Source organism: Cicer arietinum, chromosome 1 (assembly GCF_000331145.2).
Source record: "Cicer arietinum cultivar CDC Frontier isolate Library 1 chromosome 1, Cicar.CDCFrontier_v2.0, whole genome shotgun sequence".
In the NCBI taxonomy this organism is placed as follows: domain Eukaryota; kingdom Viridiplantae; phylum Streptophyta; class Magnoliopsida; order Fabales; family Fabaceae; genus Cicer; species Cicer arietinum.
This window is the reverse complement of record NC_021160.2, coordinates 6,219,530-6,280,477: the sequence shown is the minus strand read 5'-3', so window position 1 is coordinate 6,280,477 and position 60,948 is coordinate 6,219,530. Positions and strand designations below refer to the sequence as shown.

Here is a 60,948-nt window from a genome sequence, read left to right as displayed (position 1 = left end):
AATACATATTTTTTTACATATAGATTTTGGTTTCAATTATATTTTTAGTGAGGTTGAATTTGTAGAATGAATATCATTTTGCTTTTGTAGAAAAAAGTATTAGCAAAAAATAGGGGTACGAATAGCAGCGTGAAAATATATTCGATGGTGTGGGGTATTAAAGTTTGAAGCCCAAGCGAGAAGTGAAAAAAGGAGGCCCAAAGGAGAAATGAAGCCCAAGCGAGAAGTGAAAAAAGGAGGCCCAAAGGAGAAATGAAACAGAGAGAGAAAGTGACAGACACCAGCAGAAACAAAGAGTTAGTGTTGTTGTTGAGGTTGAGGTTGAGGTTGTAGTGAGATTAGTGTTACAGCAGCAACGATCCATAGAGAAGATTGAAAAGATGAACACAGATATCACTGCTTCCACTAAACCAGAGTACCCGGTCGTTGATCGCAACCCTCCTTTCTCTACTGTCGTCGGCAACTTCAATACCCTCGATTACCTTCGTTTCGTCACCATCACCGGCGTTTCTGTTACCGTCGGATACCTCTCCGGTTAGAATCCTCCTCGATTTCTCTCTTACATTTACCCCTTATACGTTGTACATTCAATTGAATTAAATTGGAATTTAAATTTAAATTGAAATGGAAATTTAAGATTTGGGGATTTTGTTTATTTGTTAGGGATTAAGCCTGGAATCAAGGGACCTTCAATGGTGACTGGTGGTTTGATTGGTGTGATGGGTGGATTCATGTATGCTTACCAGAACTCTGCTGGTCGTATCATGGGATTCTTTCCCAATGATGCTGAGGTAGCTCGTTTCAACAAAAAGTGATCTTTTTCTTCTTCTTCTTCTTCTTCTTCTTCTGTTCTACAAAGAGAAACCTTTTTTTATGAGTAATTTAATAATCAGATTTACTTCACTTCAATATTGTTGTTGTTATTCTGATGATTTTTGAGGATTCTCTGCGTCAATTTGCTTTACAAGTTAGTTCATTTTGACTTCCATTTTTTAGATAAACTTTTAGAGCATACGTGTTATGTCTTTAAATATACCACAGCTCCATGAATTCTCTGTTGTGTGCTTCTTACTAGTAAATAGTAATGGAACAAATCTTGGGTTTGACCCAATGTTGTTGAATAGAGGTGCTATAGGTAGTAGAATTTGAACAACTCACTACTATTTTGCACTATGCTATTTAGTACAAATATTGTCAAATAATGGCTATAGCAGCGCTATAGTAATGTAGCATAGAGGGATTTGAATTTGAACAAACTATTATCCACATTTCGCGATTGACACCATTGGTTTGGCCACAATAAGTTTTTTTGCATTGGTGGAGTGATTGACATTTGTAGATACTAGATGTATACCTATCAATTAGTTATTGTGATTTCTCACTGCAGCAAACACGCGATTTAATGACTTTATGATATTTGTGATGAGGTATAGATTCACATTTCTTGTGTAGTATTCACATATAGAATTAGAACTAGAAGAGTTACTATAAGTTTTCTACTATTTGCATTCTAATTCTCCATGGATACGAACGAGCCTTTATATTATGTCTATAGGAATAATAAATATATGATATGCACAATATATTAAACTTTGGGTGCCTTGCTAACTAATTGTATCTCTTAGTTTGAGAATTGGTGAATCTATAAGTACTGTGTTTTGCAGTGTTATACTGCAATACTAAATGGAACTTCATTTACTGTGTATTTGATAACCATGCATCATATGGAAAGGTTGAATCTATATATTGTATTTTGTGTTACCTTGCATTTGCAAGAGGTTTAATTCCACTATTTGAGTGTGTAGTCACACGGTAACAACTCCAGGGTTGCTTCAACTTTGGTGTGTTTTGAAAAACAAGTGAATAAGCAATTTCAAGCATTTTCATCCTTGAAATTGTAACTATTGAACAAATTGGTCCCTGATTTTTATGAATTAGCAATTTTGCATGAAATCGTAACATGTAAATAAAAAAGATCCCTCGATTCAGTTAAATAACTAGATGGCATGGTGTTACAGGTAAAATGAAGATGTGACACTTGACGTGGACTCCACATTGCTCTATGTTTCTAAGGATGATTTTTTATTATAATTTGTTGGGTAAAAAGGCTAGGAGTTACTTTTCCAATATGGAGTCCACGTCAAGTATCACATCTTCATTTTACCTATAACACCATGCCATCTAGTTATTTAACTGAATCGAGGGATCTTTTTGATTTACATGTTACGATTTCATGGACGTAAATGTTTAATCGTAAAAGTCAGGACTAAATTGATTGATGGTAACAATTTAAGAAACAAAATTGCCTATTCACTCTTTGAAAACGGTAGGAAAGCTTTCAATGCCTAGGCATCCAAAGCTTCTAGTTGTTGCTTTGAGCTCTACTCGCGGTGATACCGTGGAAACAATGATTCCAAACACGCTTATCATTGCATCAGCTTGGAATGGTAAAGTAGGAGTTACTGGATATTCTTCTCATAGATGCACATTATGGAAATTAATGAATCTAATTCTTAAATTAAGTGTATCCTTGATGAAATCATGTGGGTGTGTAAATTTAGTGTATCATACTCCATGTCTTTTCTTCCAATTTGTGATTGCATGGATGGGAGTATTTTGCCAAGTTATAAATCTCTGTTGTGTTGTGGCCCTTGCCCTCATTGCAGTCCCTATATCGATTTACCTAATCAGGGATAATCATCAACAATCTTTGTTTACCTGTTTTCCTTCAATATCTTCATCATACTTGTCATTACTAGGCCATCAACTCATCAAAGTTGTTTTGTTCAAATAACTCAGCCTTTGAATTATAGTATTTAGCATTTTGGAATACTTAACTTGAAACTAGCATTTTGTAAAAATTATGTCATTTTGGAAGTTTATGATGGTTTCAATTTGTTAATACCAAAAAGAAATTGTATTTTGGAGGTCTGCTAAAGTCTGAATAGGAAGGGTTTAAAACAAAAGCCTAACAATTGATTCTAGTAAAACATATTAAAAGCCTAACTATTTCTTTTTTCAAACAAAAGCCTAACCATTTTGCCTCAAAACGAGTATATATTCAAAAGTCACTTAAAATTCACTGTAACTTAGTATTCAAAAGTCACTTAAAATTCTAATTCTAAGGATGATTGAAAATATTCTTTGAAAGTATATCTAAAGGATATCTCTGTCTTTACGGTTAATATTGTGACTTGATTGGTGTCAATTTGAGACAAGTTGAGGTTTAAGATGCACATTTTTTTTCTTTATTTGTATTATTGTTTTAGTCATAAAAATAGAAAAAATTATTAATTTATATTTTTTTTAAAATGTCCGTGTTAGTATTTTAAGAAACTTTTAAGCCATGGTCTTTGATAATCCAATGAAGTATCCACCTATTTTAAATTATTTATTTAAACTAAAATTATAATAAATAAATTATTTATTAATTTAATATATATTTTTTATTGATTTGATTAGTTTATTTATTTTAAATTATAATAAATAAATTATTTACTTTAAATTATCATTTATTAAAATTATTTTAAATTTTAAATTATATAAATCATTTATAAATTAATTAATTTTTAACATTATTTTAAATTATAATAAATAAATTTGAAAATGTAAAAAGTAATTTTAATTACAATAATAAAAGTAAAATTGAAAGTAATATGATAAGCTGTAAATTTATAAATTACTTGAATTAGTTTATAAAAAAACTCTATAAACTATAAGCTCATTTTTTGTTCTTACCAAACAGAGTCTTAAAACTTATATGAGATCCTTCAAACTTTGTTTAATGTTGATATATTTAAATTCTTGCGAATGTTTGAATTCAACTATATAAGTTCGTTAGTTTAATTTAACTTGCTGAAAAAATGAAGCGATCACTGGCTGGTTGGTTTGCCGAGCTTAATTAGAAAAATTATTTTTTATTTTATTTTTACTTTAGTAGATTTTTTTCTTTCAATTTTTGTATTAACCCAACCAAACTAAAAGACTGAGATTAACCCGTTAATTAACTCAATTCAATTAAAAACTCGTCTACTTGTTTTTTCTACAATGGAAACCATCTACTTATTGATAATTTAATTATATTCTTTAAAGATAAATTTAATCATTGATAGTTTGGCACATAAATAAATTTAAGTTTAATTATTGTTAATAACAATACTTATTTGTTTACCTATTATACTCTTTGTCCAATGTATATTTGTTGCTATTAAGTTATCTTTGTTTTGTAGTAATATGCTTTTTCTATTAATCATAGTAAATAGCTTTTTTTATTTATTTAATATTTATGGTTTAGTTGAGTTTTTCAATGGTTTAATTGATTTTTTTGGTATCTATACATTATAATAAAGCGAACATGAGAAATTGACAACTTTGACACGTGTCAACTAACTAGAGTGTTATGAATATATCAAATTTCTATTAATAGAAATAATACGTGTTGGACACAAAACTTATGTTACATCACAACCTTTATTCACGATGCATCCGCTCTTGTTGAGAATTTAGTGATCAATTAAAAATACATCACGACTTGACAGTTTTTTTTTTTAAGATACTGCTTTCTTTGAGAAGTTAATGACTAATTAAAAAATAAGAAAAATGAATTAAAAATAAAATATTTTTTTACAAAAAAAAAACAAAACTTCCATTACATCAGAACTTTGTACGTGCGTTAGTTGAGAAGTTAATGGTCAATTAAAAAAATAAGAAAATGAATTAAAAATAAAATACAATACACGACTTGACATTTCACGATTCACGTAGTGGCCAATTAAAAAATAAAAAAAATAATAATAAAATACAATCAATTGCATGACCGTTTTTGAAAGGTAATTGTTTTTTAAACACTAACCGCCACTTCAAATTAATTTAATTAAAAAAATTATTTTATTTTACGAATTCCTCAGACTTCACCGTACTCCGTTAACTGTCTCCGACAATCTCTCATGTTTGGTGCCTCTCTTATAAATATCATTCATATTATCTACTATATACACAATTATTATTATTATTATTATTATTATTATTATTATTTTACCAAAATTCGTTATTCATCTTTTTTATGTTTCTTCCGAAAAAATCAGAAGTTTTGTTGCTTCAATTTCTCCAAGAAATGAGTCATGGAATTTGGTTGATAAAGTTGTGTCATTGTTCGTCGTGTTGGTCTAACAAATTTTTTGAGTATACGGAACAAGTACACCATTTGTTTTGTTTATGTCTGATGTCAAAACATAAATTTTATGCTGGAATGGAAATGGTCTTGAGGATGATAAGGTTTAATTTATTTTGTTTTTTATAAATTCAAATTTTAAATTATATACTATATTAATTGTTATTAGCAAAGATGTGTTTCATATTTTTTAGGGGATAAAATTGAAGCGGGGTTTTGTTTCTCGATGAGATTAATATTCTTGAGGGAGTATGTATGTTCCGCGTCTAACAACTTTGTGGGTATATGGAACAGTGGAACACTGTTTGAACTATGTTCACATGAATTACTGGTAAATTTATTTCAATATGTCATTGTTATTTTATTTTATTTATAAAAAAAGATTACTATTTTGTTATATATATATATATATATATATTTACTATTTATGTTTCTAAATTTTGTTTAAAAAAATTGTAATTTGTAAATGTTTATTTCTTAGATTTGTTTTACGATTCTAAATAAATAGTTGTTGTTCGTCTTAATAGTTTTGATTCCAGGATATCTAATAAATAGTGTTGCCACAGAGTTATATTGAAGAGAAAAATAATAATGTACATGAATTCAAGTTAATTTACAAATTATGAAGAAAATAATAATATATTTAAATAAAGATAAAAAGTTATACTAGATATAAAATTTTGGGTTTATCACCATAATGTGTGCAATGCTAATTGACAAGAAATAAAAAAGTTTCATTCTATTAGAGGGTTAAAGCAATTGAAACTTGATCGATGAGTGATTTTAAAAAAGAAAAAAATATTTGGTGAAATTGTTGCAGGTAATATTTACTATCTATTTTGTATTTCTTTTCTTATTACTTTTATACAAATATATATTTACGAACTTATGAATATTACAAATTAATATATTTAAAATTTCTTAGGGACATGTACCAAAAGGGGATTCCCATTACACGCACACATTTTATTATGGCTTCGAGGTTCAAAGACATCAAGTTTCATGCTACATGGTCCATGTGTATTTTTCAAAAAAAAATACAATTCATTACATCGATTCGACAGTTTTATGTAGAAATGATGGTTTTTCAAACTTCAAACACTGATTTAACAAATTTGTTACATAACGATTCGACGAGTTTACATGTGAAGGTGTGTAATGATTTTTTAAAAACTACTATTCTTATATTTTAATTTTACTAATCTATTATACATTTTACATTCTAAATTTATTATTAAATTCAACCATAAAAGATAACCATAGTTTTTATGTGTATTATTTTTATGTGGTATTTTGTGAGTAGTACCGAAATGAAAAATATTTTGCCACTTAATACAACAAAATTTACATAATTTTTAAATATCATGTATTTCATATAAATAACATACTATGTTGAATAATATAAAAATAAAAATTCATTATCAAGTTACTTACTCATCTTTACATTTACTAATTTACTTAAGTTATATATGTCATGTCCATTATTTTAAAAATTCTTATTTCATCTGATCTAATTATTTAATTTTTTAATAATTATTGTTCTTATTTGTTAAAAATTAAAAATATTATTTTATAATAAGTTTTATTGGAAAGAAAAGATTATTTGGAGAATTAAAAAATAAGGCATTATCGTTAAAGAGTGGTGGTGGAGTAATGCATTTCGTCAGTAACATTGACCGTGTAAGAAAGTAGTTAAATTAGAATTAGATTTTTGTTTTTTTGTTATAAATTGTTTTTTTTTTTAAGTCAACTTATGTATTTAATGTAAATAAAATTTATGAGAATTGATATATATATATATATATATATATATATATATATATATATAAATTAATATAACAATTTATTTATTAAAGTGTACGTTTTTCCCGTTCGACGTACGGGTTACACACTAGTTTGATATTGTTGATGAGTAATATTTGTTTTTATTATTTTTGTAAAATATTCAAAAATAAAAATTAATAACGAATGATATTTTCGACTCTATCACTTACGTTAGACCACTCTACTTTTTTTGACAGACTAATTACATGGCATACTAACTCACTTTGCCATCTTTATGTGTAAGTTTTGAGTGTAATTAGACTCTATCTTTTTTTGTTGTTGAAAAAAGATTAGACTTCAACATTTGGGTGTTTTTGTTTTGTTGAGGGTTTTGAATTATATTCTATTAATTGACATTGTGGCAATGTTAATCATTTATATTTTATATTCTTGATATATTTTATGCTAAGAATAGTTAATAAAATAAAATAAATTTGCCAACACTTTGACCTTAGAAGGTCGTTCCTTAGCTAAATCTTTAGTCCAAGAATTCAAATGTACACATATGATTTGATTTGACATTCTATTTCTTAATTATTATTTAATATTAATATTATGTTATAGTTATTTAATTTATACTATTAGTTTAAAAAGTCATACAGTTAATATTTGATATATATATATATATATATTTTTTTTTTTTTCTCTATATTTTAAAAAGTCAACAAAACTCGTATACACTAATAATGAAAAAATGAGGTATTATATATTCAAATATATGTTTTAACAAATTAAATGTCTCTCACAACTTTTTATTATTTGAAGTGTATTTATTGGGATGATTGATAGATATTCTTTAATGTTATCCATATATATTAACAATTTATCAATTGAGATAAGAATGCAAGTATTTATTGATGGCATGCATCTTTATCAAAATCTATATTGAATGAATGAAGATACTTAATTAAATAATAAGTTAATCAAATTTCCTTCATTTCTCTAATACTATCGACGTTGTTTTAAACTCCTGAAAAATGTTTTTGTAAAAAGATATATAAGAGTATGTTATATTCATGTTGGGTGGGATTTCCCAACAATTCACTCTTCTAAAAATATATATTAATTGAGCTAAAAAATAATATATGTTAATTTAAAGCAGAAAAGTCATCTAAAAGAATTTATTTCTAATTTCTTTTACAACTATCAAATGAATTGAATGATGTGGTCTGATTTTAATTGTCATAAAATAATAAAATATAAAATAAAATTGAATTATATGGAAAATAGAACTATTATGTTGATACGTGAAATAAATCTATACATGAAATAAATTTTGTTTTATTATATAATAATAAATAGATAAAATATATGATAAATCATTTAAATTTGATACCATTTTTTATTATAAGTTTAACATATCTATTATTGTCTAAAATATCGAATTTTTAATGTAATAAAATTTAATAAAATAGATATCATAATTATTATGAAATATATTAGATTTATTATGATCTATTATAGATTTAATAATAAAATAAATTTATTAATAAAATAATCTATTATAATTTATGATATATTATATTTATAAATTGTTGGACAGGAATTCAAATGTTTTTGAACGGATATATGCAATGTATTTTTTTAAATAATATTTCTTCAGTTTGTACATATATACTATTATCATCTTCTTAAATTATTGTAATAAAATTAAATAAATATGGACTGGATGGAGAACCGAATGAATATGAGGAGAACACGTGAAATTTATGTTTTGTAGAATAACTATTTTTTTCAAAACAATATAATAGATAATAAGTTAGATATCTTTGGGATACAACAAATTCTTTATTTTATTTTACTGAAACAAATTATTTTATTATAAAATGGAACATTAACATTTTTAATTTGTTTTTCAATGAGATTAAATAATGTATATCATACAATATATATATATAAAGTTTAATAGATATCTATTATTAATACAAAATAATTTTATATTGACATTCAATTTAATGAGAATTATTAACTTTACTTAGCAAAATAATATTCTTAATATTTATTTTTTAATTGCAGTACACCTAATTCCTAATAAAAGCGGTGATAGGGGAAGTAAGTTGACTAAAATTTCAAAGTTACCTTGTTTGAGTGTTATACATTATCATCAGTCAAAAAAATATTATATTATCATTCAATTTGTTTTTCTTTTACTAGCAAAAATATAATAATTTAGAAAAGTTCACAATGTACAAAAGCACAAATAAATATATATTTTAATTTTACTTAATTCAATGAAACAGAATCAATCATTTTAAAATTTATTATTTAAGGTTACATTTCACAAAAGTGTATTTTATTTCCTACCATTTCTTTTATTTCTATCACATCTAACAACTAAATAATTGTCTTACTTTTTAATCTGATTCTACTTTATTTTTCATTTACCTTTTTATCCTCCCACTTTTCTTTAGCAAAACTAAACATCAAGCGTATGTTTTTTTGGTCAAGAGTACTTTATTTTACTGAGCCTAGAACATTCCAGTTTTGTTATCATAATTGGTTATATAAAAAATATTTAATTATTATTTTTATTTAAATACCGTTTAATATATTAGAGTAGATTGAATAGTTATGTTGTAAAACAATTTTATTGATCTTTAAATTTATAATTATGATAATAATATCTACACCGAGTGGTCTTGTGGCATCCATGGCCCACATAGGGCCATAACGTAATTATCACTTATTAATAGGAGAATTATACTATGCAGTTGATTATTATTATTATTGTTATATAAATATATGTTGGAACATAAAAAATGGTATAAATATATGTATGTATGGTAAGAATAAATAAACTCATTATCATAAGAAAAGTAAATAAACTCATTACCTCAACGCTCACAGATTACCAATCCATCGTTTTCTTGTGGACTCTTGAAACGGTTATATGCTTCTCTCTCTCTCTCTCTCTCTCTCTCTCTCTGCAAAACCACTATTCTGTTCCAGGAATCTCTGCCACACAACAACATGTAACTGAACCTCTTACCCGTTTCTCTTGTGACTTCAAACAAAAGGTACGTTCTGTTCTCACACTTTGTTTTGTTTAAGGTTTCTGGTTGATGGAATGGGTTTGTGTTGTTTGTCTCTGAGCACTTAATTAATATATGGCACGTGCTTTTTCTTTTTCTTTTTCTTCATGTTTGACTTGTCTCATGTGTTTAATTGAGGTCCATTTGCTAGGTTCAAATCAACCTCATCAGTGTGTTCAAATTTGCTAAAACATTGGGTTTTGTTTTCATAACTCAAACATTTTGTGTATGATATATTGATGTATCAAGATATGGTTTAGATTATGGTTTTTATTCCACTTCTTCAATAAATAAGATGGAAATTAAGGTGCACCGCCATAATAGTGGTTATCGTGGCTAGTGTTTCAAAGTCACTTTAATATTTAATAACGATCGACAACATTCATAAAATATATAAGTTAACGATGTTTTTAGTTTTTACGGTTTAGAAAATTATTTGATCGCATTAGTTCAAATAAATATATTTATCAAAATTAAATTTGTAATTTGTCGAACCGATGTAAGTTATTTCCGTCATAATCATGATAAATAATTATAATCAATTAATTATTAGAAATGTTACGGGAGTTAAATTCACTAGCTTTATTCTTTTCCAAACCACCAAACTACTTTTGGATTTGTCTTTTTTTTTTTTTTTTTTTTTTATTTTTTGTTTTAAAAAAATTTTTTTTTTTTTTTTTTTTTAAATTCACTAGCTTTATTCTTTTCCAAACCACCAAACTACTTTTGGATTTTTTTTTTTTTTTTTTTTTTTTTTTTAATGTTTGGTTTAAAAAACTATTATGTATGTCTTTGTGTTATGTTCTTTATCACTTTGTCCATGGTTTGATTATGTAAGCAATAAAAACAAAGTAAAAATTAAGGGGGGAAAGTGACTACTTTCACTTTACTTTTTACATTGTTTTAGGATGGCACATATATTTTAATTTTTTCTAATTGGTATTTTTATTGTTGTTGAAAGGTATTTTTAAAACTGTTGTAGCTACCAATTAAACTGTCTACAATGAGTTTGAGTGCTCCTTGTAGTTCATGATAATATTTTTTTTTTAAATAAAGAAGCTGCTACTTTAAATGTGTTATGGTAAATAAACACTTTTTCTCTTTTCTAAACTGTTGTATACAGTTTTTGTTTTTTTATCTCTAACAAATTAGTATTAAACATGCTTGTCACGCGTTTTATATTTTTCTTTAACTGCTAATTATTTTATTTTTTCTTAATAAGCTTTTTTTGTAGAGTGCTTCCACTGTATATAGTTTGAGATTATTTTCTGATGTAATAGCTGCTGCAAAGTGAATTGCATACTATTTTATGTATCAACTCAGCACGCAGTCATATTGTGTCGATTGTTCGATCAAGAACAGACGATTAATATATTAAAGTTGAAACTATTATTTTAAAAAATCAAAGTCTATCTTAAAATTTATATTTTAAAAAATTAATATTTATCTTAATATTTATATTGTTTGATCTTGATAAAAAAACTAACATTAATGAGACAATGCATATAAGCCAAATCCCTATCATATCTGCTCAAAAGTTATTTGTAGGGAATAAGGAATAAAGACTTGTTTTTGCTCCTTTCTTTATAACATGTGCTTTCGGTTGCCTTAGCTCTTTTCTTATCTCTAATCACCTAAAAATTTATTACTAGTGGATAAATTTTTAGAAGGTATTGCTAATTTAAATCTAAATCTCTAACATATTAAAGATTATATTTTTGAACACTTAATTAAATGACCATCAAGTTCTGACAAAGTCACCTAACTTTCTGAATAAGAAAGAATCTTCATTGAAGTGTGCATCTATATACTCTTTTCTTTCATCTTTCTTTTGTCTGGATTAAATTGTTCAAGATCTCTTTATAGTCACTCTTTCGACTAATTAATGTTCAAGATATCTTTATAGTCACCCCTTTGATTACAAAGAATCCATTTTATTTTATAATGGACTACACTTTTTAATACACAAGCAAAAAATACCAACAAATTAATTTATGTTGCCGCGGTATTATTCCTACACTGCCACGGCTAATATCGTCGTCACTTAACTAATTAATGTTCAACCAAACAAACACTAAATAAATTGCGTAAATGTTGTAAATATAATTTTGTTATTTGAGTCTAAAGAGACAAAAAGAGCATTTAAACTCAATCTTGTTTTATCAGTCACATTCATTGAGTCCTTGATTCTTTGTACAAATTCAGATTCTTACACTGTTTGATCAAGATTAGACGATTAAAAAAAATATAGATTTTAGTTTTTGTTTTATAAATAAAAATATAATTTTGAAATTTAAACTATTTAATTTCGATAGAATAACCATTGAAGGCAAAAATACAAGGAATCCCAACTATAGGGAATCTGGGTCCCTCATTGTACTCCCTCTCATTTTTAATGTTCAAACTCAGCCTTTAATAAGGGTTAATGCCTGTGGATCCTACATTATTTAATTTAATTTTCATCTAAAAACTTTTATATGAAACCTCCTAGGTGACCTAAATTTTTTGTATAGATTGCCATCTAATTAATTTCCTAGTTTGAAATTTCTTATTATCTTTATTAATATTTATCTTAACCAGCATTGAAGCTACATTAATGTTTAATACTATTTTATTATTATGCATGTAGGTTTTGGCTCTTTAGTAGTTGTTGCTGACATTTAAAGCTTAGTATCCAAATAAAGACTGAGAATTCAACAAAACAGTAATATTGAGCTCTATGCATTTAATAAAAGAGTGACCTGAAACTGTGAAACAGTTGGGAAGCATATTTTACTAAGTTTGATTATTACTCATTATTGTGATAATCACTTTCTCTTTCTGCTGAGTAAAAAAATAACTTAATTTTAGATGCAAACATCTCCAAAAAAAACAAATTCAGCTGGTATTCATATATACCACCAGCACAAACCAGTGCAAGAAATTATTGATTCATACACTCATTACAAATTATCACAAAAACAAAGCTATTCATTCAATGATAGTAGCAGTCAAGGAACAAATAATGTTTCTTATGAAACATCCAAAAGGGATCAATTCTATACCTTGGAATCATCTCAAGGTTTCATAGATTTTGATTCACCTTCAAGTGCTAGTGTATCATCATCATCCAACAATAGGAGTAACCCTTTTTTGTCTCCACAAGTTTCTCACTCTCATTCCTCTAATTACACCAATGGATCACCAATAAGTGTTCACTCTACTGATAATGGTAACTATGAATTGAAGCACAAGCTTAAGGAATTGGAGATATCATTGTTAGGTCCTGAGTCAGATATTGTTGACAGTTCTCAATGCTGCTCAAAGGGTAGTAGTAGTAGTAGTCACCAACAAGGTGAATATAATTGGTCTCAAATTGAAGAAATGATTCCAAAGTTAGACTTGAAAGATGTTTTAATTAAATGTGCACAAGCTGTTTCTGATGGTGATTTTCAAACAGCATTAGCCTTCATGAACAATGTGTTGGGAAAAATGGTATCAGTTTGTGGTTTACCAATTCAAAGGTTAGGTGCTTATATGTTGGAAGGTTTAAGAGCAAGGTTGGAATCATCAGGGAGTGTAATTTATAAAGCATTGAAATGTGAAGAACCAACAAGCAAAGAATTAATGAGTTATATGCATATTTTGTATCAAGTTTGTCCTTATTGGAAATTTGCTTACCTAACTTCCAATGTTGTCATTTGTGAAGCAATGCAAAATGAGTCAAGAATTCATATAATTGACTTCCAAATTGCACAGGGGACACAGTGGTTGTTACTTATGCAGGCTCTTGCGCGTAGACCGGGCGGATCTCCTTTTATTCGCGTGACAGGTATCGATGATTCTCAGTCGTCTCATGCTAGAGGTGGAGGACTTGATATTGTTGGAAAAAGATTATCAGATTATGCTAAGTCTTGTGGTGTTCCATTTGAGTTTCATAGTGTTGCAATGTATGGATGTGAGGTTGAACAAAAAGATTTGGTAGTTCAACATGGTGAAGCACTTGCTGTGAATTTTCCTTTTGCTTTACATCACATGCCTGATGAAAGTGTGAGCACTGAGAATCATAGAGACAGGCTTTTGAGATTGGTCAAAAGTTTGTCACCTAAGGTTGTGATTCTTGTGGAGCAAGAATCAAACACCAACACTTCTCCATTTTTCAATAGGTTTGTTGAGACAATGAGCTATTACACTGCTATGTTTGAGTCGATAGACGTGGCGCTTCCCAGAAACGATAAGAAGAGGATTAGCGCAGAACAACACTGCGTGGCGCGCGATATTGTTAACATGATTGCTTGTGAAGGGGGTGAGAGAGTTGAAAGACATGAATTGTTTGGAAAGTGGAGGGCAAGATTTTCAATGGCAGGTTTTGTACCATTACCTTTGAGTCCATCAGTGATTGATTCAGTTAGAAGTCTGTTGAATGAGTTTGATGAGAATTATAGGCTTGAACATATAGATGTTGTTATCTATTTAGCATGGAAGAGTAGAGCTATGTGTACCTCTTCTGCTTGGAGATGTTATTGACACCAGATGAGGGTTAAACTTAGGTGAGGAAATCCTGAGAGGGAATTTGTATGCACAATTTTTGTTAGATCATAAAATTAATAGGTTGTGTAGAGGAGTGAATAGAGTGAACTGGACGGCCTAAAGCAAAGACTTGTCTCACTTTATGTTTATGCCAACTCGAATCACTTTACTAGATATATTTTTCTTATTTCTTTTCTTTACCTCTAGCGACTAAGTTTCTCTATATTACAATATGTTTCTTTTTTCTTTCATAGGTTAAACTTGTTGCACATGTCAATACTACAATGAAAGGAAAAGAAACCTCAATTTAAAGTATCCTCTTTTGATTTACTTTTAAGTCCGGTGCTTAGAAGTTGAAGCTATTCAAAACATGAAATTCAAGGTTGTGATATAAGCATTCGACAAACCCCTAATTATTGATCCCAGCCCACATGTTGGAGGGCAAAAAAGATTTATAATTTAGAAATCTCCTAAAAAGAAACCCACCAACACTGAAAATCCCCTAAAATTTTGTGGGCTTAGTGGGCCTATAGGCCCACGTTTAAAAAAAAAATTGATTTTTTTAAAACAAAAATCGATTTTTTTTAAACAAAAATTTTGACAATCTTTTTTTGATTTTTTCACCTATAAAAAATTTCATAAAAAAAATTATTTACAATTTTTTTTATTCAAGAAAAAAAAATCAATTTTTTTTCGATAATTTTTTATTTGTTTTTCTTACAATTCTGTAAGAAATTTTTTCAAAAAAAAATCTCAAAATTATCAAAATATTTGGGGCCTATAAGCCCCCTGAGCCCCCTCTCTTAAGCCCCATAAAATAATGGACCGAAATTTTAAAAAAATTATTTTGATAGGAAACGTAATATTGAGGGATTTATAAATAAATAAAAAATTTAAAGGAGCCTATTGGAGACTTTTTTGACAGCTCTAGGTATAAGTCTGCACTCTATCGTGTGAAATTAACTTTAACTAGTGAATTGAAAATTGAGATGGTCAAACTAATTAAAAAATGACACACTTTTTATTTTTTAATACCATTTTTTACGTAACATTTAATGCATATAAAATGTATTTGGAAATGGTAATTACAAAAATAAACTAAACAAAACTAGAGTTTATAGAAATTAAAGCATGAGAGAAGTTAACGTTACCGGCGCATAACTAATGACATTGCAAAATTAAAGCCAAGTGTATTTATTCATTAACCGTTCATTTATTAATTTAGTTTTTTTTTTTTTTTGAAGGAATGTATTAATTTAGTTGAGGTTCCAATTTCCCATGAATGGTGTCATGTAGCATTGCTCATTAAATAAAAACACGTTAAAAAAATTTGCTATCTAGAAACGCAAAGAAAGTGTGATTCGTTACTTGTAATGGAAAGAATGAATATAAATAATTTGACTAGTACAAAATTTTGAACAAAACAATACTCCATTAATTTTCTCGAAAAATAAAATAGGGATATTGATTAGAATTTAAAACTAAAATCAGCATTTTGGACCATACTATATAATTTCAAAATTTTGACACTGTCCATAGAACGGTTATTTTGGGATGCATAAGGAAGGAAGTCCACGAAACCTTGTCATGCAGATCTGAAGCGAAAAAAAAATAAAATTAATTGAAAAATAATATTTGTTATAATTTACCTCCTATGCTTCATTTCATTTTGATGCCCTTTTACATACAAGTGCAAATTGATTCTATCTGTCTCCCCCCACTCTTCAAATCTGCAGTGACAGGTAAAATATCTTGTGCCCAATCTTTTGATATTAAAATTTCAAAAAAATCCAATGCCCAATTTTATGAATTATCATCTTGTTATTTCATTTCTGATATTTGTAATTTACAGATCTAGTTTTAATTTAATTACATCTGCAGTTTGCTTGATTTTGATTCACTATGATTCTTGGCATATTTTCTTGAATTTTATTTCGTTGTAATCACGCCTGTTAAATGAGCATGCCATCGTATGAATGTCCATGGATTATATTATATTATATAATAATTATTTTTCAATTTTTGTTTGGGTGATTAGGAAGATATATAATACATAATTCACTATCAGTATGAGTATAATAATATCAAATTTGTTGAGGATGAACATTGTGGAAGGGGAAGGGGAAATTATTATTAATTACAAGTGTTTCAGATAAAATTTGAAGTATGTAATTTGAGATTAGGATGTGAAAATGTTGCATATGTTATGTATGATAAAAGGTGACAGAAGAAGAAAAAGGTGGGGTGCAATTAGAAAAGAGGTTGGTGAGAATGGATGAGTTTCCAGAGAGAGCAGAATTGAGGAGAATGCAGAGAGAACAAGAGAGGGAGAGAAGGCGCATACGCGACCGACAGAGGAGACAAGCAATGACAGAAGAACAAAGGGAAAGACACCTTGCGCGCCGCCGCAGAAACTACCAGCTTCGGAGACAAAGAGCTGCAAATTCTCATAATGTTCATGCTCCATTCATTCCTCTTCTTCCAAACAATCTTGCTTTTGAATCAAGTGCAGGTGAAGCTAGTACTAGTGATGAGTTTCAAGGAGTTACTTCTTCAACTTCACTAGACTATAGAGTCCTATCTCATGCTATTGGAACAGATCTTTCTCATGAAGGTGATATATTGTTATTCATAATCAATGACGTTCATTTTTTTTACTATGTTAAATTTCACATGTTGATTTTTTTTTGTTCTTTTAATGTTGCAATGTAAACAATAGGATCATCAATTAACATGGAAACTCTAGCTTGTAAGCTAAATAATTTACCAAGGCTGCGTCTAAATCAAATTAGACATCTTGCAAGAAACCTTATTGGTTCAGTGGTTGATACTGCTAGTAATCATCATCAGATTGCAGCTGAGTTGAAAACAAAGGAAGATGCATCAGTTGGTGATTTTGGTGAGTAGTTATTTGGGTAAAGAGAAATGTTTATTTTGCAATATTTGACATCTAGATTATTATTAGTTTGAATATGTTCTTGAAAAATTTCAGGTAGTGCAGCAAAATCGTTGCGTTTGAATTCTGTGAAGCGCCTTGCTCGATCCATAAATTCTCCTCCTTCTCCCATAGAGATTGCAATTCAGAAGGACAACAATTTGTCTTCTGAAGGGATTCATTTACTTGATAATGAAAATTTTACGGTCACTAGTTAAGGTGAAAGTGAGAGGTTCACCATGAGATAATTGAAAAACAGTTGCATACTAATTAAAGACTAGATTTACACATTATACATTATACATAGAGAAATTAAGGACACATTTGTTTTTTGGAAAACATTTTTTGATTAGTTAAATTTTTAAATTACAGGACTATATATGGTAGGATTATACATCACAGTGTTATCATTCTGTTGTTTTGCTTACAATGATTTTTGTAGGTGATTTTGTTGTTTGCTTACAAATATTTTTTAGGTGACGGTTTTGTAATTAAAAGAGAAATTAAGAAATAAAAATAGAAAAGATTTTATGTGTGGATTAAGTGTTTTTATTTTCTTGTATCAATTTGATTTTGCTTAAATAATTATGTCATAAGCATTCAGGTAAAGGGTTGTGATTAATTTTTAAGGGGAGAATGGTTGTGATGTAGCAATTCTCAGTTGATTTGATACATGACAGCCTTATTCTTATTGAGTAAATGTGAGTTTGGCATGGTAAATGTTTATTTCCCCCTTAGATCTTCATTTGTTTTTATAACAGTGAAGGATTTCATAGTTTATTTAAAACAAAATTTCACTAACTTAAAAGGTCTCTTTAAATGATAAAAATGTACCAGTTCATTTGAAAAATCACATTGTGTAATACGGTTGTAATATTACATTTGTGGTAATATCTGTAACATTTGTAATTATCGTGTAATTTACAAATTTTAAAAGTTTTGCATCCCAACACAGTAACAACCACAATATAATGAGTGTGATGGTTGCATCATCACTACGCAATAGATTATATAGCATTTACAGAAAATACTTTTCTATCTTTATTTTTAATAGATTTAGAGGCTATTTTAAAGTGATAATGACTTGGGTGATGAGTTAAATAACATATTTTAGAGGGGGGCGTATAGATGTTTAAGGAAAGTAATAGTAAGTAATAAATAATATTATTTAGACAAAATAAAACATAAACTAATATCGCGATAAGTGTAATAAGCATTTCAACAGACGTGATTTAAATTTTGCTAATGATTTTTTGGCTACTCCCTTTCTTCTAAATCATGAATGATTTCCTTCTACAAAACTTGTGAATCCACTATATATATGTTGAGTAGGATGTCTTTATAGGTCTTGGAGACAACAAGCTCTATGACCACATCCTCACCAAACAGGATGTTTGAATTTTCTTAGAGCTCTTACAAAGAATATATTCTTCTTGGCGTTGAACTTTATGCAAAAGGCTAATAGAGCTCATTTTTTAGTAATTCCTCTTATCAACCATGATAATTTTTTTTCTTTATACTAAAACCATGATAAAGTTATTGTCAATAAAAAAACAAGATAAAGTCGCACCCTCAAATATATACGGAGGGGTGAATTACTTTATGATGAATTAAAATTAATTTTATTTTGTCTATAAAATTTATTTTAATTTAAAATTATACAATATGGGATAAGGTAATATTTACAATGCTATGATTCGTAATTTTTTACTCTAAACTTGATTTTTACAATTAAATTGATCGTTTATTTCAGTTTTATGTGAATATATTTAAACAAAAATAATCTTGCATTCTAACAAATGAAAAGTTCACTGTAAAAAAAAACCTAGTCAAAATTTATCATTTGAGATACATTATTTTTCATATTTAACTTTTTGTTAAGTAAATCTAAATTTTAAAGTTAATTTTATTTTACAATCAATATTAGAGATCTTTTTTTTTAAATAAAAAATATTAATTATTAATTTTAGTAGAGAGAAGAGTTGAACTTATGAATTATTTGTGATATCAACCCCGCTAATATTACCAATTTTTTTAAGAGTAAGAAAGAAATGTCGTTTTATACTTTCATATAATTTTTTTAAATAATTTACACTAATGTTATGGTCTTTATTTTATTTTATTTTCCGTTATTAGTATACTTCACAAAAACTATATGAGTATAGTGGTTATGTTTTTTTTTTTATGTCAAAATAATTGCATTATCAGCACACACTTACCCAGTTTTACTTGTTTTACTTTGACTAACTGTTTTGTACTGAGTCAAAAAAACACTTAATATGATTAAAATAAATATATTCATCCAACGAACACTAAGAAGTAAGTAAGTGGAAAGAACATCTTATGAAACTGATCTGAGTAACTATACTGTAGTCTACAAATAATACTCAACAAGCTTTCATAGCTTAGTTGGTTAGAGCACCCGTTTAGTAAGCGGGAGGTCTTGAGTTCAACTCTCAATGAAAGCAAAATAGTTTTTTTAATTCATTAAATAACCAACATATTTATTTATAATTTTTTTTTAATTCATTACCTAACTAACATATTTATTTTTATTCAATTAAATGACTCACATGTTTACTTATTTAGTAAATAAATATTGTTCAAAAAAAAAAGTTGCACGCAATCTAACACAACATCATGTTTCATTCTAAAAGAATACAAGTGATACATAAGTACTCCTAAAAGCTGGGCCCCTCTCTTCTCTGAACTCTTTTAAATCCACATTCATCAGATGAAGCCAGTTTAATCAATAACAGCTTTTGATTTAGAATAAAACATCAAAATTACATTGACATGGCCAGTTTAGAAAAAATTCTAATCTACATTTCCTTATAATTAGCAGGACTTGGCAAACCATATCTAAACATCAAGTTACAAGAGGCAGAAACCAACGCATGCAGCTGCTAAGAAAACTGCATTTATATATGTGAGCCGCATTCAACCTCCTTCTTAGATTCCAAGACATTTCTTGCCGCTTCAATGGCTACCTGTCCATTGACATAGTGCTGCCGACACACTGGCATGTAGACGTCCACTCCACCGATCAACTCAACCTCTGTATCTTGTGTCTTCCTCAGGGTAAACGAAGCATTCTTCCCACATATTTCACATCGAGCAGTTAACTTGGTTATAGAATCGGCAAGAGGAATTATATCAAGGACAGAACCAAACCTCTTCCTGTCAGTGAATGCAGAAATACTATCAGATGATGATGTGAAAACACTGCCAGTAAATATATGAATGAAATAATTGACCATGACCATGACCATTATCAAATCCGACAATTTGTATGGCATGGAATGGAATAATTGAAGTCAATTTTTGGAGGGTTTTGGTGTATCGTTTGTCATTCGATGCTGAAAATCAACTTGCAAGTGTAAGTAATAATACCTCAAATAGTCACCGTCTAATCCTGCAACTATTACAGTTTTTCCATCATGATCAGCAGCTTCGCGGCAGAAATCATAAAGGTCTTCAAAGAATTGAGCTTCGTCGATGCCAATCACGTCCAGCTGTCAACATCTATCACTTATGAGAGTCAAACAAAATGCATGCAGCAAACTAGTAAGGCTTGGAAGGGGAAGGGGGAAGAGCAAAATCATCAATAGCCATGCATTACACAAACCAATCATATAGGTACATATTGCAATACTTCAAAGCATGATAAATACCTTCTCATAAGCATCAACTCCAAACTTCTGCTTGAATGATGACAAGTTTGAAAGTGCCCAACATGGTAATTTTGCACCATCGTGTGTAACAATTGAATCTAATCCATATCTAGTATCCTTGCTTGATTTAACTATTGCCACATTTCTGCATCAAAGAAAAATGAAATGTTAAATCATATACCTAAAAAATAAGGCTATTGCCAAACCACATTGTGACTTTCCTAAAAGATAAACCAAAACTATGGAGTTCTTACACATCCACAAAGTAACCACAGCAACATAATACATCCACATAGTTCATGAAATCATTACCATCCAGGGATGATATGTCCGTTTGTGGAGCAAATTAGCAAAGCAAAGAAATGTATGATTAAAAAATTGTAGGTTAGATTTTTTATTAAGTATGCAAACATTTCATTACATTTGTCATGGGCATGTTGTGTGTGAATAACCTATATTTCATTACTCCTTGGTAGACGGCCAATAATTTACTTCAGGGTATTGCCAAAATTAAATCAGCTTTAGATGTTAAGAAAAGTAGAAAAGTAAAATAAATTATTTCTAATGAACTATAAATTATAAATTAACTCAAACATTTAGAGTCATTAGCATACACTGACTAGAAAGTCAAAAAGCACTGACATGCATGCATATGTGAAATTGTGAGTCTATGAAACTGATTTGTCCCTGAATCTACCTATCCTGCATGCATCTTATCAAATCAATAATATTGATTTAAAAAATCAATATGTTCAGAGAAATAAATCTTAATGAGATCCTCTAAGAGGATGAAGAAATTAATCGAAGAGTATCACAAAATATGCAGGACACCCAGGAATTCACTTCAAACGTGAATAAATTAAAGCAATTGATTAAACTAACTGTCTTACTTACAAACTCTAGATCCTTTTGTAAACTCTCTTCACAGGTTCCGTGGAAGAAAGAAAAAAGATACTAGTTGGCTACCACCCAATAGCTTGCCAAATGCAGAAACTTGGAAGTGTATGGCTAACCTAATAATGAAAATTGTGCAGCATAGAAGGAACATTATTCCCAAGGAGCTGAATATTGTACATACTAGGACAGCACAACGTCTTGTTCCATGTGCTTCAGTGTCCTGTTGCAAAGAACTCAGCAGCTTTCCTTGCAAACGGGAACATGTTTGAATCCCTAAAGAAATTGTGTATAACTCATCAAGGACATTGCAAATTGTCTCAACCAAAACTTTAATCAGCAGAAATTTATATCCCTTGTTTTCTGCGGCGTAAGTTACGCATTTATCAGTTTCTACTTAAGTCAGGAATATAGCCTGCATCCTTTAATATAGAGGTAATATCTCTAATTACCTGATAAATCTCATCAGTTTGTCGATGAGATTTATCACCTTTTAAGAAGAAACAAACCTCCTTTTGCATCTCAATTCTGCTATAACCAGGCTCCTTGGCCATCCCTGACTCCCTCAGCGAAGCCCTAACCTCCTCAACATTATCCCACAAACCAGAGGAGGCATAAGCATTTGCCAAGACAACATACTTTCCGGCATTTACATGTTCAAATTCAAAATACTTCTTCGATGCAATTTTTAACAAGTCTAAGTCACCATGAATCTTACAAGCCCCAAGCAAGGCACCCCATATCACTGAGTGCTCTTTACAAGGTGACTTTAGAACAAATTCATAAGCCTCTTTTAACTTTCCAGAACGCCCTAAAAGGTCAACCATTGCTGCATAATGTTTAGCTTGAGGAACCATTTCATACTCTTTTATCATTGATTGAAAATATTTATGCCCTTCATCAATCAAACCCGCATGGCTACAAGCAACCAAAACTGCGAGAAAAGTAACATAATTCGGTCTAAAAGATTCAGATATCATTCTATGAAAAGAATCTAAAACCTCCACGACTCTTCCATGTTGACCATACCCAGATATCAGAGTAGTCCAAGTTATGGTATTTCTGGTCAAACATTTATTGAAAAGCATGCGCCCATCACAAATACAACTGCATTTAAAATACATGTCTATTAATGCACTGTTGACTACAACATTGTCCCCAATTTGACACTTCAACATTACACCATGCACTTGCCTCCCGGGTTCTAATAACGCCAAAGTTGCACAGGCTCTAAAAACCGATGCAAAGGTATACTGATCAGGTCTCAAACCAGCCTGTCTCATCCTACAAAAAGTTTCCAATCCAACTTCTTCAAGGCCCTTTTGAACATAGCCAGCTATGATTGCATTCCATGCAAACAAGCCCTTCTCCACCAAGTTATTAAATAGAAACTGGGCAGTTTCTAGACATCCTGATTTTGCATATAATATCAACAATTTGGTCTTTAAATATTCATTGGGAACATATCCAACAACAATCATGTGAGCATGAATTCTTCTCCCCCTCTTATACTGTTTCCAGAATATACATTCCTGCAGCATCAAAGAATAGGTTCTCGGATGCACTGAAAACCCACTGCAGTACAAGAGCCTAATTGCCTCCGCCAACCTTCCAGATATACACAGACCTTGCAAAACCTTATCCAAATTCGGAGTATTTTCTGCAACAAGACTTGACCTGAAAGCTGAGAATATCTTACCAGTGATGATTACAAGTTTACAACTAACAATAGCATTCCAAGGCAAAAGTTGCTTTCATTCATATTTAAGGCTTTGTTTGCATAAACAGTTTAATTAAACACTTCATAAAATAAAGTCAAAGTGTTTTCATATAAACTATCTTAAAGAGTTAGTGGAAGCTGTTTGAATAAGCTCTCTTAAATGATCTCACAAATGCTTATACTAATGGAAGCTCAAATAAGTCAATCCAAACAGACCCTAGAAGTACAAAACACACAATGATTTGGGACATCAATGCTTTTAGTTTTACAATAGTAAAAACAATTTTGCTAGTTACACCCTTTTATTTCTACTTACACCCAAAAAAGTAACCTTTTACAGGTGAACCGAATTCACTATGTTTTTAAACTGAAGTCAAGTATATTAAAAACTACTAATTTGCACACTAGTAAAAACAAATTTGTAGTAAAAATTACTAATTTGCACACATTATTCTCCTTAACTGTTCAACAATCAATTATTCAAGCGGAGAAAATAGAAAATTGCACACTTGATGATAAACAAATTAAAATAAAATAAAAAGTATTTTGAGGAGAGGGTTTGACCTGCCACTGTCAGACTCGGATTGAATCCGGCGGATAAGAGAGGAGGTTTTTCCGGCGAACATGGGGCCCACTATAACGTGAACTTCACCCGATATAGATGCCGATGCTTGCAAGTTACGATTTTGAGATGGTGAAGTGAAGTTAGAGGATGAATTGAAGGGTTTAGTGGTTGGGTTGAGAAGAAGAGGGTTTGAAAATCGAGATGGGTTGTTGCGGAAAAGGATGGTGAATTGACGAGGGCATGAAAAGTGAGCGAAAGAAGAGAGTTTAGGGAAATTGGGAGACAAAGATGAAAACTTTGGGTTTAGAATTGATTTCATTGTATGAGTAGAAATGGATTGTAGGAAGAAACAAGGGTTTATGTGGAACAAGGGTTTTGCAATTATCCCCTTTTTTATTTAGGAGTAGTAATTTGGCATTTTATGTCATGCTGTTTTCTCAGGGTTTTCGCATGGAGGGAAATTATTTAGTACACTACCATTGATGTATTTGAGCATTCATTCCTCAATTTACCATCAAATTAAATAAACATTTCATTATAGAGTCACAAGTGTTGAGAATGTTTTGTAAATAAGTGTTTTTTCATTTTATTCAAGTAGACTAATGATTATTCAAATTCACACATCTTAAATATAGAGAAATAAAAAAATTTGAATTTAAATTCAGATTGTCGTATAATATATTAATGTTTTTATAACTATCGATTGAGATATAAATGTTTTTATATATTGGTTAATAATCTTGGTCTATGAGTCATAATATAAGTCTATCGTTTTTATTTATGTATTATTATTATATAAAAGAAAATCAATTTAGGTAGAGCCATTTATTTCACAAATTCATTTTCTTCCACTTATTTTTAAGAGATGTCATGTGTTCTATTAGTCTATTGTGTGAGCTATGCATGGTTGCTACAACTTCGAGTTCCATTTCTAACCACTTTTTCTTTTTTTGATGACAATTGAAGGTTTCAATTGTGGGCACAAACACTTAGGTTATATACCATGATCAGTACCAACTTTTATAGACTATATAGTACATAACTAGCTCATTATTTTTGTTTAATTGAACCAAATGAAGGGAAAAAAATATACCAAATTAAAAACAAATAATAAAACGGATAAGATTTGTTTTCTTAACATTCATCGTTTTGTTATGCACAATGTTATCTCCAACTTTTGCATAGGAGATAATGGGACACATTGTCATCATAGTTGGCTTATGGCTGTTTCCAATAATTTATCCTATATTATATAATACATCACTAACTACGATTTTAGGCATTACTATTTAATTTGGTTAAACATTCATATGGCTAGACTTAGCACCGATCTTATCACAAACAAAGCTAAATGGAACAATAAGACATTATTTGACCCTATCCACCATTATTACCTGGCACGTGGAAATTTCAATTATACCAAAATCTTTATATGAAAAAATAAATTACAACCCTGATTCACTCACACACGAGCCTTGAAAGGAACCTCTTTGTCACATTGTGGTGATGAAGGGTGTAGATTAAGATTATAACAACTATAGGGAAAATATATTGCATCTTTCACGGTTCACCAATCACCATATAGAACCAACCTTGCTCACCTTCCTCATCCAAACACGTTAGGCAAAAGGATTACTTGTCTTTCATGCCACTAGTATACTATCCTTTATATCCGCTATACTTTTGTGGAACCAAATATATAACTACTTTTCTATATTTTTGGGAACAACACAACGGCTACAACATTAAAAAAAGCCTATGAAAAAATTATATAAGAAAATACAAGATAGAGTAAAAGTAGAATTTTATCTTACCTTACCAACTATTTGTGCACCTTATGATAACGAGTATTAATAAATGGTTGTTTTTTCTGCAACTCCAGCTTCTCCTCCCGTAATTGACCATTTGGGTACAAAAATTAGCACTTAAAATTCCCCACACACACACATTATAGTTTAATTAATTATCAAAAAAATTATATAGTTAGTTTCAGTGTACTGTAGGGGTGGTAAAAAAAGTTAAAAGTCCTTTTCTTTTTACATTTCAATTTAAAAATACGGTTAGACTTAGTTGAGACTCGAATAGATCAATTTTAAGAAAAAATATTTAAATTAATTTTTTTTTGAAAAATGAATATGATAATTTATTCATTTCAATTCACTTAAAAACCCTAAAAAAACTTAAAATCACTAAATTAGAAAAACACATGAACACTTAAGGTTTTGTTAAACCTACTGCGAGCGACACCATTTTTTCCTCTAATGTGGTGTTATATGATGTATACCTTAGTAGTTTGGGAGATCTATCTATTTTCATATATTTTATTTATTATTATTGTTTCAAAAGAGGGTTCAGCTGAGCCATTGGCTCTTTTAATATAGAGTGGACGAACCATACTTAAAAAATGATGCTCATCAAATCTCTTATGTTTAAATTTTTATAAAATTTTAATTTCTGATAGTGTACAATACACTACTGAATCATAATTTTTAGTAATGCATTGGAGAGCGGATAAACAAATACATAGAATTGAATGAGTATCCACTACTTAAATATTAACGACACATAATAAATGGATCGGTCCATATTGATTCATGTATACACCTTGACCCACATGAACCAAATCGGACCGGCCCATTTTTATTTTACAGCTTTATTTTTAAATATGCTATTAAATCAAACCTTTATTAATAGGAAAGAAGCAAATAAACTACTATATAGCCAATGAAAAAAAAAAGGAGAATACTAATAAAATATGAGACGGATCATAAAGGAGCAAGAGGCTAGGTGTGGTCATCAATTTACAAAGCAATAAGATTTTTTTTTGGTGAACTAAAGCAATAAGATTTTTTTTATTCTCCTCAAAAAACATTTTTAAAAAAAAATTAAGTAATAAGATATTATTATTAATTTTTGACATATAGATATTATTTTTGTGAAATGAGGAAATAAAGCAATAAGATTATGCACATGCATTATACAAAATGTATTCTTTTTTTTTCTCTTCTACCTGTGTTATTCTTCGGATGAGTGGTTGCACAAGCAATCCCTTCTGTCATTAGCACATAACATAACCCTACTTTATTTTTAATTATTTTTTAAATTGAAAGTTGATAGAAAGGTGTTGTTGTACAGCAACCACTCATATATTATATTTTTATATTAATATTTGTGCCCATTCCAACTTGTTGATTGATTTTGCCGGTTCACCTCAAAATTAATGACAATTCCCAAAATAGTCCAATTTACCACGATCTACTTGTTCATCATATTACATCACATTATCATCACCATCACCATCGTCTATTTCATCTAACTTTTGCTTTCTTTGACCTCAAGCAATGCTGCAAAATCTCTATTTCTTTCTAACTCAAAATCTACCTCATATTAGCAACGTTTTGCCACATTAAAAACGGAGCTATAAACGCTGACTTTATTACGGATTAATTTTTGCTAAGTCACACTTTTGTGCTATAATTTTGATGATTTTAAACTTTTTTATTTTATCCCAAAACTTAATTTATTTTTAATTTTCACTATGCTCTTGAAAGTTGAAATACTTCATACTTTAATTATATATTTTTACTAATAATTATAACAAAATTTATATCAAAATTAAAATGATATTTATTATCAGACGATTCACTAGAATAATTGAGATTAATAGTAAATAATAAAATAATTATTATTGATAAAAATTAAATATTAAGGATATTTTAGTTAGTGTAATTTTATTATTATTTTTTTAGTTTTAGTGTAACTTTATTATAATTTTTAAATTAAAGTGCAAAATCTTAAACCACCTAAGTTTTAGAACCAAGAAAGTAATATACTACTTGGGAAGCATGTGGATATAAGTTAAATTTCTTGTCAATATATAAATATAAATGGAACTACATTTGTTAAAAATGTCAATATTTTTTAAATAAATCTTATACATTAAAAAAATAAATTATTGACCTGTGAATGTGAAACCGAAATATTGAGCGCATAAATTTATTTGTACAAGGAGTGAGAAGCTCCGCACAATGTCTAAAAATTATTATTATTATTTATTTGTTTTATTAAAATAAAATTTAATTCTTCATAAAATCAGAAAGAAATAGGGTGTGCAAGACTATCATGAATATTTTATTTAAAAGAAATGAATAAAACATTTTTTTCCCTCTAAAATAAAAAACTTGAGAAATGGCTAATGGGCAGTCACCATCTTCTATCCTTTGGTTTTTCTTGCACAAGAGGATAGATATATAGATGAGATACCTCTCTCTCTCTCAATAAATAAATAATAAATTTTTTTAAAAAATAAATACAAATTTATATATATAATGTGATACAAATTCCTTTTTTGCTCATTCATATCTCTTTCTCTGTGTGATACACACAACTTTCATTCATTCATTCATTATATATATATATATATTTATCTGCTTCAATCAACGGTAATTGTTTGCAAGAGCTAAAGAAGAAAAAAAAAAAAAAAAAAAAAGAGGGCCTCTCGCCCTCTCTCCTTGTTATGCTTTCTCTCAGATCTTAGATTTCATCAATTTCTCATCTGGGTTGTCTTCATTTGGTAAACTTTTCTCTCCAACATCTTCAAGTTTTATGCTTTTATCGATTTTTTATTCTGGGTTGATCTATTAAGGATCCATCGAAACACCCCAATTCACTACAATTGTTTGTTTGTTCTATCCTATGATGATTCTTTTATCTTACATAGACAACATCATCGGTTTCTGTAAAGTTGTCTGAAAACATAGATTTAGTTTTCTGCATGTTTTAATTTTATTCCTCTGTTGTTCAATCAGCATTATCATGTCTTGTGTTTGATGATTGTTGTTTCATTGAATTTTATGTTGTCTAGACATATAGGACATGGATACAAGGTTTTGTGTTTGTATGGAGATTGTATTGTATGAGTATGATATGAGTCACTAATTTGAATTTGGATCCGATTTGTTTTATTTTTTTATTTTCCTTTGCTGTTTCTACTTTTGTTATTGGATTGTTTGAATGGTTATTGGAGAAGAATTATGCACTTTTTTATGACTTTATTTTGTGGATGTAAATTATGGTTAGAAGAAATTGAATTGATTGGAGTGTGTGAAAGTGCAGGGTTGAAATGGACCCTGGGAAGCTATTTATCGGCGGGATTTCCTGGGACACAAATGAAGACCGACTCAGACAATATTTTCAGAACTTCGGTGATGTAGTCGAAGCTGTGATTATGAAAGATCGCACCACGGGGCGTGCCCGTGGTTTTGGATTTGTTGTTTTTGCCGATCCTTCTGTTGCTGAACGAGTTGTTATGGAAAAACATGTCATAGATGGTAGAACTGTGAGTTTGTCCATCTCTGTTAATTTATTTATATTATTACTTTAGAGTATCTGTGCTAAATTGTCACTGTTGTATCACTTTCTTTTTGCGACAGAGTGATTTGTGAAATTATGATTCATTGTTCCCTAACAGAAAAGATTGATGAAATCATGAAAGTGAGTTTATTATTTCAGTAGAAGATTCAGATGCATTTTGCTGTGTTATGATGCAACTTCAGTTTAGAATAAGAGGTTGTGGTGAAAATTACAAATAGTATTGGTTTGCAAAGAAATTTGATTAGATTTTGAAGTTTTGATTTTCTTGCAAGATACAATTGAGCATTAAATATGTGAATGAGAGATTTAATATGACATGTTCATGGTGATGGTAGTTTAAAGGTCTTACTCAATCGTTGAAGCAATTTTTAAAGGGTAGTTGGCATGATAACAATGGCTAGACAAAAATGTATTAGACAGGTAATTGATGCTTCAGGTGTTAAGGCAATATGCATCACTTGATGAAGATCATAATTAAATAAACCAGTGTAGTGAAAAATTCTTATCCGCCAAATTATTATTTGCATTGGATTAGGGAAGGGGTTGAGTATTGTTCATGTTATTCTGTTTCTGTAAGCTAACTGCTACATTAAAATTTTCCGTGAAGATATAGTTTCCATGTAATTCCTAATCAAAAGGGTAACCTTATATTTGAGCTGTTGAATCATTTTGTGAGAAGCTTTAGTGAAACATAGTGAAAATAATATATTTGATGAAAACAGATAGCAAAGTCATTTAAAGTTTTTCCTTTCCTTTTTCTTCTTTATCGATCAAAAGCTCAATACTAACAAGTAAAACTGAAGTAGTCTGTTAGCTTCTTCTTGAGGAGTAGAGATAAATAAGAAGAAACTTGAAAAGACCGTATAATTTTGAGTCTCAATTCTCTAGTAGTCTGAGTTGTTAGCGATCTCAATTCTTAATAGCCTAATACAATCTTTTAACTCCAAATCCTGATCAGTGATCTCTCTTGTGTCTTATAGTCTATGATTTGTACAGTGCCCTGCTTAATTATGATTCCGTCTATTATATTATTAGATTGAGCTTTATTGTCATGTATTTCACATGCAGGTTGAAGCAAAAAAAGCTGTTCCTAGAGATGATCAGAACGTGTTTAGCAAAAGCAACAGCAGCGGTCACGGGTCACCTGGTCCTGCTCCTATACGCACAAAGAAGATATTTGTTGGAGGTCTAGCATCCACGGTTACTGAGAGTGATTTTAAGAGTTACTTTGATCAATTTGGAACAATTACTGATGTTGTTGTGATGTACGACCATAACACTCAACGGCCACGGGGTTTTGGATTCATCACATATGATTCTGAGGAAGCAGTCGAGAAAGTGCTGCACAAAACTTTCCACGAACTTAATGGTAAAATGGTTGAGGTTAAGAGGGCTGTCCCAAAGGAATTATCTCCAGGTCCAAGTAGAGGCCAGCTAGGTGGATTTAGTTACGGTATTGGTTTGAGTAGAGTTAGTAGTTTTTCTAATGGTTTCACTCAGGGATATAATCCAAGTCTCATTGGAGGACACGGATTTAGAATAGACGGTAGAATGAGTCCTGCTAATGTTGGCCGTAGTGGATATACTCTTTTCAGTCCTAGTTATGGGACAGGACTCAACTTTGAGCCACCATTGAGCCAAAATGAAAATGATAACTTTACGTCTAACTTTGTCATGGGACGGGCGTTGAGCTCTCCATACAGTGCAAGTCCGAGCAGGTACAATAATCCCATGGGGTATCCTGGTTCAAATGTTGGCAACAATTCAGCCATAAGTTCCACAAGTCAGAGTTTGTGGGGTAATGGGAATCTTAACTATGCTAATAACCATGCAAGCTCTGATGCTTTTGTTGGTTATGGAAGTGAAAATTCAATGGATTCTTTTGGTAATATTGGATCACTTTGGAGTACCTCTGTTGGTACTAATCAAGCTGGAACTATTGGCTCTGGATATGGTAAGAGCAGTCTTAATTATAGGCTTGGAGATATGATTTTAGGGTCAAAAGCAGTAGGTTATGGAAAGAACAGTGAAAACATTGTTGAATCAGATTCATCGTTTGCTTTCTCAAATGGCGGTTACGGCGAAGCATACAAAAATTCTTATGAAGCTGGGCCATTTTATCAAGACCATACTTGGAGATCAACAACTTCAGAACTTGAGGATTCTGGTTCTCTTAGTTTTGGTCTTGAAAATGCTGTTTCGGATTTAATGCGCAAAAGCTCTGGTGGTGGTCACATTGGGGCTTATGCTGTTGCTAATAGACAATCAAACAGAGGTAGAACGCTTTTCTTTTTATTATCATTTTAAAATAAAGAAGTTCTTCATTTGTTTAAGGTTTCATACTCACCTTGCCATAGCTAAGTTGATTCATGTTTAGAGTTTATACTCGATTAAGGCTCAAAACATGATGTTAATATTATGATAAAAGTTTCATATTTTTGTTTTATATTCATATATACTGATTGTTGTAGTGTCCCTTAGAGTCTTGTCAACAATACCAGTGTGTGCAAAGTGCGGATACACGAGTTACTAGTGAATTAACTAGTTTAATTAGGTCATGTTATCATTATAATTTGAGTTGCAGTTCAATTGTGTGTCTGAGCATGTGCTTCAGATTGTAATCTTCTATAAATGAAATGAAAGACAACATATTATGAGAGTCTAGAATTCAAATTGTAACTGACTTTGTGTTCCCTCTCCATCATTTCCATATGATTATTTTGGATGCTTAATTATATGTTCTTTTACTTAAATCAGAAAAGTTCGGTGATACAAAGCTTGCATGTACTAATGTGTTTTTTGAACATGTCTTCAGGAATTGCTGCCTAGGAAGGTTATGTCACGGAAAATGCTTGTGTTTCGATGAGGTATGTCTGACAGAGAAGATGAATGAATATGAAAAGCATAAATCTTCTTGTTTCGAGATACTTTTGATGCTTCTAAAATTTCAGTTAGAGCCAATTGGTTTGGCTGTGTTGAATAACTTGCAAATACACAAACTTTACAAGGGATTTATTACTATAAGGGTTGGTTGAGTGTGAAATATAGGTTTTCTTTCTTTGGGATTTTCAGACTTGTAATCAGGTTATAGGGATTTACTCTCTCTCATGACAGAGAGTAATACACAAAAAGAAGAAGACCTACCCTTTTATTTTCTTTTGTTATTTTTTTCCCCTCTTAATTTGGGCTAGTAGAATTGGACCATTGTTGCCAATCTTGGCTGGTATCGTTTAGTTATCTCATCTTCAGTGTTTTGATTTCTCAGAATCTGTAAAAGATACATGATATTATTATCATTGGAATGTTCATCTAGGTTCCATAAAATGTTAGCTGATTCATCTTCTACACAATACAATATTTTTTTCCTTCTTGTGCTAGTATAAGCTTATTTTATGAATTATGTATGATTCATCTCCTGCTTATCTTCCAACAATTTGTGTGTGTATCATTTTCATTGTTTCATCCCATTCTAAAGTTAAAACAATAAAAAATAATTTGATGATATCAATGAGTTGTAGCTCGTTATTTTGTATAGTTATGTCAATATTTTGTGAGGTTATTGCCTGTGACACTAATACACTTATCTTTGCTCTATAAGGCTCTTCTGTTTTCTTAAAAAAGTATACAAAACTTCAAACTTGTTATTTTTTTTGTTAGGAAAAGAACTTCACTCTTTCTATCTAGATAATGAAAGTACTATTTATAAATAAAAAGGCTAATGGTGTATCTAGCACCAGCTTTAAAGGTAATTAGTGTAATTATATTCCTTTCCTTTTAGAGTGTCTGTGAAAGTGATTAAAGATGTCATTTCAGATAGGGAATTCCTATCTCACTTCTTTTCCCTCTTTATTTAAGAAACAAGTCCCTTTAAATCCAATAAAAAATAGACCTTGCATTTTCAGTGGCCACCATTATTTAATTTCATTTTGTACCTTAAATATAAGCATATGAAGCACATGGGTGAAGAATGAAATTCCAACACACCAAGCGTTTTCCCCTTTTATTTTAAATTAACAAATAGTTGTACAATTTAATAAATAAAACATAGGCAATTCAATGGAGCAAGTGGTTGAGTGCTTGAAAAATGTTTGAGGGGTCTCAACTCTCATTCACACATACAACACGGGTAGGTGGGCCAGGAGTAGGGGTACTTTTACAATATAAATGAAATACGGGTGAGAGTTTCAAAATGTGGTGGTGTAGATATCAATTTTGTCAGTTGACACAGTTCAACTGAAATGGCATTCCTTATCCTCACCCCATCCTTGTCTCCTTGAATTTATAATAACTTATTTTTTAGAGAATCTCTTCGGTTTTTTCTTTTTTATTATTATATTTATCTTTTTTTAAACTCTCCATTATATTCTATATTAAAATTTATATATTAATTTTTTTTTTTAATTTTAAACAGATTGCATCTTCGACCTGCGACTATTTATAATCTTTTAAATTTTTTTTACTTTTTAACTTTTCTGCGGTAAGAGATTATAGACTGTCGCATCTCAAGGATGTGATCTCAAAAAAAATCATCCTTCAAATGGTCACAAGTGCGGGAATATGATTTTTTGAAGGTAAAAAGAAATAAGATATTTTAGTATATAAATTTCAACGTAGATTATAATAGAGTTAAAAAAAAAAATCATTTACATGCAAAAAAGAAACCTCTTCTCTCATTGAAATATTATTTTCAATCCGTAGAAGTATATTTTTTAGGCTAAATTACATTTGTAGTTCCTTAACTTAGTTTCAGGTAACGTTTTAGTCCTTTATCTTTTTTTTTTCTTCGATTTAGTCCTTTATTCCTAACAACATCAAATAAAGTATGAAAATATGAGTTTATTTGAAGATTTGCTTTACGAATTTGATGAAATTTGTATTATATTGAAGAATATAATTAATTTTATGAGTTTTGATTGAAACTTTTTTTGAATTTTTGTATAAAAAAGGATAACATTGTTGAAATTTTAAAACATAAAATATCAAATTGTCACTTAAAATTAAAATAAAGGACTAAGTCGAAAAAAAAAAAGATAAAGAACTAAAACGTTACCTGAAACTAAGTTAAGGAACCACGCATGTAATTTAGCCTATTTTTTAATATAAAAAATTTAATTCACTGATTTAGATATATATTATAAAGACTTTTAAAAATATAGAGAGTGTTAAAAAATTATCCTTTTTATTGTATCTCTTATTTATCCTTTTCACTTGAACCACCAAAACTAACCTTGTATTATATATATATTATTTTATATTTATCAATTGATCTAAAGTACATTAATTTATCAAATGCAGATGCTTCAAATTCAAACATCTATTTTTTTTTCTCGAGTCACCTAACTTATCTTTTTAAAGAAAACACCTAACTTATTTACTATCAATAGTTAGTTATGAGCTTATTATATGAATAGTTAATTATGATCTTCATTTTCAAATCCATATGACTTTATCAAATCCATATGAGCTTATTATATGAATAGTACATTATATTTTCTATGTGAATATATCATTTTATATTTGTCGATTGATTTAATTACTAACCGTACATACTTTATCAAATCCAAATACTTAAAACTCAATCATTTATTTTTTAAGAATCGCATAAGTTATCTTTTTAAAAAATATCACCTAACTAATTTACTATATTAAAAAAAAAACTAAGTTATTTTCTATCAACAATTAATTATGAGTTTATTTGCTATTGAGTAATTAATCTCCTATTCTCTTATCTAGTTATTTTTGTTATATCAATTTAAAATTGAATTTAATTGCAGTTTTGGTTCTCTTATTTTAACTAAACTACGAAAGTAGTCTCCTAATTTATTTATCTTCAATTTTGGTCATCAAACATAATTTTGATTTAAAATTTGATGAAGTGTCATTTTTTAAAGCCACACTACACTATTTTATAATTATAGATTTCAACTACAATTGTTGCACTACGAGATTTTGAGACATGGTGTGACTTAAATAAACGCAAAAAAATGAAGTTATATTTGTATGAAAATATTTATAATTCTTACACATGATTGAAAAAATAATTAAAAAATTTGAAAGATATTTATCTTTCAAAACCAATGACCAAAGAGTAATAAATATAAATAATAAATACGCGAATAAACTGATTTTTTTTAAAGAGTGTGAAAATTCAATAAAAATCATTACATCTTTCCTGTTCCTAAAAAACTAATTCACATATTGAGATGAATGTGTATCACAAAAATGATCCAATTAGATGTTGTCTTGGTGAATTCTCCCTTGATAAATCAATCAATTTATATGCTACATAAATATCTCATTCTCAAAATATATAGGTTCAAAAAAAATCAGTAATTGTATTTTATTGGTGAACTGGTAAGAGAAATTTGAATGAATCGGTTTTTTATTTTGATTTTAGCAACCGAGTAGGACATGAAGATCTTGCTGCATTCTATTGCAGCGAGCGAAACCTCACATTTACAATGGTGCCACGCTCTGTTGAACGATAGAGGAAGAGATGAAGAACATTTGGTGCAGAGTATCTATGATAACATCCAGTGGAGACGCGGTGATAGACGAATCGAACGGTAAAAAATAACGTTCCACAGTAGAGCACTTATGATGACTGTCCACCGTAGAAAGCGCCTTCTTCCACCAACCCTCAAAACAATTGAACAGAAAGCAAGTCTGAATTCAACTACTACTCTACTCTTTCATTCTCCTTTTCTTTTCAATTTACACAACACCAACACCAACACCAACACCTTATCAACTCATGGACTCACTCAACCTCCCGCCGGTAAAATTCTTTTACGGTGCTTCTTTTCTCTTAATTAATTAATTATTTATTTAATTAATCTCATTGTCTTTATCTTTAGCTTGCTTCGCCTTCAACTGGAAGTGAAGAAGTTACGAGAACGAGGAAGAATGCGACGTTAATCTGTATTCCTATAATGGCTGAAACTATTCAATTAATGATAGCTGATATACAAAAAGCTAAACTCAATGGAGCAGACGTTGTAGAAATACGATTAGATTATCTAACTACTTTCCATCCTTATCAAGATCTTAACTCTCTTATTCAACAACACCATTCTTTGCCCTTATTATTCACTTACAGGTATGCTTTTTATTTTTGTTTATTTATTTATTTATTTATTTATTTATTTATTCATGTCAATTTCATTTAATCAAAACTCTATAGGCCGAATTGGGAGGGTGGAAAGTATGACGGTGATGAAAATCAACGGTTCGATGCATTACGGTTAGCCATGGAATTGGGAGCTGATTACATTGACATTGAACTTAAGGTTCTTTCTTTTCTCTCTCTCTCTTTTTTTTCCTTCTTTGTATTATTCCAATCAACTAACACCTTTATTATAATATAACATAATTCAATATGTAGTATGAGTGTATGATTGGTTCCACTTTTGGAGGAGTACTTCAAATTGATTCTAAAGATGTAAAATTGATCTTGACGTGTTTGAATGTTATGGAGTAGAATTGATTTTTCCTACAAAATTGATTCATACAGTGAAATTTGTTGTTCAACTCATTTTCACGTGAATGTATTCAAACATAAATTATTTTACATTAAATTCACTTTTAACTAAAATCAATTTTATAAAACACGCATTTAGGTTACCAGTTTACTGCATTATGAATGGGTCATCTATCTCAATGATGCTGAAGAAAGTATATTGATCCAAAGATGCCTTTTGATTGTTTAGTTGTATTTGGCATTGAGAATTTCTATAGGAACTCAACTGCTGTAATTTGTCTCATATATTGATAATCAATGTAGTGACTAGAAATAAAACTATAAAAGGTTGTGTACTCAATAGCTAACTATTTATCCTTGTCTACCATTTAAATGTTTCTTTTGTTCTTATTTGATAAAGCTGAATTCTGTCCTCGTATTATTTTCTATCTGATGTCTGAACTCTAAACTTAATGCAACATTTTCTGTTCCTTCCATATGTCCAAAGGTTGCTCACCAGTTTTTTGACTCTATACGTGGGAAGACATTCAACAAAACCAAGGTCATTGTTTCATCTCACAACTATCAGAGTACTCCGTCAGTTGAGGATCTTGGCAACCTTGTTGCAAGAATACAAGCAACTGGGGCAGACATAGTAAAGATTGCAACAACCGCCGTGGAGATCACTGATGTGGCACGCATGTTTCAAATTATGGTTCATTCTCAAGTAAGATATGTATGCTTGATAACAGATATTTGAACAAAATTTTGATCCCATACACATTCTCCCTTATCTTTTATGGTGGTCTATGGACCTTATACATTTGTGTTTAATTATTGCATGTTGAGAATGATAAAAGCACTTTAAGGTTGGTTAAAAACTAAGTTTCTTTCTGATTGATAGACAGCTGAATTGAGGAAGAGAGGTCAAAGTTGTTATCAATGTGCATATATATGAAGATAAAGGGACGGTGCAATGGAAGCAAATATAATTTTTAATCATTTTTTTGCGCTTACCATTTAAAACAATAGATGGATGGTACTGGAATGAGTTCACCATGTACTTTGCCTTTATATGTTACACATCAAATTAAAATCTACAATAGGTTTGGATTGTATGAATGTCTCATATATTCAAGCTTAACATTTTATGTCCCATTCCCCTTCATATAGCACTCCTATTGCTGATTATATTTTGATTGGTAATGCTTAAGTTTACGATTACTGCGTTAAGGCATGTTAAATGACAATAAATAATTTTAGCAAAACTATTGTTGGAATTTCCAGGTTCCATTCATTGGACTTGTTATGGGTGACAGGGGATTGATTTCGCGTATACTTTGTGCAAAATTTGGTGGGTATCTTACTTTTGGTACACTCGAGTCAGGGGTAGTTTCAGCTCCTGGTCAACCTACACTTAAGGATCTGTTGTATCTATACAATTTCAGACAAGTGGGACCTGAGACAAAAGTATATGGAATCATTGGGAAGCCCGTCAGTCACAGTAAATCACCTGTATTGTTCAATGAAGCCTTCAAGACAGTTGGTTTTGATGGAGTTTATGTATTTTTATTGGTGGACGACCTTGCCAATTTTTTCAGGACTTACTCATCAACGGATTTTGTGGGATTCAGGTTAGAACTCCTTATGGAGATTGTTTGATTTTATGTATTCTAATGTTTGGCATTTCTTGCATGTCTTTCATTGTTAGATTATGGTAAATGGTATTATGATAATACATGCTACGTTCTCATTGCATGCTAGAAATCTTTCCTAGGTTTGCTAAAGAGCTAGTCTGGAGAGAGCTATGAATCTACTGCTTATTCGTTTGTGGCTTAGGTTATTGATATATTATTATACAAAGTGTTTAGAATTAGATTTCAAAATCAAAACATATGAAGTGCTGTCAAAGTAATTCCAAAAGAATACAAAATCTTGTTAGGCATTTTTTTCTAGTAGTTTTATGGTTAGTTTGTTTGATTTGAAGTTGCAATTTGTAAGGCTTGTTTCATGTTGGCGTACATCAGTGTCTTTCCTAGGTTCATATCACATTTATTATATGTGTGTGTGTATGTGTATATATATATATACATAATTTATTTGGTGTATATTTAATTGAAAAAGTTACGAGTATAAAAGTTCTTGGAGCATTTGTAGATTTGCAGTCCTTTGAAATCTAGTCCCTAGGGGTTTACAACTAAGAAAATTTAAGCAGTTGTGCCCAAGGAACTCTTGTTTTTCCCCGTTTTTTATGAATATCGTTCCATTATCCTTTTTAACTTTTTATTGCTTTTTCATTTGTTGCTCACGATCTCTTTATCATTGTTTAGATCTCCAGTACATAATTCTATTTCAATCATTTTTGTGTTGGATGGTTTAACCTCTCACACTACTAGAGTTTGATCTTTAATATATGTATTTCAGTGTTACCATTCCTCACAAGGAGGCAGCCCTTAAGTGCTGCGACGAGGTTGATCCAGTGGCTAAGGTATTTGGTTATTAATATATATTGTGTTAAAATTTATGTTCAATAGTCTTGGATCAGTTTGAGAAGAGTTTTTATTTCCTTTATTTTTTATTTTTTTTTGAAATTCTTCAAATTGATTATACAGTCAATAGGAGCTGTAAATTGTGTTATAAGAAGACCAACAGATGGGAAGTTGATTGGGTATAACACTGATTATGTTGGTGCTATTTCTGCCATTGAGGATGGACTCCGAGGTGGGTGTCGTATCTAGCGGATAGCAATTTATACTTTTACTGTTGTAGGTAACTCGTCTTCTGAGATGCTGTTGTGTACATCGATTATTTCTTGGCAGATAAAAATAATGGTAGTGGCACAACTATTTCGCCATTAGCCGGTAAGGTGTTTGTTGTTATTGGTGCTGGTGGTGCTGGTAAGGCACTTGCTTATGGTGCAAAAGCAAAAGGAGCGAGGATTGTGATTGCAAACCGCACCTATGGTAAGCTTCATGATAAGTAATTTCCTGCCTTAAGCTAAAAGAAATTGAATTGTGAAAGGTTTCTCCAGAATATTGTTGCCAAACGCCATATTTGTGAGATAGCTGATAATGTGATGAACTCTTATAATTGATTAAGTCGATGGTAATTATCTTCATGAGATGTTTCTGGTCTAGAAGAAAAAAATCATTTTAACAAAATAGTTAGATGGTTTTGTGAACAATTATAATGATTTGAATCAATCTCAGTCATTTACTTTGGGTTCTATTTCTACTCATGTCTCAGAACAAGCTTAAGAAAACAACTTGCATTCTGTAGATAGTATTGTCTTACCTGTTATTGTTTTCATCTTTTGCATTACTATCCTTTTGCTTATTAACATTTCTCGCTTAAACAAGAAAAGGTTTCTCCATTTATGATATTTGGCATTCCACTCATGTTAGGAGATTTGTTTGTTCAGTTCATTGTTTAATGGATGCAAAATATTTACACAAGTTTTGCAAAATATTTATCAGTGTTGCATTCGCTATATAGCTTTTCTGATAGAAACAATCTTAGCTATTTCTTCACATCCCTTGTAATACATATTTAATGATGCATTTTATTTATATATTAGATCGTGCCAGAGAACTTGCTGATGTAATTGGTGGAGAGGCTTTAGCCCTCGGTGATTTAGATAATTACCACCCGGAGGATGGTATGATTCTTGCGAACACAACATCAATTGGAATGCAACCAAAAGTTGATGAAACACCTATTTCTAAGGTATTCTCCTTATATAGATGTACTATACCAAATAGGGCCTTCTGTTATTATTGTTGGTGGAATTTTTTAGTTTTATATGTTAATGACCATTACATCTACATTGATTTTCCTAATGAAGATTGGATTTCTATTCAAATGAAATATAATTACTTGTTTTGAAAATGTATTTTTCATTAGTTGATTTCACTAAAATTTTGTAATATCACAGTATGTTTATGAGATTAATGTCTATGCAGTGACATTGTCTTTTGCACATGCATTCACTGATATCACGTCATAATGCCACTTTGTTATGTTAGTTCTTAAAATATCTTCATAAATATCTGCATAATTAGATGCAAATAGATTATATGTAGAAAAATGAACAATGCATGTAAATTAAATTTTATGTTTATTCCTATTTCCTTAACAGAATTTTGGTTGGGAATCAAAATATGGTTTATAATGTCTTGATGCCTCCTAAGTCATGTCTGTGACTTTGACCTTTCGGTTTGAAATACTGTTTTCTATGATTGTGTGTATAGTTAAACTTAACTTGAACAAAATGCCAAAGACTGCAGCCATCAAGAATATTCATTCTTTAAGTGGAAGTGGAACATTGGCCCAAATAAACACACTTCTACCACTATTTATGTTTGGCCCATGGTGTTTCTGTTCTAGATGGGCGTCAGCGTCAAATGTTACTACTATTAAGGCACAAAATGTCTTGCTATGAAACGAGAGTAAGATGAATTACAGGAAACTAATCACTTCTTTGTTTTTTGCAGCATGCATTGAAATTTTACTCCCTGGTTTTTGATGCTGTCTACACGCCGAAAATGACTAGACTCTTGAAGGAAGCAGAAGAATCAGGAGCCACTACTGTAACAGGACTGGAGATGTTTATTGGACAAGCATATGAACAATATGAGAAGTATACTGGATTGCCAGGTAAACTGACTTTAAAATGTTTAATAGGCTATGTTCCTCGGACTTTTTGGCCCTGGTTCGTTGTCCATGTTTCAGTGGCCTGTACTTTATTTGATCTAATGGTTTTAACATCTAATGTTATTTCTTTGATTTAATTTTGCATTTGCAGCACCAAAGCAACTCTTCAGAAAAATTATGGAAAATTATTGATGAGGTTTGCAAGTCCCAACTACTATCTTATTGACAATATTTTCCTTGGTATTGAAATTTGTACGACCTTGCTTGTAATTCTAATCCATCACCGCATAGTTGATTGCTTTAAAGAACCTGGTGAATGTAACTGTGTCTCTGGTGTTTTTACTTGCGATCCGAATATGATGAATTTTGAGTATTGACTTGTCGCAATGTATTCTTTGCAGAGTGCATCTCAAACCTAGAAGTAGGATGGTGAGCGGCATTGCTTACTTTTGTTTTTAACTTCAAGGTTGTGAAAGCAGATTGCAGTTGTTCACTTTTGTTTACCCAAAAGAGAAGAAAAATCTGTTTAGATTGCAATTGAATGTTGAGGAACTTTCTTCAGGGTCGGTGATTTATTGTATTTATCTTTCCTAATTCCCGTTAGGAAAATTTCTCTGCAATCACAATTAATAATAGCAAATAGTTTTTGCTTTATAATTGTATTGTATGTAACTTTTTATAGCTGAAGAAACATTTTTTTTTCAATTACTTTTATGACAAAAATGAAGAAGAAAAATAAGGAAAAATCATATTACATGTTCTTTATCTTATTTGGTATTAAAATATTAAAGACATATATAGGAAAAAAATAAAAATAAAAGGATTAATGTGCAAGCTTTAAAAGATAAAAGATCTATATGGGAAAATCGATAACCGACGTAAGTATTAAAATAAAATTTGGTAAATAATTTGTAGTGTAATTTTAAAAAGAAAAAAAAAAAACTAGCTAAGTAAAATCGATAACTGACGTAAGCATTTGATGAGCATTCATGTGTAAAAACTCCTATATCTCTATATTTGTTTTCACAAGTTATCACATATATATTTGTTCAAAATAAGTCTACCAAGTTATCCCGCTAGTTTTTAATGGTGGTAAAAACAATTCATACAAGTGTCATGCACATTATTGTTTTTTAATAGTGCAATTTATAAGAACATGTTCTAATGTCTAAGAACTCTATTAAGAATTGTCATCTGTTACGAAAATGCAATGTCGTAAGATAGTTCTTATGCATTTAAAAATTAGATAAAAATATCAAAAGTAAAATCATGATGATCTATATATATATATATATATATATATATATATATATATATATATCATTTGTGTCTCACTATAATGGTTTGACACTAATTTTAATATTTTCTAATTGTGAATATATGTCAGTAAAAACACTTCTCTTTTTGAGTTTATGCAAAAACAATACTTATATATTTATTTTTGAAAGGAAAAGCAATACTTATATTCAATAGTCTTAATAAATATTAATTAATAAAAATATTATGTTCATCATATTTAATGTTATCAATTTAAAATTACATCTAACTTAGATACTTAATTATACTTAACAAGTGGTAAGCACTATTGAGAGTTGAGACATGAGTGTGGGTGCGTGCGATCGAACCCATAACACCTCTTCCCCCTCCCCACTTATTTGTGTAAGTGTTGGTCATGAATAAAAAACAAATAATGCATTTTTTGTTTAAAACTAATACATTTTTTTCTTGAATAAAAAACAAATGTATTTTTTATATTAAATAAATAAGATTTAAATGTATTTTTAATTCACTAAAAATAAATATTTAGTTTTTCTATTTTTCTATTTCTAAAATCATTTTTTTATCCTCCTATAAACTAATTCTTAGAATATTTTTGTTCGCCATCATTTTTTATTATGTGACACTCTCATTAATAATGTGATACTTGTGACTTAGATAAAATAATTTCTATGTCATTATTATTGAAATTAATTTTATTTGTAATTTCAATTATTAAATATATTATCTAAATATTTAAATATTTTATTGTTGAAATATTTTAATTTATAAATAAAACAAATTTTTTAATATATAACCAACATGAATATTAATGAATATTAAAAATATAATAAATTTAAATATTAAAATATTTAAAATGAAATAAATAAAATACTAATATTTTATATAAATATTCTAAAATTGAAATTATTAAAATAGAGTTTAATAAAATAAATTCTTAATATTTTATTTAAATATTTAAAATTTAACATTTAAATATTTTAATATATAAATATAATTAATAATAATAATTAAATATCATGTCATTAATAAGAGCGTCACATTATTAAAAATAAAGAAAAAATGGAGGAAGACAAAAAAATCTCAATAACAAGTTAATAGATAGGTCAAAAAACCAATTTTAAAAATAACACGACTAAAAATTCATTTTTGATAAATTAAAGGATAAAAATACATTTAAACCAATAAATAAATACTATCATTGAGATAATGTCCAGTATATATTCATCCACAATTCGTAATGGGAAAGGTTCCAAAAATTGGCAAGGGAGAATATTTTGCTAGTTTAAGAAAAAAGCAAAAAAAGCATAAAAAATTGATGGAACATTTCCGAGGCACAAAGTTTTGAGAAAAAACATCATTTTCCTATTATTTTAGATATCATTTTAATGCGAGCCATTCAAAATTGATGCAAATGTGATGTGTTGGTGTTAAAGTGGTGCACCGTGAAATGAACGCCACCTTTTGACTTAAAAATATGGCAAATGCTAATTAAGAGCATTGTTTAATTACTACTATTCTCTTTATCTCAAATTAAATCACATTTGCATTTTTATCTTTTCAAAATAATTATCACTTTAGAATATTAATGTAACATCAATTTTTTTCACTAATGTACCATTATTTATTATTTTTATTGAATTTTACTCCACTTAACTATAATAATGGTAAAAACAACTCTTTCTAGACTGTCTATTGCTGCATGTGCCTATGGGGATACATTGAACTTCCATATGTTCAAAGAGTTAAATGGCACTATGCATGCTTGCTGAAATGTCTCAAGAATACTGTCTCTTTGGATAACAAGGTGTTGGATCGTATAAATGGTATTGTCACCAACTTTTACAACCTCTTCATCTTTAATTTTGTTTTTCAATCATGTGATCAATTGGGACATTATTGAGATTAATTATAGTCGAAATAAGTTTGTAGTAACTTGCAAATAATCTGTAATTTGATAGATAAAAAGACTTTTGAATTCTTGGGAAAATATATTAAGGTGAATTTTATGTTTTAGAAATTGATTAAGCTCTACCATTTTGGCTACAAGTCTCTTATTGTTTGTTGATGCTTATGTCTTGTTAGGCTTTTCAATTAGATTTTTTTGTGTTAGGTGGATGAATTTTATCTAAACACTTTTGTTTCAATCATATTATAATCCTCTTGGATCCTTTTATTGAATGAATGAATCTACTTAGACAAAACAAAAAACAAAAACTCCAATTAATAATGTTGTTTTTGTAAATGATATTAATTTTAATTATCATTAAAATCAACTCAACTAATTATCTTCATACGAATCGCCTACAACTCAAATGCGATATTTAATCTCAGATGAAAGGAATAGTATTTACTAAGTCAAATATAATAAATATTTATAGAAAAATGTACTCTCAGTGTATTAAAAATTGACATAGTTGACTTTTTCAATTATTAATTATTTCCTCCTGTCTCAAGTACTATAAAACTATCTTCATTCTTAAATATAAAACTCATTTATTGAATAAAGAAAATTATGAAAGTTGATAATAATATAAAAAATTTGAAATTGATATTGCTTTTACAATTTTAAAATTCAAGGGAGAGAATTTGTTGATGGCCGGTTTGAATATAATATTTTTTATTAGTTGAAACAAAATTTTAAATTAATTAGACATATGTTAATAAAGAAAATAATTGATTGAATTGAAAATCTAAATAGAGTCTTATAAAAGGAAGAAAAAATATTATGACAAAAAATTTATATTCAAACACTGAGATAGTTTAATAAAAAAAAAGAAGATAAGATCAAAATAGTTTTATATAAAAAAAAGAAGATAAGATCAAAATAGTTATATATATCTGACTCACAATTTTATAGGTGTGAATCAACTTTTTATTAACTAAATCAATTTTCATTTATAGCATAAATATAAAATAATAACATCAAACAAAAATACATGTATAATATAAGTAAATATATAAAATAAAATTTAATTTACTTTGTTGCAAACTAAAGGCGACCTTGGCCACCGTAATCTAGGGGAGGCTTAGGTTGCAGCAAAAAAAGATTTTTGATAATCTAGATTGGTAGTAAAAATTCAATTCAACCAAACCATTCTTAAGTACCCCTTCTATTCTTAATCATAAATATTTTCTTAAGAATCTTTTTGTCTTTAAATATAATAAGCCCAATACAATTTATTAGAAATCAACATATAAAATAGACATTTAATTCACCAACTACATTTAATATGTGTAAAAAATGGAATAGGTGTTCATAGAAAGAAACTTAAGGAAGTATATTAAGTGATTTTGACATATTTAGACGATGTTGAGCTGAATTAGTATTAGTATGATTATAGAATTGATTCTAATTTAAAGTTAAGATTTCTAGTTATTCGAATTTCAACATAATTTTTATACTTAAATTTATTATTGAACTCATTTTTACACTTTTAAATAAAATTAATTTACTTGAAATCAATTTTATTCACCAAATAGACGCAAAATTATTAATTACTTGAGCTGAATCAATTGAAGTAATCCTTTTATTTAATATCAATATTCCTTATTTAGGCGAAAACAAAATGAATATGTATTTCTTAATATGTATCATTTAAAAAATAAATGAATTGCTATAAGATAGTAAGAAAATTGAATTCAATCTTATCAAAAATATAAAAATCCTATTCAAGAAAATAGTGTCAACTCTAAAAGTGATAAAATCGATGCAGGTGGGACCATACTACGGAGTGTTCACGAGATATCATTAACGACAGTTGTATATATACATGCATTATGTGGACCAAACAAACACATTCATAATTTTCCCCTTCTCTTCGATTCAAATTCAAATTCAAATTCAATTTATTCCCTTCATCTTATACACGTATAATAAAGTATTTAGTGTTACATTTTGAAGTTTTAATAGAAGATTGATAATAAGATGGCGGAGGGTGGTCACGAATTAGCAGATAAATCACAGTTCACAGAATGTTGGCGAAGAACAACGCAATCGCCTTATCTCATGCGTCTTGCTTTATCTGCTGGTATTGGAGGTCTTCTTTTCGGTTACGACACAGGTATTTATATAATACTTAATCGTACACACGTTAATATTGCTGTTGCATTCCATAATTCACTTTTTTTTATCAAATTCTTTCACGTGTAGGTGTCATTTCTGGCGCTTTGTTATACATCCGTGAGGATTTTGAACAAGTTGACAAGAAAACATGGCTCCAGGTTATTATTATTATTTTGTTTCTTACTTTTGGAACTAGTTTTGGTGGGACTCAAATTTTTGCATGGATGAGATTAATATTCTCACTTTATTGATTGTAGAAGGGATGTCTTGTTTTTTGTTTTTTGATATGCAAATGTTGTGGTTGGTTTGATTGGGGGAAGGGGTATTTGTTAGCAAAACTAAGACCTCCTTCTTAATACTCGTCTTAACTCTTAATACTCGTCTTAACTCGTACTACTGAACTAAGTGGGAACTCGAGAAGGCATAGTTGATTCTATAAGTATGTATGATTGGTTTTGTTATGTTTGAGTGTTATTGAGTTAAATTGATTTTACCTTTAAATTTTATTGTAACTTGAAGTTAGAATTTAGAGTTTTTACTTTCAAATTTGACTTTTAGCGTCTATTGTTTAACTCAATTTATATGAATGTATTCAAACATAAATTTTTTTACATTTAACTCACTTTTAAGCAAAATCAATTTTATAAAATCAATTTGCATTATCATAGAAATGAATACACACCAAGTTGCTTTTCTTATGCATTTCAAGGGAATTGGACTCCGTCCAATTTTGCATAAACACATTTACACATCTTAGTCGCTAGATGGAGTTCAGACGACTTAGGGTCCTTTTACTTTATCAATATATTTTCTATTTTTATTTTCTAAAATTTGTGTTCATTTTAACATGTTAATAAAAACGACCATTTGTGATGAAGAGAAGATGAAATGCAAGTCATGTATGATGCATTTCTAGAAATAATGAAAACAATTATTTGACATTTTAATTGTTTCTAGAAATACAGATAGTAATTCATTGTATGAGTCTCACATATTCTTTGTTAGCAAGTAAAATCAACACAAATTGTAGGAAATGAAAATAGAAAATGTTTTCATGGACATTTATATTTCAAGTTGTATTTTAAGACAGACTTAGTGAAGTCAAAATGCGAGCCTCTAGATCTTCAGCCAACGACAAACATCTCTCGACTTCGTGATTTTCCTCGCCGCATGGAATCTGAGACCCATTTCCAGATGGTTGACATGATTGGTTTGTTATGCAGGAAACCATTGTTAGTACTGCTGTTGCAGGAGCTATATTTGGTGCTGCATTTGGAGGATGGATGAATGACAAGCTGGGGAGGAAGAAAACTATTTTACTGGCTGATGTGGTGTTCACTTTAGGTGCATTAGTTATGGCTGTTGCTCCTGCTCCTTGGGCCATCATTGTTGGAAGAGTTTTCGTTGGTTTGGGTGTTGGTGTGGCATCCATGACTTCTCCTCTATATATCTCTGAAGCTTCCCCTGCTAAGATTAGAGGAGCATTAGTATGTATAAATGGTTTACTTATAACAGGTGGCCAGTTCCTATCTTACCTCATCAATTTGGCATTTACCAAGGTACGTTGGATTAAAAGACATGCAATTATTGAAGTTCATACAATGTTGTCAAAAAGATAGCGCTATAACACACATAATTTGAACAAATTGCTATTGTTCTGCAATATGTTATTCGGTACAAATGGTTGTCGAATAGAGGTTACAACAGCGCTATAGCATGTCAATATTGTGGAATTTGAACAAATGACTATTTTGTATTATTCACAATTGACAGCACTGAGTTCATAACATAACATTCGAATGACATTTATATTTTGTCAACAATTTGATTTGTTTCAGGCACCTGGAACGTGGCGTTGGATGCTTGGGGTGGCAGCAATTCCCGCTATAGTACAATTTGTATTAATGTTGTCTCTCCCTGAGTCACCTAGATGGCTCTACAGACAGGTAATCCTAATTATCATCATGCCATGCATATATTTTTTCCAGCCATGACAACGAAGAATTGCTTCAATCTGACAAGATTATTGCTTCAATGTGATTGTGTTTTTAATGAAGTGGGCTATGATTTGAAGTCAATCCTGTGGTCAATTGAAATGAAGCTCTTAAATGATTTTAGTTAACTCATCTTGTATTTCTCATTTGCAAATAATATTGTTATGGTTGATTCCATGCATACAGTTGTAATTTTTGTATGTATTTTTTAAGGCAACTTGTGTATGTATTGAAAAAAAAAAGTTATAGTTATTCACAAGAGTCTTTAGATAACATTGAACTTTACTTCATGCCTAAATTGTGAACAATCCTAAAAACAATAGCTAATACTTATTTTACAGATATGCTACACAATATTTTTTCCTTTGGAGCCAATTTCATGTCTCCTATTTGATTTCTTTTCCACAGAGCAAAGAAGAGGAAGCAAAGCATATCCTGTCAAAAATCTATCGCCCTGATGAAGTTGAAGAGGAGATGAGAGCCATGAAAGAATCCATTGAATTTGAGAAGGCAGAAGAAGGCTTAATTGGTCAAAGTCTTGCACAAAAACTAAAGGGTGCCTGGTCTAATGACGTAGTTCGAAGAGGACTCTATGCAGGCATCACTGTTCAAGTCGTTCAGCAATTTGTCGGTATTAATACAGTTATGTATTACAGTCCAACCATAGTTCAATTTGCTGGAATTGCCTCCAACTCCACAGCACTTGCACTTTCCCTGGTTACTTCTGGTTTGAATGCTGTTGGCACTATATTAAGCATGCTTTGCATTGATAGATTTGGGAGGAGAAAGTTGATGCTCATCTCTTTGATTGGCATTTTTGTTTCCCTCGTAATATTAAGTGGAACATTCTACCAGGCAGCTCACCATGCCCCTGCAATCAGTAAACATGATTCCCTTAGCTTTGGTGGGAACTCTACATGTCCAGCTTACACAACGGCTCCAAATTTATCGTCGTGGAATTGTATGCAATGTTTGCAAAAAGATTGTGCCTTTTGTGCTAACAGCCAAAGTGAAGTAAGTTATACTTAGCTTTTCTCATAAACCAACTATTCTAAAAGTTTAAACTATCAAGTACTTAAGTAAATGAAAATGAATTTTATATCTGACACATCCTCTCATACTAGAGCCCTTTAAACCTGGAGGGTGGATAATGCACAAGCTCATCAATGTTATGGTGAAATTTAACTATGATTTACAAAATTATGCAAATATTTATCAACTCCTAATTGGTTATTAATGCTCATATGTTATAAATCAATTATCTCAAAATCTCAAGTTACATCATACTTATTTACCTTATGAAGTTGACCCAGTGAAAAATATATTTAGTAGGAGGTTATAAATCCACCTTGTTTGCAAAATAAATTCTTCAGGAGGGGTCATACTCTTATTGTTCTGTCAGCCTAAAACACGGTTGTTCCAATACTTATGTATTTCATCCCAAAAAATACATATGGTTTTATTAATCTTGGCTTTTGTCATGATAGCTGTTATAATGACCAATGCTGGTGTACTTTCAATTTCAAATATTGAGTTTCTCATATATTTCTAATCCTTTTCCATGAATATGTAAAATCCTAAATATTTTTCCAACAATTCACATCATGATTAAGCAAGAGTTAATAATGTCATTTCTATCTCTCTGTCATACAGTTTCTTCCAGGAGCATGCTTGGCAGGAGAAAAGGGTATCAGAAGCATGTGTCGCGAACAAAAACGTGTATGGTTTTCTGAGGGTTGTCCAAGCAGAATTGGAATCCTTTCAGTTGTAATCCTTGGACTCTACATAATAGCATACGCTCCTGGAATCGGAACAGTGCCTTGGGTTCTAAACTCTGAGATTTATCCATTGAGATTCAGAGGACTAGGTGGAGGTATAGCAGCAGTTTTCAACTGGTGTGCTAATCTAATTGTTAGTGAATCCTTCTTAAGTATGATAAATACTCTAGGAACTTCTGGCACATTCCTCCTCTTTGCAGGGTTCTCCTTGATTGGCTTTGTAGCCATTTATACGTTAGTGCCTGAAACCAAAGGCCTTCAGTTTGAGGAGGTTGAGAAATTGCTTCAGAAAGGCTTTAGACCTTTCCCATTTGACAGGAAAAAGGATGATAACAAAGGAAAGGATCAAGTGTAAAACTTAGCTTGATTAATTAAATTAAGCCTTTTTGTTCTAGACATAAAATGGGCATGGTCTTGCTATTTTATGGCAAAATTAGTGAAAAACTTATTGTATGTTTGGATTAATTTTGTAGAAATATATTATAATAAATTCCAATCATGTAAAAATGGTTTCAGTTTTCAAAAGAGCTAATTATTATAAAATTAAATGAGTTTATTTCTTTTTTAAGTGTAAAAATGTTCTACACATGTATATAATGATGTATTGTCCCATCCTTTAATGAGTATCATAAGTTATGTTTTTAAACTCATTGAATGATGTACCAACACATCTTACAAGTGGGGGAAAAAAATTAGTGTTGTATTTAAGTTAATACTTAACTCTTTAAGTGCATGTTTGATTTTGCAGTCATGGTTGTTTACTGTAATTTTGTCAGTTCTACCGTAAAACAAAATATGCACTAAGCTCTAATGCGAGAAAAGGCGTGTAATGTAAAACCAAACGAGCATTAAGTGGGTCAGTTAAATTGTTAGTTTGTCAATTAGTTAGCCAATTAGGGGCTGTTAGTTACAACTAACTAACTATTATATAGATTGATACAAGTCATTGACAAACCAATGAGAATGTAATTCAGTTTTCCAAATTCAGTCTACCAATCTTCCTAACAGCTAGTATGACCTTGGAGAAATTAGTTACGTTTGTAGAAGATAATAAGCTAAAATATTTAGGTGAAGAACTACCTATCCAAGCTAGGTATAGATTTTAGTATCATGGTGACCATCATTAACAAAGACACAGCAATGACATAAGAGAGTCTATGGAAAAAAAAATCATCAAGGGTCCACAAAGGTTAAAAGGGTATAAGTATAATAGCTAGTTCAAAGGAGGGAATATAAAATTCTTAAAATGAACAATATGTAGTAGCTTATTATTGTTAAAAAAGTTGTGTATTTGGGATAAAATCGTAATTATCTCTCAAGTGAAATAATCATATAACAGATAGAATACTTGAAAATAGTAATTTGAAAGCAACATGGAGTAGAAGTTTTACAAAATACTTAAGAGGCAAGATCATAATGAAGAAGACGTGAGAATTCAAAATCCTTCTTTAAGTTAAGAAAGGCCAATTCTATCTGCCTATCTCACCAAACAGATTTGCCTTTTGATGATGCAAAGCAATCAAGCTAATAATGTTATTATATATAAAAAACATAGTTAAGAAAACGAAAGAGGAGACCACCGACACCTGGTTAATTCAATTCAAATTCAAAACTTAGGATATATGATAATGAAAGAGCAACCATCCAAACAAACGGCAGGACAAAAACACACCTGCTCTGCCAGCTAATTGGTGATTATTATAAGCGACAAGAAGATTTGAAAGAGGAAAAGAAAATAGAGATCATCAAAACGTAAGATACAAAAATGAAATAACAATGTGTGGTGGTGGAATTAAACTCAAGATTAAGGTGGGGTTCTGATTTGCCCATACAGATGTAACTTAAACCCTCATTTGGTAGCATGCAGCGGGTGAACCGCTTTTCAAGGACAACCAGCGCGACGCGAGGGACCCACAGCATCATCACATTTTCATTCCTATAAAACACCCTCCTAATCTCCCCCTTATCACAATTTTACATTTTTAATACTCACACAACACACTTACCTCAATCTGATTTTAGATCCTGTATGATTGGTTTCATAGTAGGTTTGGTAAAATCACGATGACCAACCAAACAAGTACTAAGATACATGCAATATCTGATCTTTCAGTAGCTGGAAAAAAAAAGAATGGCGAATCTGATACTGAAACTATAAGACTAGACTTACTTGATTTTATAGACTCACGCTTTACTCTTTTAAGAACGTTGATTTAAGAAAACTTTTCTAAAGATTTTTTTGCCTATTTTAGAATTGTGACAATTTAAAGTCACACAAACGCCGTACAAGTTGCTGGTTTACCTGCTTTTGTCAACTTTAGCAAGAAAATATATATTCCATATTTTATTTCCAAGTCTTTCAGCCATTCATACCCAAATTTGGTGACAAAGTATCAGATATGGAATTCTGGGCATGAAAATATCAAACATGTGTAAGCTTGGTGGGCAACAGTTGAATCGTCAAAAACAGCACACTTCAGTTGAGAGTTGCATATTTTCCACTCAAACAGATGAAGTTGATTTACCAGCCTATTCATCAGTGTCAAATACACAAAACTCAAGCTCCAAATGGAAATTATGCACACAGATACAATAGTACTAACTCCACACTTTCGCAACATGCGGGAAGTACATAAAACATACAATGATAAAATCAGAAACCCTTTTTCATAAAACTAGGGGTCATCTATAAGAAATACATTTTTAAAAACCTAATCAACCCAAAACTCAAAGACAACCATGTGTCAAACCAGGAAACACAACAAATTGAAACAAGGGAAAGCAAAATGCCAAACCTAGCTATATTCATGCATCTAAAGGGTCAGCCTATATAGTGTTTTAGATTGCTAGCTTCTTCTAACTTCCATAAACATCCTTCTAAATATGTTTGCCACACTGTACAAACCAGCCAAACCACTATATACATAATAATAATCAATTACATTGTATAATTACCTTCCTAACTAATAACTCAAATATGCAATTACTTCTCTAAGAAGTTGAAGTCGATGCTTCTTGTCTTGATTCTCTCAAATATCGAAGGAGTGTCTCAGCCTGCAAAACAAACCAGAACCCTTATTAAAAGAAGGAGAAAACATTACAATGCAAGGCGAAATAGGGAGAAAAAAATACAGATCCAAGTCTGTTCTTCCACAAAAATCGTCAAATGCAATGATAGAAAATAAATTAACAACACACATTAAAATCAATTTCATCACAATCATAACAATGCCTAAAAATAGAATCGAGGGTAAATGACTTCAATTTCTCATTAAGACATGCCAACCAGAAAACTTTTTTCAGTCAAAAGTGTTATACTTTATCTAAAGCAAACAAACCAATATTGAAACATAGTCTAATAATAGAAGACCCTTTTCTTGCCAAGGTTAATTACAGCTCTTCAATGTGTATAATATTTACATATGAGGAAAAACAGAAAAGAGTCAAAAGATTTCTACATTAGAATAAAGGGTCAACTCAAGTACTCAAAGTCAAGATATCAGAAACAACCAGGCCATAATATTAATAAATAAATATACATATGAAGAAAACTTTGGATTCCTATAGAATGAAGCAAGTACATTAGATTGATTGAACTTGAACTTTGTATTGAGTTGAAGTTTATACCTTATGCTTAGCTCGAGGAGTTCCATTCTGAGAAAGAGCAACAAGAGGAGGAATCCCACCTTCTCTAACAAGTAACCCTCTGTTGGTAACACTGTCAGCACAAAGCTGCAAAAGAGTTAAAACAGCAAATTCCTTTCCTTTCAAAGACCCATCTTCAATGGCTTCAACAAGAGCCGCAATTCCACCTTCTTCAACAATCGCATCCTTCCCTTCCTCAATCCCCGCTAAGCTATTCAACACCACCATTGCTTTCTCCATCATACCATTCCCTTGCTCCGCCACTAGCTCCACCAGAGGTTTCACCACGCCAGCACTCACCGCTCTCTCTTTGTTCTGCTTAACAGAACAAAGCTTGTACAGCGTCGTTAGCGCGTCTTTTTTCCCTCTGTTGGAACCGTTAAGAAGAAGCGAAACTAACGGTGGAATCGCACCTGAAGCTCCGATTGAGCTTTTGTTTTCCTCAACCAAAGCTAAGCTTAGAAGCGCACAAGCCGCGTTTTGCTTCGAAGTTTCAGTTCCTGTTTTCAGCACGTAAATCAACGACTTCACGGCTCCGGCATTTGTTATCAGCTTCTTGTTGTCTTCGTGAAGTGAAAGATTCAGAAGCGCTGTTACTGCGTGTTCTTGAGTCCACGGATCGCTGCATCGAAGCAAAGGAACGAGAAAAGGAACCGCGCCGGATTCTCCGATCAAAACTCTATTATCGGCGCGATTCTTGGCAAGTAATCTCAGTTTCGCCGCCGCTGATCGTTTCACAGCCACCGATGAAGACTGAAGGCCGTCGATGCAGAGTTTCACTGTCGGTTGAAGATCCTCCGGCGAAATACTTTCAATAATCTCCGTTGAGAAATTATCCCTCTGTAAAAACCCCATGCAAGGCTCCGGTTCAGGTTCCTGCTCACCATCTCCACCGGTGTCGCTTATTTGGTTACATTCCGGCGATGGTAAAGTCGCTAACCGTTGTAGTTCACCGGAGATATCGCTGCTACAAGCGGAGAATTCACTGAAGGCTTGTGAGAGATCAAGAAGGTCCTGCTCTGTTGTAGATGACTTAACGGATTTGTTGTTCCGGGAAGCGAGTTCGCCGAGACGGAGGTCGACGACGGAATCGGTGAGATTTTCCGATACACACGTGGACCTCTCGGTAAACGTGCAACTGCTGTTATCATCTTGGAAGATACTTGATCGTATGGTTCGCATGGATCTTCCTATGTTACGCTGCGTTTTGGAGGAAACAGAGGAGTGATACTGGTAGCTTCGTGATAAAGGGAAACGGTTCGAATCAGAGCGAGATTCTTCCAGAGAAACCATTTCTGAAGCTTCCACGTTCACGAATTGGGAATTAGGGTTTGTGTTTTGATTTGTCTGCAATTTTAAACGAGTTTTTGTTTCATAGTGAGTGAAGGCTGCGCCAGGTTGAAGAAGAAGAAGAAAAAAGAGAAAAAGAACAATTACTCTATTTATGTGTTATTATTATTTTAATTTATGTGAATTGAAATTAAAAGGCTGGTTTTTGCTGTGAGTTTGTGGCTTTGGTATCAAGGGAGAGAGATAGAATAACAGGGCGTTTAGATTTGTAGTGGTGACAGTCGGTGGTGATAAGGTGGGACCCGTTTTTTGTAGACAGAATCGACGGTAAGAGATGTGTCGGAAGATGAAAGGATTGAAGTGATGGTGTACTATTAGCATAATTTTATGTAGGGTCGTCGGCGTCTGTTTAAACCGTCGTCGTTTTGTTCGGCTTTTCTCACTTCAACTAGGTGTGCTTGAATTTACTGAAATATCCTCGCTTGTAACTTTTTCTCTTTGGGTTTGGTGGGGACGTAGCATGGGAAGATTTCTGGTGAAGGGAAAGACTGAATCAACAGTTGTCACAAACAAGGGTCATGAATAAATAGCACGTGTTGGAGTCATTGTATAACTCAACCCTGTTTCTTTTTTCTTTCTTTCTTTAATTTAATTATAATGTTATATCCCTCCGCACGTGCGTAGTGCGCTCTCTTTTCTGGTGGTTCTAATAGTAAGCCAAGCCGTAAGAAGAATGTCCAAAATGTCAACAACAAATAAATGAACCAGTAAGAAAAAAATATTGATTGTGTTGGATTACCAACCATGATAAATGCGAATCACCAAACACATGTAAAATATTAATATTCGGATTATGTCAATGTGAAATTTCAATAAACACTTTAGTTAGGAAATAAGAATGCACTAATATTCAATTGGAAATGCAGTTTACTTTCTCGAATTAGGTGGAAGCTCTTATTGAAGTCGGGGAATTTGTGCCATTTAAAATAGATATTGATTGGAGAAATGACATAAAATTAATACATCAGACATAAAAAATTTAAATATTTTTTATATACTTTTTTTTATATAGTATAAGAGAAAATTTTGAGAATTTAGAAACTTTAAAGAATTAAATGAAATCTTGTACTATAGATGTCGGTAGATTAATGTCATGTTTTCCACCACATATATCATATACAGTGTTAAATAATTACTTAACTAATTAGGCCAACTAATTCTAATATTATTAACGTAAAAAATTAAATTGAAATTTTAAATTTTTAAAATGAAAAAGATCTAAATGAAACATTATTAAAATAAATTTAGGAGATCATATACAAAGTTTATATCAATAGTCACATTCAATTTCCTTCAAACACCTCACAAGTTTTTTTATGACATTAAGTCAAAGTTTAATAGAATGATCAAATTAAAAGAATTATATATAATTTTCTTTTTTAAATATTGAAGTATTTAAATAAATAATAAGCATGATTCGAGTGTTAAGAGATTTGAACACTATTTCAAATAAATGGTATGAGATTTGTTATCTAACTTTTAAGAACAGAAAAAACTCAGTTGAAATTAAATAATTCACTAAGTCTGCTTAATAGGTTATTTGAAAGATATTAGTTATTACTAAGTGGCAATGAATATTGTGGCAAATATTAAGGTGAAACACATTTATAAGTGGTATACTGTTGATCGCAATTAAAAACTATTCAAAACTCTAATGATAATTGACAATATTGTTTAGAAGTATAAGTTAATAGTTTTTCTCATTTTTATGTATGAGATACTGATTTGATTGATGTCATTTTAAGGAGTTGAGTTTTTAGAAACATATTATTTTCCTTGTTTTTATCGAGTTAACTTCGATCAAGTCATCATCTCGGTTATAAAAATTAAGAATACTATTTTGAGAAATATCATTCATTTTCGTTAAACTTTTACATGATTTTTAAATATTGGTCCATAGTCGACAACTTAATTTAACAATTTTGCTCAATACTGGATCAATAACATGATTATAATGTTTATGTTTTTATGGGAAAAGAGATGTTCTTAATTGTTCTATGAAAAATGGGTGGGTGTTTATAGTTTAATACAGGATAAATCACAATTTTAGTTTTTGCTCTAACTCAACAAATAATTAAAATTAATCTACGAATGATCAAAATAGTATTTAAAATATACAATTCACTGTCATAAAAATTTATAAAAAATATAATTTAGTGTCAAAATAATATATTATCATTATAACATTAAGAACTAAGCTAACTAACATTTTGATAATTCGATCATTAATTAAAATGACACCGTCCTATACTTTTATTCGTTTAATATATAGTTTACCTAGTCCTGATAATTTGGTTGCCATAGTTATAATAATTATCAAATCATAATTCAACTGACAAATGTCGATATTATTAAATAGAATATTTATTTTAAATTTAAATCTAAAATATTATAATTAAAAATTAATTATGATGATATTAATTATTCCATCTAAGACTTAAAAATAATTTATAGCCATAAAAATTATTTTAATTTTGTTAATGTCACTAAAACACATTAAATATTAATTAGTCTATCTTCCACGGCTACAAATTAGTAAATAATACAAATACATCTGCGTATCCACTAATTTATGTAATACTTTAATTCTAATGTTATGTTACGACGTAGCATACTGAGTTGTCTACAAACAACATTAGTCTGACATAGATCGAGAATATTGGTACGTTTCGTTCATATTTTTCCGCAGTTTCATTTGTTTTTGCAACAAATAACAACCAATGGATTATATTGAAAAGAAGTAATAATTTAATGATTAATAAAAAAAAGTTATAAGTAATGAAAATGCAAATTGATTCCCCAGAAAGTACGAACGACAACTCGTAGAAAATTATTTTTATTTATCATATCAATATCAACGATGTCATGAATAGTGCAACTTTGCGGTTCACATTGACAATTTTATATATAATTATAACAATACATGATCTTTGTTTATAATTAATCATTTCTTTATAAAATTTTATTATTGGACTTACGCTTTTTTCTTAAAATAAATGTTATGCTGATGTGTAGCAAAAGTATAGAAAATACGATATTAATGTTGATAATAACAGATGTGTAAATATAAAATATGAGAGAGTACTATTTTAAGAGAAAAAAAAAGGGAAAATTTGTTTTTTATTTAAACATAAGTAGTTAAATTTCACATCATGACACAAAAAAACAATAGAATATAAATTTGTTGAGAGGGTTCTAAGAAACAACAAATTAAATTACTTTAAAATTACAATAATTTTTAGTATTATATTTCAATCTAAAACTTTAAAATATATCATATTTTCTCAATTTTTAATTAATACAAAACTAATTATTTTCATTTGAATTTTTAAAAATAGATTATTATTAAAATATTGCAGTACATACATGCTTGTATTATATGTGATAATTAAGGGTATGGTACCGTAGTGGTTTAAGCATTTTGTTTTAATCAAAAGATTCAGAGCATACAAATTAGACATAATTATGGTACGAAGAATGCGTCCAAAAAACTAATATATTTTAGTTTATATTTTCAAAAGAATTTTCGACTTTAATTATACGGTGTCGATGATAACGCGTATTTGACCCCAAAAATAGCCACCTAGTGATGCAATGAAAAGAAGAGTTAAAATGTGTTGGTTAGGGAATTGAGGACTTGAGACACGCAAGTAAACTGAGATCACTGAAAATTGTTGGATTTCTAGGAAGATAATTAAGAATGAAAGATCATCTTGAATGTCCATTACAATGTTACTTTTTGGATGTTTTGTTTATGAATCTAATGATGGTTGCCACTTAAATTATTTGTGGTCACACTTTGGTAAATATGGTTCGCTGGCTACTTGCGGCAAAGTAAGAAAAACAATCTACAAATGATTAGGATTCTTGTTGGTGGTCTAGAATAAATCCCTAATCACTATATTTGTGGAGTGACCCAATTAGCTAGATTTGGCAGCTAATGTTCCATTCATATATAAAATTTTGAATGTCAATTATTTTTCTCAAAAAAAAAAAAAAAAAAGAATGCGAATTATATTAGCATACAGCTATGGAGTTATGATATTTGTGCCAAAGAAAAATTATTAAGGACGCCTTTTTTAAACCATAATCATATAAAGGTCTTAAAAAAAGGAGCATACAAAAGTTAAATGCTTGGTTTTGAATACATTTTTAATATAATATTTAGATATTTAATAAATGTTCTAATGATATTTGTTAACATTTGTCATTATTATTTAGGTATTTAAATTTTTTATTCTTAAATCATTAAAATAATATTTTTCTTTTTTATCTTTTAGATAATAATTAAGTTTTTTTTATTTAGTTATTTATTTAATTTTAAGTAATAATTTAATTAATTATGTCGTAAAATATCAACAATGTTATTTTATATTTTTACATAAATCAAGAAAATTCACTATCGTCTTCAAACAAAACTCAAAAAATTATCTATCATCTTCAATTAAATTCAGATTTTTATCGAATTCATAACTCAAATCTTTAATCAAACTTGTGTTTTCATCTCCAACAACAACAACAAATCAATCAAATAAATAATTCACAATTTAAGATTTGATCTCCACATCACCAAGACAATACACTTTTATTATTTCTATCATTCTCCAAGTCAAATTCATAACCTAAATCTTAAAATGTGAGTTTTTATTTGATGAATTTTATTTTGTTGTTTTTTGATATGGAAACATGAGTTTATTTGAAAATTTGAGTTATGAATTTGATGAAAATATGAATTTTGTTGAAGATAATAACTAATTTTTTGTTTTATTTAAAGATGATGAATTTTCAAGAATTATGTAAAAAAAAAAAGTAATATTATTGACATTTTAAGACATAAAAGATCAAATTATTACTTAAAATTAAATAAATGATCAAGTCAGAAAAAAAAAATAACTGAATACCGTAAAAGATATTTTGTCTACTTTAAATCGAATTTACTTCGTCTAGTCTTAAATAAAAATAAATAAAATTAACTTAGGAGACCAGAAAATTATTTTGTCTATTTTAAATGTGAAATTAACAAAAATAA

General features: G+C 30.0%; 8 protein-coding genes and 1 non-coding gene across 11 annotated transcripts; 7 read left to right on the top strand and 2 right to left on the bottom strand.

The window, feature by feature from the left end:
- The first annotated feature begins 276 nt into the window (after positions 1-276).
- Positions 277-976, top strand: LOC101513084 (uncharacterized). The gene is made up of 2 exons (XM_004486274.3): positions 277-534; positions 664-976. Exons 1-2 carry the CDS (start codon positions 381-383, stop codon positions 813-815), a joined length of 306 nt encoding a protein of 101 aa, XP_004486331.1. The 5' UTR covers positions 277-380; the 3' UTR covers positions 816-976.
- Positions 977-9,778: 8,802 nt separating this feature from the next.
- LOC101512755 (scarecrow-like protein 21) lies at positions 9,779-14,735 on the top strand. Its single transcript, XM_004486273.4, has 2 exons — positions 9,779-10,011; positions 12,656-14,735. The coding sequence occupies exon 2, from the start codon at positions 12,877-12,879 to the stop codon at positions 14,530-14,532; it is 1,656 nt and encodes a 551-aa protein (XP_004486330.1). The 5' UTR covers positions 9,779-10,011; positions 12,656-12,876; the 3' UTR covers positions 14,533-14,735.
- Positions 14,736-15,642: 907 nt separating this feature from the next.
- LOC101512242 (uncharacterized) lies at positions 15,643-18,005 on the top strand. 2 transcript variants are annotated; one of them, XM_073368238.1, is made up of 4 exons: positions 15,643-16,277; positions 16,763-17,149; positions 17,255-17,434; positions 17,528-18,005. In XM_073368238.1, exons 1-4 carry the CDS (start codon positions 16,190-16,192, stop codon positions 17,686-17,688), a joined length of 816 nt encoding a protein of 271 aa, XP_073224339.1. In that variant the 5' UTR covers positions 15,643-16,189; the 3' UTR covers positions 17,689-18,005. The 2 variants fall into 2 exon arrangements, with proteins under 2 accessions (XP_073224339.1, XP_004486329.1); XM_004486272.4 differs by having other exon boundaries at positions 15,693-16,277; positions 16,756-17,149.
- A 1,859-nt stretch (positions 18,006-19,864) lies between these two features.
- On the top strand, positions 19,865-19,938 carry TRNAT-AGU (transfer RNA threonine (anticodon AGU)). Its single transcript has one exon. It is a non-coding gene; the product is annotated as a tRNA-Thr (tRNA).
- A 160-nt stretch (positions 19,939-20,098) lies between these two features.
- LOC101499919 (pentatricopeptide repeat-containing protein At4g16470) lies at positions 20,099-27,382 on the bottom strand. Its single transcript, XM_027336295.2, is given in 8 exon segments — positions 20,099-20,650; positions 20,864-20,985; positions 21,145-21,289; positions 22,582-22,642; positions 22,757-23,715; positions 24,323-24,664; positions 24,666-24,711; positions 27,334-27,382. Coding segments are annotated over 8 exon segments (1,983 nt in total). The 3' UTR covers positions 20,099-20,391.
- Positions 27,383-28,561: 1,179 nt separating this feature from the next.
- On the top strand, positions 28,562-33,073 carry LOC101511696 (uncharacterized). Its single transcript, XM_004486270.3, has 4 exons — positions 28,562-28,896; positions 29,439-29,661; positions 30,765-31,971; positions 32,512-33,073. Exons 2-4 carry the CDS (start codon positions 29,446-29,448, stop codon positions 32,523-32,525), a joined length of 1,437 nt encoding a protein of 478 aa, XP_004486327.1. The 5' UTR covers positions 28,562-28,896; positions 29,439-29,445; the 3' UTR covers positions 32,526-33,073.
- A 3,090-nt stretch (positions 33,074-36,163) lies between these two features.
- Positions 36,164-42,564, top strand: LOC101511157 (bifunctional 3-dehydroquinate dehydratase/shikimate dehydrogenase, chloroplastic). The gene is made up of 12 exons (XM_004486267.3): positions 36,164-36,474; positions 36,554-36,795; positions 36,880-36,985; positions 37,664-37,882; positions 38,443-38,789; positions 39,580-39,643; positions 39,768-39,876; positions 39,975-40,118; positions 40,733-40,881; positions 41,649-41,811; positions 41,960-42,004; positions 42,210-42,564. Exons 1-11 carry the CDS (start codon positions 36,451-36,453, stop codon positions 41,998-42,000), a joined length of 1,608 nt encoding a protein of 535 aa, XP_004486324.1. The 5' UTR covers positions 36,164-36,450; the 3' UTR covers positions 42,001-42,004; positions 42,210-42,564.
- A 4,315-nt stretch (positions 42,565-46,879) lies between these two features.
- LOC101510835 (inositol transporter 4) lies at positions 46,880-51,484 on the top strand. 2 transcript variants are annotated; one of them, XM_004486266.4, is made up of 6 exons: positions 46,880-47,150; positions 47,240-47,310; positions 48,376-48,711; positions 48,991-49,098; positions 49,555-50,160; positions 50,800-51,484. In XM_004486266.4, exons 1-6 carry the CDS (start codon positions 47,015-47,017, stop codon positions 51,277-51,279), a joined length of 1,737 nt encoding a protein of 578 aa, XP_004486323.1. In that variant the 5' UTR covers positions 46,880-47,014; the 3' UTR covers positions 51,280-51,484. The 2 variants fall into 2 exon arrangements, with proteins under 2 accessions (XP_004486323.1, XP_073225844.1); XM_073369743.1 differs by lacking the exons at positions 46,880-47,150; positions 47,240-47,310 and adding an exon at positions 47,407-47,591.
- Positions 51,485-53,569: 2,085 nt separating this feature from the next.
- Positions 53,570-56,098, bottom strand: LOC101510510 (uncharacterized). The gene is made up of 2 exons (XM_004486265.4): positions 54,552-56,098; positions 53,570-53,978 (listed from the first exon to the last, which is right to left on the bottom strand). The coding sequence occupies exons 1-2, from the start codon at positions 55,860-55,862 to the stop codon at positions 53,916-53,918; spliced, it is 1,374 nt and encodes a 457-aa protein (XP_004486322.1). The 5' UTR covers positions 55,863-56,098; the 3' UTR covers positions 53,570-53,915.
- Positions 56,099-60,948: the final 4,850 nt, after the last annotated feature.

Coding starts and splice junctions, on each gene's coding strand:
- LOC101513084 (XM_004486274.3), top strand. CDS start 381: ATGAACACAGATATCACTGCTTCCACTAAACCAGAGTACCCGGTCGTT. Junction 535..663: donor TACCGTCGGATACCTCTCCG/GTTAGAATCCTC, acceptor TTTATTTGTTAG/GGATTAAGCCTGGAATCAAG.
- LOC101512755 (XM_004486273.4), top strand. CDS start 12,877: ATGCAAACATCTCCAAAAAAAACAAATTCAGCTGGTATTCATATATAC.
- LOC101512242 (XM_073368238.1), top strand. CDS start 16,190: ATGCTTCATTTCATTTTGATGCCCTTTTACATACAAGTGCAAATTGAT. Junction 17,150..17,254: donor AACAGATCTTTCTCATGAAG/GTGATATATTGT, acceptor TGTAAACAATAG/GATCATCAATTAACATGGAA. Junction 17,435..17,527: donor TGCATCAGTTGGTGATTTTG/GTGAGTAGTTAT, acceptor GAAAAATTTCAG/GTAGTGCAGCAAAATCGTTG.
- LOC101511696 (XM_004486270.3), top strand. CDS start 29,446: ATGGACCCTGGGAAGCTATTTATCGGCGGGATTTCCTGGGACACAAAT. Junction 29,662..30,764: donor ATGTCATAGATGGTAGAACT/GTGAGTTTGTCC, acceptor TTTCACATGCAG/GTTGAAGCAAAAAAAGCTGT.
- LOC101511157 (XM_004486267.3), top strand. CDS start 36,451: ATGGACTCACTCAACCTCCCGCCG. Junction 38,790..39,579: donor ACGGATTTTGTGGGATTCAG/GTTAGAACTCCT, acceptor TATGTATTTCAG/TGTTACCATTCCTCACAAGG. Junction 39,644..39,767: donor AGGTTGATCCAGTGGCTAAG/GTATTTGGTTAT, acceptor TTGATTATACAG/TCAATAGGAGCTGTAAATTG.
- LOC101510835 (XM_004486266.4), top strand. CDS start 47,015: ATGGCGGAGGGTGGTCACGAATTAGCAGATAAATCACAGTTCACAGAA. Junction 47,311..48,375: donor ACAAGAAAACATGGCTCCAG/GTTATTATTATT, acceptor TTTGTTATGCAG/GAAACCATTGTTAGTACTGC. Junction 49,099..49,554: donor CTAGATGGCTCTACAGACAG/GTAATCCTAATT, acceptor TCTTTTCCACAG/AGCAAAGAAGAGGAAGCAAA.
- LOC101510510 (XM_004486265.4), bottom strand. CDS start 55,862: ATGGTTTCTCTGGAAGAATCTCGCTCTGATTCGAACCGTTTCCCTTTA. Junction 53,979..54,551: donor CTCCTCGAGCTAAGCATAAG/GTATAAACTTCA, acceptor TTTGTTTTGCAG/GCTGAGACACTCCTTCGATA.